Raw genomic sequence first — 72,089 nt, 5'->3', positions numbered from 1 at the left:
TGAAAATATTGTGATAGTTTTGCCTTCTTGTGATTCAATGCAGCAGGATATTCCTTGTCTTCCAACTTTAGTTCATTGAAATGACTACTTGACAAACATTGTAGGTTTGTTTGTGGAGTCCTACATTGCAGATTTGGGAGGCATCATTGATGATATTCATCTTCTCTTTATGAAGATGATCCTACTTCGATTGTTGTGAGGGAACACTCCGACTCTCTTGTTGATTCTCTACATGATCATTCTTTCGAGGTTGACATGATTGTGGATTCTTATGTACAACAGTTGGAGGAGGTCTCTTTATCCTTAGAGGAGACATGTGAGTCTTTGGATCATGTTCTATATTCTTCTCCACTAGATCTTGGAGTTCCTTTTTCAGCATTGTGGATCAGTACACCACCTTTGGAGGGGGCAACTTTCAGCATTGACATGGGGACACTTGAGCAGTTTTCAGAGACTCCATTCATCATAGTTTTTTCCCCTACATCTTCCCTTCATGATTGGGGAGACTTCATGGATACACCTTTGGTTTTGTTTCTTCCTGTGTAGGGGAAAAAGCGAGACTAGGTTAACATGCCCTAATCCTACCTTTTGACACACATTACGGAATACGAAAGAGCCTAGAGATATCGCACAATTGGCTACTTCTTTTGGTGAAAGAGAGAGCCACGGGATATCTATTAGGATTTCTATTCCCTTGTTGAAATTGTAAGATCAAGTAATGCAAGTTCAAACCCTAACCTCAAAATGTAAGTATGAACTAGTAACAAGATTGCAGAATTGAGATTAAACAATGAACAGCTGTAAATACAAGGATGAAATAAGAATGCAGATGTGTACCTGGAGTCAAAATCGGACTGAAAATGTTCGGGACGGGGGCGCGGGCGCCACTGTCCTGAAAACTGCACCGGAAACCACTGTTTTGCACCCTGAAACACTGTCTGGAAACTGTCGGAAAGCTGTCTGTCCGGAGGACCAGGGCACCCAGCGCCTCTGTCCCAGGGACCAGGGCGCCCAGCGCCCCTGTCCTGGTAGGACCAAGGCGCCCAGCGCCCCTGTCCCAGTCTTCTGAGCTGCAATTGCACACAGAGTTCTGTCTCAGTCTCCTCTTTCCGGATCTGTGCCCTGCGGCGTCGTCCGAATCCCGAAACCTGCAATAATATCTGAAAAGGGGGAAGGGCGGCTATATAGGGTTTTGCCTTAGTCAAACCCCCGCTTTGGTGATTTCCACCTCCACGAATAGCCAAGTTGTTTTGTAAAATGTATTGTGTGTGCAGACCTAGTGTGTGTGCAAGGTCCAAAATGCAAGAAAGCAAACTAGAGCAACCTAGAAAGTAAACCCTAATTGCTTGTAAATGATAATGCAAATGCTCTAAATCAAGATGCAATGTGATCTAAAGCATGAATAAATGATGTATCAAAGCTTATGTAAGGACATGAAAACAATATGAAATCATACCCAACCCTCAAGGGAGGAGTACAAGCCAATCTTCAGTCGGTAATCTCCTATTGTTCTTCAATGTCTTCCAAGCCCTAATTGGATGAATGAATGAATTTGATAGATGCTTGATAGAATGATGTTGAGTGTTGTTGAAGTCTTCAAAGATCTGCCCTTTCGCTGCATATCAAGTTCCTGGAAAACAAAAATCGGATCCTTTCAAATGAAGAAAGAGAGCTCTTATGTATGAAACCCTAGGTCTTAATTTCGACTTTTGGCCGACCTAGAGATTGAATATCCCGCCAATTTCTTGGGGTTAAGCTTTATTTTATGATTGGATCGTGCTCCCAAAATTTCGGGAAAAATGTCCGGGACCATGTTGCACGGGCGCCATGGTCCCGACAACTTTTCACCAAATTTTCAAGGCCGTCAGATATGATGATTTTAGAGAGAATCCCGAAGTTACAGGTGATTTCGAGATGTTTTGACCCCCGAAATCAAGCCCCCAAGTTCAAAATAGGACCTAATTAGGGTTTTTGATTAAATGATGTATTGGAAGAATAAAATGAAAGGGGCACACTTTAATGAAAGGGCCCAACTTTATGATATGGGAGATGATAAAATAGGACCTTAGACCTAATTAATTTAATTAATTAAGTGCTAAAGGGGAAATGCAATGCAAAATGCAAAATGCGCCAAGGCGGGTGCTAAACTAGGTGTGAAATTGTACCACCCTAGCAAGTGCGTACAATTTACGACGCTACACTTCCTAAGGGGAGGAACGTTGTTCAACGATCGTGGAGCATTTTCTTCATTCAGTTTCAAGCTTCTCCCATTGGTGCAGATTCTACATTGAGGGGGTCTACTTAGTCTCTCTTCTTCTCTCTCTTCTTCTCTCATATGGGGGGAATTTTTCCTCACGTGGGGTTTTGTCCTTCATATGCTTCTTTGAGAGTTATTTGTATAGTTTTCGTCTCTCTTTTGGGGGGGAGGGGCAGGGAGAGCGGGTTTCCCGTTGGGTTTTTCTCTCTTTCCCCGCTTTATGGGAGATTGCATTTGCATTTGTGCATGGGTACCTAACATGGCCTTGTAGCCGAGACCCATCTTGCATTGCTTAGTTGCATTGTAGACTTAAGTGCATTCCCCTAAGTTGCACTTAAGGTGGGGTGTTGATTTAATTATTTATTCATCTTGGATTTAATTACACTTTACTTAAGTTTACTTCTAGGTACATGCATAACATTGTAGTTAGCATATGAGACACTTAGGGAGATGTGCATACATTGGGAGTGTGTATGTAGGATAATTTCCGCATTTTATGGTGTGATATTGTTGTTACTTAATAAAATCCACTTATTGTGGGATGATAATTCTACCTTTGGTGGGTGATTTACCTCATGTGGAATATTTTATTGTTTCTCCTACCTACCCATACCTACCCTTGCATCTCATTGAGCCACATGTCATCTTTGTGTGCTCTCTTGTCTCTTAGCCTCGCCTTTATAAGGAGGCTCATCTTTCATTGTATTGAGTGATCTAGTTGATCTCTTTTGCATCTTGATTATAATACATTTTATTCTCATAAAATATTTTATTCTCTCTTTATTGTGCTATATATTGGTCTCTTTGATCTTGGTTGCTTCAAACATAATCTCACGATAAATGTAAAAATATTATTTAAAATATATATCCTAAACATCGATTTAAATTTGAGATGAATAAAAATATTTAAAGAGAACTCATTGATGTAGATGATTTTTGCTCTACTAGTGTTTTTGGGCATTTTTCTACATACTACTATTTGTTTATGTCAGCCTTGCATCATATTGCATTTACTATGGGACTTTTAGTTTTATAATGGCCTTAGCCAGCTTCATACCAATAGTTGATGTTGGTGTTGATGTTTTGGCATTTGGCATTAATGACTCCACTGGAGAATCAACCCCAAAAAATTGTGCCAAAATTCTTCTGTAATACCCTAAAAATGGTCATCTAAATCATGAGCCTCTACTCTCGACAACATCACCAAGGTCCTAACCAAAGCCAATTAAATAAATCTTGAGCACACAATTAATTCTAAAATCATCAAATGTCACATGGCAAATTAATCACTCAATATTAATTAAATATTTATTTAATTAATAAATCATTTCAAGTAAATCATTTTAAAACAATTATCTTATTTATTTTATTAAATATCCTAGCATATTTAATTAAATAAATCAATTTGCCATAAATCTTAAAAAAAGGAAACAAATCAAGAAAGAGGAATTGGAAATTATGAGCATAAATCTTCAAAAAAGGAATTAATTGACAAAAAAGAATTAAAATTTGAGAAAAGAAATCAATTGGAGATAATATTGAAAAAAACAAATTAAAAATTGATAGATAATCTCAAAGAAAGCAATTAAAACAATTAAATCTTAAAATTGAATGAAATAGAGAATAAATCAGTTTTTTCTTGATTTTATCTTAATTTTAGTTCAATTTCTTTTAAAACTGAGAAAAGCATCCAATCACATCAATTCAACTGGATTGTGCTTCCTCTTGGAAAATCTTGACCGCTCATCATCATTTGATCTCAGCCTTTGGTTTCTTTCTGAATTTTCTATAAATTCAGGCTCTCATCTCTCATTCAAAAAAATCTTGGAGAATATATTGTTATTATGCCATTTTTGCTCTAGGTTCATTGAGAATTTACATTGAGATATTGCATATTATTTATTTCATATTGTCTAAATCACTTAGCTCATTTATTGCTTAAATCATGTTAGATTAATATTGCATTCATCTAGCTTAAATCCATGCTCATATAGATAAAAATCCTTCATTTAGGTGTTGTCTAGTCACTGGATAGCTTAGAAATCTGAGAGCAATCTAAACTCGCATCTACTAGAAGGCAATGGGTCGCTTTGTTATGGTTTTATTGTTCATTGATTATTGATTTACTAACCATACATCTAATGACTTAATTGAAGTGTTGTGTATTCCAGATACAGATACAGGTCCACTTTTCACACACACATTTCTGGCGCCCACCGTGGGGCTTGAACCTACAACTACAAGATTTCTAATGTTTCTTGAACAAATTTAATGTTTGGTTTTTATAACTAATAAACATGTGTTAAATTTGCAAATAAAAATCTTTCTTTTTGCTTGTTCTTCTATGATAGTAAAAAATGGTCTCGGTTTGGAGAGAATGACTTTTTATTGAACCGTTGGATCTAAACCAATTTTTGATATGTTGTTTGAAATCAAGTTTTATATAGGTTTATCGAAGGGATTTTTCTAACAATTTTGAGTTTGAAAGTTATGATTGACAAAGTGCAGGACTATCATTTTACTTATTCTTCTGTGGCAGTCAAAAATGGTCTCGATTCGGAGGGCATAACTTTTTATTTAACTGTTGGATCTAAACAGAATTTTAATATGTTATGTAAAACCAAGTTATTCACATTTCCACTAAAGAGATTTTCCGAATTATCTCTGGTTGAAAAGTTATAAACGACAGAGTGAAGTACTATCAAAACTATCATAACTAGGATAGTCATAAAAAATGGAAATTCTTGTTAGATTAGTTTAATTTATAGTTTGAATGCTAGAATTTTCTTTTGATAATTATTTTTTATGTTATTTTGGCAACTAATTTTGGGTTTTTAATGTTTTCAGGACGCTTGTCAAAAAATCTATCAATCAAACATACACTTGCCAAAGAATCAAGAAGAAAATGACTACTGACATATTGGTTTTGCAGGTTGCCTAAGGAGAATCGACTAAACATTGTGTATTCATTTAGTATTTTCTTAGGCAATTAAATTGCTATCTGGTTAAAGAACAAATCTGTCTTTCGTGTTTTCAGAAAAATCTAAGAGGTAGGAGAGTATGCTCTTGTCTTTTATAGACAATCAGAAATCTAGACCCTCGAAGCTTTTTTCTAAGTTTTGAGATTTGTGTACCTTTAGCGGGCCTGTCACAGTGGGAAAAAGTAATCACCCTGTGAGAATGACCCAAGTGAGTACAAATGGACCTAAGCATTCCAACTCACTATAATAAATAGGCCTCTAGTGATTAAAGTCTCAGAGGATGGGATTATTTGAGTTTTCTCTTTGAGATCTCTCATATCAAGCATTTTGTAGGGCCTCACGGTCTCAATCACGTTTACGTGACTACAACTTGTTTCGGTACCTTGTTGGGCTACAGGCCTCAATCATGCTTGTGTAACTTCAAGGGGTAATTTCAAACAAAATTCCTAACCAAGAACTATAAGATTAGAAGCTACCTGATTCACCTCTGAAAGGTTGATAATCTTTGTGCAAGAGAGATAGTAACTCTCCCAAGACACTTGCCATATCGTGCCCCCATTAGCATTTGGAGTCGGCTAATACGGTGTTGAGAATCTATTGCGTGAGACTCAGCGGTCGTATTCTGATTAGTTATTGGGTGTGTACCTAAGTCAGCAAGCAAAGGTTTTCTTCTCTAAGTCAACTTCCATAGGGTTAGTGTGCTTTGATTGAATTATTATATATCTTGCATGTTTTCTATGTTTTCATCCCTAAAACTAAAACTAGAGAAAACAAATCAAACAAATCAACAGCTCAGTGATCAAAACTCTGTTCTAGTCCAAAACTGGTCCCTGTCAGTCAACAAAAACTTAGTCCTTATCAAAAACTAGTAGTCGTCAGTCATTGAAACTCTGTTTGTCAGAATCTCATCTCTGGCCAATCCTCTATCGTATGAATTTCTGATCTTGTCAATCAAAACAGTTAAAATTGCCCAAATCAGTGTACAATGAGCATACAATTGGTCATCATCCTCTTGAGCATAAACAACCTTGATAGTGTACCCCTGCCATTGTGTTGCACAATTTTGTTGATCATCTCTCAGCTAGTTCAAACAACATCTTATCAAACCTAAGTTAACTTAAATAATGTCTTACACGGGATAGATCATTCCTGAAACCAAACCAGATCTTAGTTACTTCACTCAATCACTATGTTAAATGAACAACTAGCTACAATTTGATCTTGACTTCTACAACACATCTAGCTCTCGGTCCTGTCAGTTGTAAATGCTTGTTCAAACGAAAATCTCTTCTAATTTTTTTGACAAAACTAAGGATCTCATTGATACCTTAGCTCCAATTCCCATGACTACCTTTGCTCAAATGCTTCAAGATATCAAGGAAGAAATATATGACATGGAAATCCAATAAAATAAATCAATGACTCCATTTGAAAAACAAATGTATGATATCAAGTGTGAGAAACTTCAAGAAATGCTAAAACAATTATATGATTTGACAATCAAATACCAACAAATAATTGACGATCAAAAGCCAAATCTCAAACAAGATCACAAAACACTATCACCAAGACATAAAGACATTTCCTCCAAATATTCCCTAGATAAACAATTTACACCTTTGGGGCAATCTATTGAGTCAGCTTTGGAAGAGCTTCTTAAGAACAATCTTATCATATTACCTAAAAAGACCACATGGGGATGGGAATTTTTGAGTAAGTATTGTGCATATCATAGACAAAATGAACATAAGACTTCGCATTGCATAGAATTAAAACATAAGATTCAAGATCTCATTGATAATGGTGTCATTGAAATTGAAGATCCTAATGACTCACCTAAAGAAAAAGAGGGAACTATTTCTAAGCATGATCAAAATCATGAACCTATGTCTAACAAGGCTCCATATGTAGCCTCCATCCCTTCCATGATGCCTTCATCTCCTAAGACTTCTCAGCAACAATCCATACCATCTCCTTCAAACAATGAAACTTCTTGTGTTGACCTTCAAGGGCTATCTCCTATGGAAATCCAAGTTAATCCCAATATTGATACAAGTTTCTCACATGATTTAAAAATCCCAGATCCTATGCCATCATGCACTCCAATTCCAATCATACCCACTCCAGAAGGCCCTTTCCAAAATGCTTCCCCATCATGTCAAAATATGGAGACCTTCCAAGAATCCCCTACGCCTATGAAAAATCTTATCCCTTCCTTAGAAGTGACTCCATGTCAAGAGGATAATCTGAAAAATGAAGAAACAAGTCTTATCATAAATCAAGATCAAGGCACCAAAACTCCTCAATCCCATCTAATGAATAAAAAAGATCCTATTTCACTAGAATCCCATTATGATCCCATTATACCTTTCCATTTATTCCAAGATGACCCCCTTCCATCTCAAGATCAAAGCATCTTTCCAAATCCCATTCCTAATCCACTTTCTAAGCAAGATCATGATGCCTCTTCCATCTTTTCAAATGGTCCTATTCAAAATGAAGAGTCAAACACCCTTCCTACTCTATCTAATGGTCCTCTTCCATGTCAAGATCAAAGTATCCCTTCATCTCCTTTTCATAATCCTCCATATTCACCTCAAGGATCCATCATGCCTATAAATCCCCCTCATGATCCTATCATTCCTTACATTCCACCTCCATCTCATAATGGACTCGCGTCTTCTTCCCAAAGTAAAGTGTATCCTACAAGTCAAAATATTTATAAAGGCAAAGGGGTAGATCTCCACAAGCAAGAACCCATCCATATTAAAGAAAATGTTAAAGGTCATGGTCTTAGGGACATTTCTCAAGATGTTGGCATCTCTCATAAATCCTACATTTATCCAGTTAAATCCAAATATACGCTTTCCCCATCATCGCTTCCATCCATTCTAGGTCCCTATATCCCTACATCCCTTATGCGGGATCAACAAAGGCACACATTTTCGAGTACCTTCCATCCATCTAAAAGACCTCCATATCATTTATATCTATCCACACATCTCCCTCCAAGCAATTTGGATGCCAAACATAAAAGTCATAAGTCAAGTAATCCACATGTATTCAAGGATCAACATGTCCCATCTAATCAACATGTCAAAATAAAGCAAAATATGATCCAAAAAGAAAAAGAAAAATACAAAATGCCACAAAGGCCCACAAAGAAAGAAGAAAAGTCAAAATTTATATGGGTTCCTAAGGCACTTGTACAATCAATGTGCTCTAAGGAACTACAAAAGCGTGAAAAATCAAAAACCATGTGGATCCCTAAGCGGCTTCTTGAAGCACAATAGTCTAAAGAAAAATCAAAATTGGCATCCAAAATTGTTGTTCCTCCATCCAAACCTTCCGAGTCTATTCCTCCATCACCTCCTTCATCCATTTTGGGTTATTATGCCCCAAAATCTGTAACCTTTCCTCCATCCAAATCTCAAAATATGAGATTCACTTCTCTTCCATATGTCCACCATCCTTCAAGGTGTGTGCCAATGTTGATCTTTCCAGCATTTCCATCTAGCCATACACAATTCTTCCAACATCCCATCCATTATCCAACACCTCTTTTTCACCCTTCCATCCCTCTTATCCAGTCCTTTGCATAAATCCTTTCCCTAGTTTCATTTCATTATCCTGCCAACATCTTTGAGCATACCTTCATAGCCATGGTCTATTGCAATTCATATTCCAAGGGTACCATCCAAAGAAGCGAGACAATGTGGTCCTTCCATCTCCTATCATGCATCCATTATCTTCCAAAAGAAAAAAAAATGATGAAAAAGTGAAAAAATAAAAAAATAAGTAAAGAGAAATAAATTCATCCTTGTGTGAAAACCACTTCTTGTAGCGCCTTGGGCAAGTACCATGATGAAAACCTGGCAAACAGGCGTCATGCATAATCCATTATCCTTTTGCACTTTACACTGGGGGCAAATTCCATCCATGTACATCCATCTATTATCCTTCATCCTCTGTTATCCCTCATTCGCTCTATCTACCTTCATATCCCTTTTCCACTTTTGATCTTGACAAGGTTAAGGATCTTTGCAAGCTTCATGTGTCCTATCTATTACACTTGATCCAGAACCTTTAGCTCCTATCCATTGCTTGCTTACATCCTTCATTACCACCTTTGATCTTGATTATCCTATTTGTCCCCTATCCAGATCTATTCCTTGATCTTGATCAACGCTATGGACAAAATGCAAAAACATGCTTTCCACAAACCTCTTGACATGGCCACTTTTTTGGACCATATGGCTTCATTACACTATATCCTTGCTTTACATAGTTAAAATCCCTGCTTTACATTGCTAAAATCCTTGCTTTACATCACTAAAATCCTTGCTTTACATTGCTATATCTGGACCCTGTGCTTGGATTAACGTTGTGAGATAGTCCTTGAAAGCGTCCACCATCATTCTCTTATCCATTCATGTACTCAAAAGCCCTTTTGCCTTGCTAGACACTAGGGGAAAACATTAAAAAATCCTAAAAATCTGAAAAAGTCCTGAAGAAATTTCAAAAAAAAAAAAAAAAAGAAAAGAAAAAGAAAAAGAAGAAAAAAAAGGGAAAAAGAGAGAAAATGCCTTGGTGAAAACCTGGTAAACAGGCACCTCAGTAAAAAAAAAATGAATCTCTGCCAAGCAGGTGAAAACCTTGTAAACAAGCCCCTCTTGTACTCAAGCGCTCCATCTATCAATGCAACGTTGGCATTCCCGTTTTCTTGCATATTTGCTTTCGCTTGTACATATTTCAGTCACTTTTGTGACATCCTGGTTCATTGGAACCCTCATGGCTTGAAACTGATCAATGTCCTAGTCTTAGGTAATCGACAAGAGCACATTACATATCCTAAGCAGTGTCAAACAAGTCATCTTTACGTCAGTGAAACCTGGTCATCCACTCCGAGTCAGTCACCTGTCTCCTGACTGAAGAGTTTTATCACTGAGTAAACAAGAAAAACAACAAAAAGGAAAACAATCACTAAATTGTGTGAGCTATGCATAAAAAAATTCTTTGTGTGTTTTCTTTTATATTGGTTTTCGATTATTATCCCTATGAGTAACTCGAGGAAGTCTATCTTGACTAAGAGGAGCAAGGATTGGGGGCTTAATATTTTATTTGTTTTCTGCTTGTAGGAATGATTCCAATGATCTGGAAACATCTAAATTAGCTAGGTGTCTGTGATAAGAGCCTTCACATCAAGGTGAAATCGCCTCACATACCTCGACTTCGCTTATTTGAATGCTATAGGGAGGTTCCATATCATTTCTTTGTCTGTTTTGAGGGAATTTCTTCATTGTGCAATCCACATACATGTGTAATCTGTCCAAGGATATGAACGAAAAAAAAGGGTCGTTGCGGACAAGATAATTAATATTGCACATGAAAAGAAAGGAACTCTAATATGCCTATTGTGGTTGTAAAACGCTCAATGATGAAAATTAAGCTTTTTAAAATCCAGTGACTAGGTTTAGGTTGCATCTCATTTTGTATTTCATTCTGCATCTTGTACATTTAGAGTGATTTCAATATGGTAACAATGCTTTCTTTATTTTCTGAATGAGAGTTGGAGCGTCATCATTTCTAAGCTAAGTGGTCTCTTTTCATCATTTCTCTGATTGAGTACTTGTGTTTTGAGGTGTTAGCTGCATACATAAACATATTATATAGATTCATACATTCATTATTACTCATCTGCATTCATCTTATTGCATAGAAAAATGAAAACATTACATTATTCATATTACTCAGACTCATTCATTTATGTGCATATGAAAAGAAACAAAAATAGACATCAATAATCATTTGCATTACATTCATCCATGTTGAAAAACAACTGCATACATATAGAATAAAGCATATAGATGGACATCTCATAATCAATCAACACAAGTACGATGAAATCAAATCAAGAACTTGTAAATCGGTTGTCCTGAGTCCATTTTCGAGATCGAAATCGAAATCTAATGTCGATTCTCTCATCAAAATTTCACGATGTTGACCACTTAGCACTTTCATCAACTGCTCATTCTCTTCTTCAATTTGCGCTCAATTTCTTTTCAATCAACGTTGAGTCTCAATTTTATTCCTCTGAATCATTTGTGCTCAAATAAATTATCATCGCTAAAAATTGCCTGTCATCATGTACCCTCACTATCTTTCGATTTCGCTCCTGAGGGGGCATACTCGTGACCTTATGACCTCACATCTTCAAATGTCAAGAAAATTTTCAAATCTTCATCAAAAGTCGAGCAAAACATCTTTTTCAACTAAAGAAAATCAATCAAATAAGACCTCATCGCTAGGGGCATCTCAACTTCATCGCTTTATATCAAGTTGAGATTTCTCGACCATCTAAATCGAATCAATCTTTAGGGGCATACCAGTTTCATTGCTTCATATCAAGTTGATATTTGTCTTCGTCTGAATCAATCTCTTAACGTTAATCAGTTTCATCACTTTTCATCAAGCTGATTATTCGTTTAAACTCAATCAAGGGTTTAAAGAGTATCTTTAATCACGCTCAATCTAAGTAGGTGTTTAGTATTCGTCGCTTTGGTTCAAGCTGGATAGTTTATCTTCGCTCATCGTGTCTTGATCGATCAAGTTCAAGATCGGTTTTTATTATCATCACTCATTGTGTCTAGATCAATCAAGTTCTAGATCAGTAAGATCTGCTTCTTGATCAATCAAGTTCAAGTTCGGTATCTTTTGTTTTCTATCATTCCTAAGTTCAATCAAGTTCGGGATCGGTATCGCTTTAATCAGACTTCATTCAGCTTCATCGCTTCGAATCAAGCTAAACACCTCGCTTTTAATCTAGTTTGTGATCAATCAAGTTCAGAACTGGTATCTCCTAGACATCAAATTTTCTTTGAACCAACACGCTGCTCGCACATTAATTCAAAGAGGGGCAAATGTAATACCCTAAAAATGGTCATCTGAACCATGAGCCCCTAATCTCGACAACATCACCAAGGTCCTAACCAAAGCCAATTAAATAAATCTTGAGCACACAATTAATTCTAAAATCATCAAATGTCACATGGCAAATTAATCACTCAATATTAATTAAATATTTATTTAATTAATAAATCATTCCAAGTAAATCATTTTAAAACAATTATCTTACTTATTTTATTAAATATCCTAGCATATTTAATTAAATAAATCATTTTGCCATAAATCTTCAAAAAAGGAAACAAATCAAGAAAGAGGAATTGGAAATTATGAGCACAAATTTTCAAAAAAGGAAATAAATCAAAAAAAGGAATTAATTGACAAAAAATAATTAAAATTTGAGAAAAGAAATCAATTGGAGATAATATTGAAAAAAACAAATTAAAAATTGATAGATAATCTCAAAAGCAATTAAAACAATTAAATCTTAAAATTGAACGAAATAGAGAATAAATCAGTTTTTTCTTGATTTTATCTTAATTTTAGTTCAATTTCCTTTAAAACTGAGAAAAGCATCCAATCACATCAATTCACCTGGATTGTGCTTCCTCTTGGAAAATCTTGACCGCTCATCATCATTTGATCTCAGCCTTTGGTTTCTTTCTAAATTTTCTATAAATTCAGGCTCTCATCTCTCATTCAAAAAAATCTTGGAGAATATATTGTTATTATGCCATTTTTGCTCTAGGTTCATTGAGAATTTGCATTGAGATATTGCATATTATTTATTTCATATTGTTTAAATCACTTAGCTCATTTATTGCTTAAATCATGTTAGATTAATATTGCATTCATCTAGCTTAAATCCATGCTCATATAGATAAAAATCCTTCGTTTAGGTGTTGTCTAGTCACTGGATAGCTTAGCAATCTGAGAGCAATCTAAACTCGCATCTACTAACCATACATCTAATGACTTAATTGAAGTGTTGTGTATTCTAGATACAGATACAGGTCCACTTTTCACACACACATCTTCCATGAGGTGTGGCTTCTGATAACCTTGCGGATGTGGTTTTACCCATTCCAAAATTTGATTATGTGTGCCAATGGTTAGAGAAACAGACACTTAGGTTATTTTGTTGGGAGGGTCCCCCCTAAAAGAATGTCTTGGGATTGGGTTGCTAAGGCATGGGCCCCTCATGGGACTCATCTTCATGGTGTCCAAAACACTACGAAAGGCTTTTTTCTCTTCCATTTTCTTGAGATCAACCATGTTTGAGCCATTTTCCAAAATGGGGCCCATGAAATGTCAAGTCGTCTTTGCTTGTTTTCAACCATGATCTCGAGACTTTTCTATCTCTAATGACATGAAACTTTATGTTACCGTCTAGATAGAATTTTTGGGTCTTCTCTTGCCATGCTAGCATTTTCTTTCTACTATTTCTTCTTCCCTTAGGAACGTTATTTGTGTTGAACTAGACCAATTTTATCATGCTTGACCCTTGAAAAGGCTATGTGTTGAAGTGGATTTGTCTTGTGACCTCAAAGACATAGTTGACATTTAGTTAGGAGGTCTTCGCCACACCCAACATGTGCTCTATTTGAACTTTCCTAACGTGTCCTTCTATTCTCAATTATCTGAGCACAAAATTAAAGTTTGTCCGCTAGTTATATTGAGGGCCAAAACCCTTCCTAGGGCTCTAGACCCTCTGCATTCTCCTTAGATTTCTAAACTTGAAGAAAACTAGATGATGGTGATGTGAAAGGGGAACGCCACCTCATCTTGTAGTATACCCAATGAACCACAAGAGCCTATTTCTTTGCAACTCCCACCATCAGTTTCACACCCTTCTAAGAAGGGGAAAGAAAATGTTAATAATGTCACTATTGAGGTTTCTATTCACCCCTCTATTATGCAAACTCCTCAACTGGCTTCGGTGTTCTCTGCTCAACCACATAGCTTGCACCATTCTCAAACCCTTCTGGGCATGCAAAGGAAGGCAAGATTGTTCCCCAAAAAAGAAGGAATGGGTTGCTTGGTTTCCAAAAGGCTTCAGACTTCCTTGCAAAATCAGTTCTCCTCTCTCGAGGATCAAGATAGTATGCAAGACTTTCAAACATGAATTTCCTCTCTCATAATTTCCAGGATCTTACTAATGTTGCCAAAAAGTATTCCATGTAGGATACTTGACAAAATTATCCTAATATTGATTTGTTATGGCTTCACAAAATTAGCATTGCTTCTTTCATTCTCTCTACAACATGTTAGGTCATTTGGCCAGTTGGCTTGATTTTCGCCTCCAATCACAAGGTTGATTATTGACTGGTTGTTACCTTCTTATGCCTCGGTGGAAATCTTGTGTGGTTGATCATGGGTTAGATCTTACTCATCATCTTGTGTGGATCCTCATGTCAATTGAAAATCATTCCTTTGGGATCATTAATGTTTGCGCTCTCAATGATGTTGCAGAGAGATCTGTCCTCTAGCAATGGATTTTGAATACAATGCCTCCTACCACTTGGGTTCTATGAAGGGACCTTAACATGGTTGAAGTGGCATCTAACAAAGAAGGATCCTTGCCTTTTCATTTGACAATTGGTGAATGGGAGTCATGGTTCCTAGATGCACAAAAATTGGGCCTTTATGATCCCAATTCAAACCATCACCACCCTCAACTAGTTTGGCATATGTGAAGAAATTTCTCGACAGGAAATGACACAAGATTAAACAGCTTGATCATGCCATGATTATTCCATAATCTTTCTTCTCTTTTTACCCAAGGTTACCTTGTTAGATCACTTTCTCATTAAGTTTGGAATTGAATGGCAAGTGGGTTTGACTACTAAAATGTAGTTTGAACTTAAAAGAGCATTTTTTAAAAACACCTCTTTGTTATGCCACAAGCCCACAATGGCCCACTTACAAAGGATTTGGAACCTTGAATGTCATCCTACTCAATAGTCTAGGTGGACTACCTAGTGGAACTGTGTTATCTAACGCATGTCATGCTTCCTTTGCATTTATGGTCGTTGGCTGCTAATTTTTGCTAGTGGTCCTATAAGACTCCCACTTTGGATCTTTGTTGTGCCACAAAAGCACTTGTTGCTAACCCTTTCTCTCTAAGTTTGCAAGTTTGGGTGGCTCAACTTTGTCGTCAAAAGCAAATTGCTGACATTGATTTTGTCAGAGGGGCTAAGATCAAATTCAAATTACATTGGTTAAAAGTTGATGATCGAGATTCTAAAGAGTTTTTTTTTGGCTCTTCATGCTCGTCACTCTTCACTAGGCATTCTCCAAGTGTTTGTGCACCATTATGAGAAAGTCTTTTTTAGGATTGCCTTAGGGTTGTCCTGTGTTGGCTTTCTAAAGCTTGACATTCTCTTTGTGAGCAGATGCTCACCCTCGAAGACTTGAAAGAGTCTATTTATTAGTTCAATGGAAAATGGCAAGGCCCTTGGTTGCGATAGTTTCATGTGTGAGTTCTACAAAGCCCTTTGGCCTTGTGTGGATTTTGACCTTCATAAGGTCTATCTTGAAGCCTTTCATAGCTAGTCTTTAGGTAAATTGATTAATAGATGCAACATCAAATTCATACCCAAACTTGGCGATCCAAAGGACATTTGTAATTGGTAGTCAATTACATTGCTTAATGTCTCCTACAAGATTAAAGCCAAGGCCTCAAATCTGAAAATCCATCATTTGCTTCCACAAATTGTTTGTCTTGAGTAAATTGGCTTAATTAAATCCAAGTTAATTTTGGATAATATCATTGTTGTTTGGGAAGGCATGGATTGGGTCTAACACTCTAAGCAACAAGCCCTCTTTCTAAAAATTAATGTTGGCAAGGCCTATGATCGCACTAAATGGCCTTTCATTTTGGCTATGTTAGGTGTTCTTGGGTTTGGCTCATGCTTTATTCAATCTATACAAATGCTATTTGGGGATGCCTCTACATGCATCACCATCAATGGCCACTAGTATGCAACTTTTGGGCTTTACCATTCCATCCGTCAAGGATGTCCTCTTACTCTGTCATGTTATAAGTTGTTGTTTCTAATTGACTTGGGTATTTATTGACAAACTCTATCTCTCCTAGAAGAGTTGGAGAAATTGCCCCACCTAAGTCTTTTAACCAACTAGTTAATGGGAATTTTATGGATGACTCTTTTCTCACGCCCATTGAAGAGAGGAAAAATATCAAGGAGGCTCTTCAATGCCTCAACACTTTCTTTATGGCTTCTAGTTCTTTCATCGAACGACATAAAACTCGATGCTATCATCAATCCTTCCTTCTCGCACCTTGTTGGCTTTTAGGGTATGGGTGGAAGTGGATTGGAAATGAGGAAATCTTTCATTTTCTAGGCATTCCCTTTGCCTTCTAGGCCTCACCCATGGACCTTTGGAAAGCAATCCTTGCTAGAATTGAGAAGAGTCTCTTATAGGATTACTAAGCCTCTTTCTTTGGCTGATAAATTCCAAGTTTGCACTAAAATTCTTGCAGCCACCCATGTGTATTATTATTCTTGCTTGGCCCCACCTAATGCCTCTTATATGAAGTTGGAAAATATCCTTCGAGATTTTTTGTGGTCTTCTTCTAAAGACCACAACGGTTTTCTCTATGTTGCTTGAGAGTTTTGTTGCCTCCTATGGAATTTTGGTGGTCTTGGTTTCTTTTGGCTGGTGAATGCCAAGTTTGTGCCAAGTCTTGATTTTGGCAGGCTTGTGAGTTGGGAAACCAAATGAAATACAATGTCTGAGAGGCCATTGACTTTCAAACCCTTCTTATTATGAAATAGGCTACTCATATCGAAGGCACTTTTGTGGCTAAAAGTATTTGGCATGCCTGGAAAGCCGTTAAGCCTTGGCTTTGGTGGGCAGGCCCTAGCTTTCAAAATGGATTATCTTTCAATCAACGTAACCTCTAGTGGTCTCCTCTCATTTAGATTCAAGTCTTCCCCTTGCTCATGTGCCTTAGGGATGTGCCTTACTGTTCATAGAGGGAGCATGTACATGCTCGATGATTTGTTCTCCAAAGCTAATATGAATCTTCATTCTTGGAAAGATTTGAGAGTCCAATATCATCTTTTACAATCATATCAAGAGACATTTGACATGGTTGTGTCAACTTTTCCTCTAAATATGCTACACAAACTTAGAATTCACTCTGTTAGAGCTTGGTGGAAGGATTGGTGTTGGCATCATAACACCACATTTTGCAATTATAAGTCGCGTTTGGGTTACCGTTGGTTCTCTTTGCACCTTTCTATGGTGTCAGCTCTTAGTTTATGGTGGCATTTACAATCACCTTTGTTTGTTTGGCAACAATATTTTCACAACATTTGGTCGGCCATCATTGAGCCTAAACTTGCCCATTTACCTAGTGTATAATTTTCCAAGGCTTGCCTATGGGCTCTCATCTCAAACATATGAGAGTTCTAGACCTTCATTGCCTGGTTTGCGACCAACCAAAGTCTTTCAAATGCCTCTTCTAGTTCTCCCATCGTGCTGAACACTTATAGAGTTGGATTCATGACTTCTTTCGCCACTTTCAACTAGAACCTTTTCTTGGCACATGGTTCTTTTAGGGGATTAGCTTCACATTTCCTTCAAGTATACCCAAATCTAGCATGCTTTTAGGGTGGAGATTCTTTATTCCTTATGGAAATATAGGAATTTTGTTATTTTTGCTCATGGCTCTATTGATACTATTGTTTTATTTTTTATTAAAGCTTCTATTTGTAACAATGTTATGCTTTAGATTCAAGTTCAAGCGAAAGTGGTGTTAGAGGTGGTCCACCTCTAGGAGTTACTAGATCACTAGGGTAGTGCCCCTTGTACTGTGGCCAAGGTACCCCCAAATAGTTATGTTTCTTGTGGTTGTTCTTCGCCTCACAACGATAAGTGTAGTCAGAGTTTTTTAGCTCGACATTCTTAGTCATCGAGATCCTAGGCTCCTTGTCACCACTCTAGTGGTAGGAGTAGCTCCGTTGCGGTGATGCTTTGCCTCTCCCCCACATATAAGTTGTACCTTTGAGTGGCCTACGAGTCTACTAGTGATGGCAACGGTTGGTCATTGGCTAGTGGTAGTGGTGGTTGGCTAGACTCTTCAAAGCGGCTACCTTAGTTGGCTAACAATTTTATTTGCAAGGAATGAAGATAAGGAGGAGGGATAGATGAATATTGACGAGGGGTGGTCCCTTTTTGACATCACCTCGAACCCCATTGGTTTATGGGGTGAATCGGATGACTAGAACTTGCTCTGCCTCCCACTAGTGTTGCTTTCACTACTCAAGCAACTTTTTTATTATCTAGCTTTTTTAGACACTGCTTGTGTGACTTTGAGGGGTGACCTTATGTCATTTTTGTAGGTTTTGTATATTTTTTTTAATAACCCTGTGGTATCCCCTGGCATGATCTTTCTATTCACCCACCGCGCAACTCAACCCAGTGTCTCATCGACCCTTACCTTGGTCTTATTTTTGCCAAGTTGGGGCTTCAAAGAGGCGAGTTGAGGTAAGAATAGTCCACATGAGGTGACCAATTCGACCCCAATACCTTGACCACATGATGTATTTTCTTATTTTTACCAAGTTGGGGGCTTCAAAGAGGGAAGTTGAGGCAAGACTAGTCCATAGAAGGTGACTGATTCAACCCCAATGCCCTAACCACATGACGCACTTCAAAATAAATTAATTAGTAGAAATTGACACATGAATCTATTAAAAAAAATAAAAAATAATATACTAACACATTGTACTTTAAAACACCAACACAGAATGATGTAAAAATAAAGGCCTTCCATGTTTCAATAAAAGCTTTTTAATTTTATGTATGGACCCTTTTAAATCCTAGTTCATCCTCTAAAATATTTTACTTAGACCGGAGAGGAGAATCCGAGAACCTATACAGCCATGGATTAGCAGCAGAAGAAACGTATATGCAATTTGCTGCATTGGTGGAGGGAATCCCCTGTTAAACCCGAAATAAGAAATTTTCATTTACAAGGCTTTAATAAATAATCATTGCAGGATAGGATTGATTATGCATTATGGCGATGGTGACGGTAAACAATAGTTTTCTGTCATGGAGACCTCCTCCTTTTCCGTTACCGATATCTTCAATAAACATATCTGGAAAGAAGATTAGGGTTAGCTGCAGTTTTCAGAGTACTTCCATTGGTTACTCTTTCTGCCCTCAGGTATACATGCTTTTAATCTTATTCTACTCTCCCAGTCTCTTTATAAAAAATAAGGACTATCATTAGGCTATATTAATCACTTCTGCACACTGTTGTGTTTGTGAGGAGTGGTATTGCAGGGAACTAAAAAAAAATTCCCCGTGGGGGGTAGTTTTAGTTTGAATCATGGTTTGTAACAGCATTGCTAGAGGTAAACTTTCTGGGGCCAGTTGGAAAAAACTGTAATATAAATGAATTCCCATTTTAAACTGGTTTATGCGCGTTAGTGCAACGTAGCTTAGGTCTTTTCTCTTGGATTTTTCTGAAGATACCCTCAGAAACAGTTTTTGGTTTAGAGTTAAAGTTCCATCCCATTTAATGAAACTGGGGTTTCCTTCATTAGCCTCCTCAACCACAGGCGTTCTCAACTTGTAAAACTATGAGCTAAATTTTAGATTGAAATTATTCCAACTTATGCACCAAATGCACCAAATGCACCAACTGCTTAAGTGATAAATCTGGTGATACAAATTCAAATGCTGTGAATGTGAGTTCTTTTTTATACCCAAATGACATGCCATAGAATTTAAGTTAGCTCCTAGAATCCAAATCGAAGCAAAATCTAATTTATCGGTAAGTGGGTGTTTGGTTCAGGCTTACTGCAAGGAATGAAATAGTTAGCGGAAATTCATCTCCAGCAGACCATGGAATGAATTATTTTTGTCAGGATGTTGCCTAGATATAAGGTGGGGCATTCTTGTGTCAAAAACGTTGGTTTCAAACTTCTAGAAGGTGTCCACCTCCCTCTCCTCACAATTTTTACATGCGGCTGGTTCAAGAAAGCATTATTATTTGAGTTGAAGGCCAATGGAGTAGAGTGAACCCTCTTTCCGGGTACACAGAAGTGAGACTATTGAACATTCAATGAACACTGGTTTGCGGAAATTCTTTCTGCAAAGAGGTGTAAGGTCCAATGTCACTTCCCACTTTTAGTTACTGGCGTGTAAGTCCTAGTTGGAGATTGGACAAAACTGAGCTTTGACATAGGGCATTATAATAGTTGCAACGTAGCATTTGAGCCCAAAGCCCTACCAACTCAAAATTTATCCATCTACATTCAATCTATCTGTGTGAGTAGAAGAATGCCTACCTCTGGAATAACAATTCCCTTATTTACCTACCCCAAAAAATCACTGCCAGGGCCTTGCATAGTGCTAGCACCTTCTCTATTGATGTATAAATGAATAAATTGAGTAATGATAAGTTTTACCGAAGAAGAAAGAGTTATATATAAGAGCAACAAATTTTCATATCAGTTAGTTTGTGGTTATAATTTAGTTTAATATTTGTGTATATGATGCAGGTTAAAGAAGCTGTGGAGGCTCTTTATCCATTATTTCAAGAAGTAGATAACTTGGTAGCTTTTAATACAAGCCGGGTATTGAAAGCTTACAGAAATGCCCGAGTTGGAACTCATGTGAGTATTATTCTTTCTTCTTTGACTTTAGCTTCATCTTATGGTTCCAACTTTGTTTGCTTTGAATGTAAAAGAGAGTTGTTTTCTGGATTATGAGTATAGTTTTGATAACTTGCAGATTATTCTTTCTGTTCATTTTATTTTTCTGGCAGCACTTTGGGGGTTCTACTGGCTATGGACACAATGAAGCAGGTGGTCGTGAAGCGCTTGACAGTGCTTTTGCAGAGATTGTGAATGCAGAGTCTGCAATTGTTCGTACACAGGTATGGAAAAAACATTATATTTGATGGGAACCTTTAATGTAATAACATCAGAATGAATTTGGAATTTGTTTCTTGTAGTTCTTCTCTGGTACTCATGCCATAGCCTGTGCACTCTATGCCATCCTAAGACCAGGGGACGAAGTAAGTTCTAGATATCACCTTGATAAGGCTTGTTTCTTATTCATTGCTTGAAATGTTAAAAGTCATTAGTCACAGATTAAAAGATACATTCTTAAACTTAGATTTGATTAATAAGACTTTATCTCAGAGTTAAAAATTATCTGCTTCTATCTTTTGCTTGTTAAACATCTAATGCATGAACTATTGCCTATTTCATTTAACTTGATTTTCAGCTTTTAGCAGTGGCAGGTGCTCCATATGACACACTAGAAGAAGTCATTGGAATTCGGAACACTCCTGGTCAAGGATCTCTAAAGGAATTTAAAGTTTCCTATAGAGAATTGCCGGTAATTAAACTTTCTGCTTTTATTATGTCTGCATGTGAACACAACGGTGCCCTATCAATAGGAATTAAAGATGGAAGTTTTCAATTTGTTTTAAATGCAAAATTTATTTTGTGCAAATTTGATTTGTTGTCATCCATAAGTTAAGAATCTACTATATTTCAGCTCGCAGGAGATGGCAGTGTGGATTGGGATGCACTTGCAACTGCAGTGAAGCCACAAACAAAATGTGCTTTGATACAGCGTTCCTGTGGATATGCATGGCGACGTAGCTTAAGTATATCTGATATCAGGAAAGCAATAAATAGTATCAAGGTTTGTCTTCAAGAAATGGTTTGCCCAAGCATTTATGAAATTCAGTCTCTTACTATTGTATCAATTTAATTAAGACATTTTTTTCAGAAGCAAAATCCGGAATGTGTGGTCTTTGTGGACAACTGCTATGGTGAATTTGTTGAGAGCATGGAGCCAACTGCTGTGGTGGGTAGTTTATGCTTCTGCTGCCACATATCTGATGCTACTATAGAATCACGAAAACCTTGTTAAGTTGTAAATGTACTTTTCTAGGAATTGCATGTGGTAGATTTTTTTCTCTGTTGATTGAGTTTTGTTTGTAAGAGATAAGATGGCTGTACAAACAAGTCGGTCTTATCTGTGGCAGGGTGCAGATATCATTGCAGGAAGCCTGATTAAGAATCCTGGAGGTACCATAGCACCTTGTGGAGGCTATGTAGCTGGGAAAGATAAATGGGTCAAAGGAGCAGCAGCTCGTCTTTCTGCTCCAGGCATAGGTATAGACTCAGGGGCAACCCCGGGAGGCATCATGCGCTTGCTCTTTCAGGGTTTATTTTTATCCCCTCAAATGGTCGGGGAGTCAATTAAGGTGATCCTAGCAACTGGCATCTGAATTTGATGACTACTAAAAACTCTCCCATTTCAATTTTATCTATTTGAGGATAACGGAATATATTTAGACAGGCACAAGCAATTAATCTCTTTTCGGTGCCATTAGGGAAGTCTTCTTGTTGCTGATGTTATGGCGGCAGAAGGTTATAAAGTGCAGCCTCTTCCTCGGGTGCCTCGTCATGATGTCATACAGGTACTACACTGGATCCAAAATTTTGCCCTTAGGACTGAAGAGATTGACAACAAAGCCTTATATTATTTATCTCAATCTTGGTGTATGAATCAGGCAGTCCAGTTGGGAAACCGGGAACGTCTCTTGGCATTTTGTGAGGCTGTCCAAAGATGTTGTCCTGTTGGATCCTATATTAAACCTGTAGCTGGTTCAACCCCTGGATATGCATCTGAGGTACACTTGTTTACATTAAAATTATCTTTGAAATGCAATTGCTTGTGAGCTGCCTTTTTGAGTACTATGCCCTTGTTTGTATGCTCAGGTAGTCTTTGCAGATGGTACATTCATAGATGGAAGTACAAGTGAGCTGTCATGTGATGGGCCATTGAGAGATCCATTTTCAGTCTTTTGCCAGGTTTGTATCATTGCTTCCAGTCCATTACATGCAATAAATAATGTCATGTTTTCTGGTTGTACCATGTCTAAAAGACATTTCATTCAACTACTGTTTTGTTTCTTTGGCATTACAGGGTTGTACGCATTGGACTCAATGGGCATTGGTTATGGAGGAGGTTTTGAAATCAATCTAAACATATGGGTTTGCAAGACGCCTAATTCCGTTTATTTGCAAGGAGAAATTGTGTGTCAAACAGTCAAGAAAAAGTTTGACATGGACTTTGGAGCCAATTTTGATGTTGTGAACTGCCACCAATGATATATTAGAGAATTGAATTGATTCGTTGATTTTATTATCTACAACTTAACAAAGGATGTGAACATTCTGAATTGTGAGGAGCAATTCTATCTTAATTACGTTTCAAACTATCAAACATTCTTTCATATGCAGATCAAACTAATAACAATCATAACTTTTTGCATCCACCCAAGTTTCAAAATGACATCCCATATCACAGGCCATTACAGTAAAATGATTGTGTACTCCTTGACCTTAGTGTGAATTTGTTTATTTGAATGAATGGATCACATAACACTGCAGGAAATAAAGATTATATAAGCCTGTGCCATAAAAAACATTGACGCAACCTCCTTACAGAAATACTTTCAACTTTTGAGGGTGTACATCATTTAAAGTGTCTCTGTATTTTATACGGAAAGAAAAATGTTTAGTAGTCGGCAGTTGGGAAAATACAGCATGCAAATTTAGATTTATGGTAGGAGGAAATACATTTAGATTCAACAAATATCAATGAATCTAAATGGACGCTTGATGTGAATAACATTTACAATCATGTGGTAATTTGTTTGTTTGCACATAAAATTTACAAAAATATAGTTGGTATACTTTTTCTGCTGCTGTTTTTGGATTTAATTGTGTGTATATATTTGCATCAACATTTCACATCACACTCTGTGATCCATTATCAGGATGTTATAAAGCTCAAAGGAGGAGGAAAATTGGATTCCTGCAGACCCAGGAAGACTTAGAAAAATATTGGTCAGTCAGGAAACTTCCAAATAGGTTGCTGGCAATTTGATTGGAATATGTAAAAAGCAAGATGTCACTACAACAGAAATGGATTCATCGACCCAAGCATGCAATTAACATCTGACAGGTTCAATAGGAAGCCTTTGTTGTCAAACATGGATGTTTGCCACAGACATAACGTGTGGAAGCCCTCAAAGTTCCCAATTCAATCACTTACCATTCCCGAAGGGCATCTCGTGGTGGAAGACAAGCATACCGCAATCATCACTACTCTGAACGTGGATTAATTTTTTAACTTCATCTCATGTGAACTCTCTGCATTTGGCTTTGAAATGAACGACCTCAGAACATTTCCATTTTTCTTTGTTTTTACGCTCCCCATACAGTGGCAGGGCCTAGACATTTTCTTATCAAAATCACCAATTATCATGCTGCTTTTCCTATGTGCAATTTTCAGAAATGTATATATGAACTCTAGAAAAAACAATAACCCACGCAGACTCTCCAGTTGAGTTGTAACAGAGGATGTTACACTCTGAACAAAACAGAGTCTAGAGAAGTGAAGTTTAAGATATGTTCTAAAGATTGATTATAATATATGACTTATAAAATAAATTGTTCAAGATGTGTTTGGTTCTCACGAAATATGGTATGATAATAAATTTGTTTCACATACGCCTTGTTTAACAAGGAAATTGAAGTGAAAAATTCCATCGAACTTCTCTATGATATGATTTTGATTAGGCAAATGAAAAAATAGAGCCCTTCAACATGTAGACTTTGAATCGTTTGTGAAGTGGCCTCTTAACTCAGATTAATAAAGCATAAGCTATAGAGCCAAAAAAAAGTCATTTAAAAGAAAATCACACCTCAGACAAACGTTAAGCTCTCATCACTTTCGAGCCACCCAAGGTCCCTAATCTCACATCAATTAGTGAGAAGGAAAATTTAAAGATTGTAAAGACTGTAGGGCATATCTCAACCATGTAGCTCACAACTATCTACTCAATAACCGTAACATCACACTTGAAAGTTTTCATAATCAAGAGCATTCTCAAGGAGAAATAGGGACTTCTAAGATTTTTTACTTGATTTTTTCTCAGTGGTTACGAGTTATTCGGCTTGTCTTGCATTTGCATAATAGTTAGCTTCAAGATGCCAACCTCTTATTGGATGTTTTCAAAATTTGAGGACCCATGGCTTAAAAAAATATAATAATACATATGACTATAGTATACCTTTATTTTAAATATATATTTGACTTATCATTTATAGTTAAAATAGATATTGACACAAGTTACAACAATTTTATTTTAATATAAATTGAATGTTCAAATTCTGATTTTGGTTTTTGGTGCACTATATGGTTTTTGATTAAAAAAATAGTGTTAACAAGGGCGCTGACCCTTAACAAAAAACAACATCAAGAGAGATGATGTTGGAAGAGAACCATAGAAAGGCGAAAAGGAACAAACCTAGTTAGACAGGAACCTATCCAACTAGGGAACAAACCCCACTCAATGGGGGGACGAGCTACCCAAACCCCCACGAGGGGGGGTATGGGGCAGGGGAGAAGATTTCCCCTTATGCCTGCGAGCAACCACAAACCAGGGAATGCTATCACAAGGAGGAGAAAGATCCACCGGAAGGGCTCCTGCAGGGTCAACAACACTGGTGACAACAGTAGGTTGGAAGAGGGTCGTAGAGGGTTGCAGAACAACAACAACAATAGGTTGTGACAAAACAACAGTAGCAGAAGCAGATCCAACAGCAGCAGGGGAGGGTTGCAGGACAGGAGAAGCAAAAGTGGGGGCCTTAAGAGACGAGGCCACAAAAACATCAATAGGAGCAACAAGAGTCGTGAGGGGCACGACATCATCCTCATGGGAGGAGCCAATAGACGTAGAAACAATAACATTAACTGTTAAGTGGTTAGCAGTAGCATTCTTCCACCAGGTAGAAACCCCTTTATGGTGTGGAGAAGAGCAACCCGAAGCAAGATGGCTAGTAGAGAAGCAACTTACGCAGTGAGAGGGGAGGCCTTCAAAATCCAACAGTTGTGACCAAGGCCTATCCCCCACCATAAGAACCACATCACCCGAGAGAGGAGCAAAGATGTCAATATCAACAAGAATGCAGGCAAAGGTAGTGTGTTCCATCAAGGACATAGCATCATCGACCTTCAGGAAGCGACCAATAGAGTTATCGATCGCCTCATAGCAAGAGTGCTCCCAAAAATGAAGAGGGAGATTGATGAGTCGAACCCAAATTGGATGCACATTAAGTGGTTCAGTGAGAGGGTTGAAAGAGGTAGTCCAAGGCTTGATGGAGAGGGAGTGCACTCCCCAAGCCCATAGCATGCTCAAAATCAAATCCCTATCGGCAGAAGATATGAAGGAAGCAACAAAAAAACCTTTAGCACAAGGAAAAAACTCGATATTGAGAACAACCAAAGGTCGCCAAGAATCACTTACCCAACGATGAAGGTCCGGTAGGAAAGGCCATAGCCCAGAGAATCTGCACACCAAACCACAACGCTACATGTACTTTTTTATATTTTATATTTTTTTATATTAATAAAGTTCCATTTCAATTTTTTTTTAAAGATAAATGATGCTGAAAAATTTACGTAAAGTTATCGAAATCCTATTGAGCACACCTACAAGATAGATTGTATTGTGGCAATGTCTTGAGGTTGTCATGTGTCAATTATCTAACGATCAACACATCTTTTGTGATCAATTAATCTCCCACGGTGTTGTGACCTAATCACACATCGCCCCATTACCAATGGGGACCCCCTCTTTTTTGTTTTGCTTTTAGTTTAAGGTTTTTCTCTCCAGACTCTAAGACTCATAAATGAGTCAAGTCTTGTGAAGTTTAGGAGAGTCATTAAGGTCAAATAATGAAGCAATGATCAAAAGAATGATTTGATGCTACGAATGGTCTCAAATGGGTCGAAGGAGTAAAATCGCAATTCCTTGAGGTCAATTTGACAACTTGCTTTTTTTAAGGAATTTTGCTTTTTTTCTTTTTTTCTAAATTTAAAAACTTTTGTTTTGGGCGTTTTGGGGCCAATCCGAGAACCTTCTTTTTGGCCTGCTTTTTTTTCTTTCTAAAAAGGAAAGTTGTTTTTTGCTTTTTTGGGTCTTGGTGGTTCCAGGTTCAAAAGAAGTGTCACAAATTCTTCCAGAAAGCACCAGGTATGAAATTTGTTCTAGAAGATCTGTAGCAAAAGCTAAGTTGAAGAACATGGTGAAATAGCTAAGTTTGGAGTCAAAATCAAAGAATTCAACATAATCATTTGTTCATGGCATGATCAAATTCTTCCAAACATACATGGCAAATCCGCCCAAGAGAGGGAGATGAAGGTAATTGAATGTGGAAGAAAGGTTTCAAATTTTGTCTTAAGTGCAACTGCAATCATGAGAAATTCCTATCAAGACTCCAAGGTCCCCACTAGCAAGAGATTGGATTCCCTAAAGCATAGCCAAGTCCACCCTCAAATAGATGTGAGTTTCCAAGCACATGGCAAAGTCCGCCTTCCTTGAGGTGGAAAATTTCCAAAGTATGCTCAAAGTCTGTCATACCTAATAGAGAACCTTTCCTAAGGTACTATGAAGTCCGGCTTAGGAAGAGGAGGGAAAGGTGATTAAGTTTTGGCAAGTTGAAAGGAAAGAGGTTGACATTTGGTTAAGTATGGAAAAGTTCCAAACCCTAGATAAAGTCTACCCTACCAAGTGAATACATCTTGATATGTTCCTAAGGCACAAATCAAGTCCACCATACCTGAGAGAAAACTTCCTAGGATACCACAAAGTCTGTCATTGGCTAGGGGAGATGAAAAGCAATGGCAATGCAAGAAAGAGGAAAAGCAATTAAGGCATAAAATAAAACATCAAAACAACTCGCCTAAGATGGAGAAAGGAAGTTCGAAATTGTTGAGGTGGAATAAAGTAAAAAAAAGAAACAAAACATGTGAAATTCACCAAGTTTAGAAGAGACGCAAAAGAAAATTCAAACTTACCAAAGTCTAGAAAAGCCACAAAGTTTGGAAACAAAGCAATTCGCCAAGGATGGAGGAGCAATCCACGAGAAGGATTTAAAACAAAAAAAACAAAAAGAACTTATTTGAAAATTTGCCTAAGGGAAGAGATGAAGGGATTGACTGCAAAGTCAAATAAAGCATAAAAACTTTCCTTATGGAGAAGTTCACCAAGAAGAGAAGAGAGTTTAAAAAATATTCAAAAAAACATTAAAGCAAGGAAGTTCGATTTAGAGGCATAATTGTGTCCACATTCATTATCCTTCAAAAATTCAAAAAAACAAAAAAACAATCTAATAAAGGAGTTCAAATTTCTTATAAGAAGAAGCTTTGACAACTTCACTATTTACACTTTTTCTTCATCCTTGTGAAGTTCAAACTTCATTGAGCTTCTTTTCTAAGTTCTTAGGCGATTTAGAAAGTTTTTATTGCAAGTTTCAAGGAGAATTCAAGGCATTCAAGCATCAATAATCTGCATTCTCTAAGATTTTCCTCCATTTCTTGCAGGTCTGAGGTACTTCTAAGGCAAAATTCTAAGATTTTTGCCTTCTGATTTCTTCTCTTCTTTTCTGGATTCTTATTACCAGACTAATGAATAGTTTTCCAACACCAAATTTATGAATTCCATCCATGATACAGGGTTGCTTTTTGTATTTCTTTTCGTCATAAGGGTAGTAACCCTCAAAATCAAACCTTGTTTTATGAAATTAGGATTATTTCATGTCATATTTTAAGTTTTGAAGTCAAATCAAACCAAATTTCATGATTTCCAAGTATATTCTTAGTTTGATTTTGATTTTCAGACCCCATTTTGATCAGATTCCCACTTTACAGAGTTCAAATTAGACCACATTTCATGATTTCCAAGTATATTTTGGGTTTGACTTTGGATTTCAGAATATTATAGAGTCTGATCAGACCTAGTTTCAAAGTTTCTAAGTTTGATTTTAAATTCTGGAAAATTTCTGAGTTTGATTTCAAGTTTCCATAATATCTCTAGGTTTGATTTTCAATTCTAAGTTCATTATCAAACATGAATTTCATAAACAATGATAACTTTAAGAAAGCCCCTCTCAAAAAATTGTATAAAATCTTGGCGAATATTTAATTATTTTTAAAAACAATAATAATTTTTATTGGCAAATTTTTCATTTTTTAAAGAAAAATATTAATTTTATTGGCAAATTGGAAAATAATAAGAGTATACATTAATTACCATTGCAAATCCTTTCATTAAAAAAAGTAGTTTTTAATAGAAAAGTAAATGCTTGAAGGTGGAAATCATTAACGAGTTTAAGGGGTAGACTCTACTTTATTTAGTTTCTACCATTAACTTAAAATAATCTAATAGCCATCTTTGTATTTTGCGAGATAAAATGTACCAACAATTTATAATACTCATGGGGTCAAGAATTGCTTTAAGACCCTTGATTGTCATTAAGGTCGACAATTCAAAAGCAATTTCAAACCTCAAGAACATTACAACTTGTAGGTACAATTTGCCTCATGGAATGCAATGAAGGTCATTAGATTATATTTTAAATCAATGGTGGCAACTAAAGATTGTTGATATAACCCTAAAGTAACTAATAATTATGATATATGATTGGTGAATTAATTTAGATTTCTACAATAAATTATAATGTTGGCGAATCTGATCCAATCATGTATCAAATATCGTGGCAAATATTTGAGTTAAAAAAATCAATAAAATAAATTCTCTAGTGATTTAAATAACACTAAAATAAAAATTTGTAAAACTATGGCAATTTGGATCACCTTAAAAGTTGATCTTATTAGCCAAATTTTGATTCTCAAATTTAAAAAAAATATCCAATTGGCAAATATTAGCCACTAAATATTTCACTGGTTCCTACTTTGATTTTTTTGTTTCTCAGACCCTACTCAGTTTGATTCTAAGTCCGGTTTTCAAAGTTTAATTAGAAAATCAAAGTTATTCTTTCAAAATTTGTCAAGATAACATCAAGCTTATTTCGTTTAGCTTAGAGAATTTTCATATTTCCAGGTACTTGATGTCAACTCAAGGAAGAGACTTCCATGAAAGTGTCAAAGAAATAAGCAACCCGTTGAAAAGATGATGGAATAACGAAATTCATGTTTCAAGACAAAATTCAAGGATGATTGAGACAAAGAAGGAACACACTTCGTCAAAACGTTCAAGGAGGTTAAGTCATCCAAGGATGAAAGGCTCTACATTAACCTTCCAAGTCCAAGGCTGGGAATTTCAAAAGAGAATCATTTTGAAATATGCTTCATCACATGATGCAATTGGAACAATGTTGAGTATCAAAAGATATTTCCTAAGGCATCAACACTTCTTCATGATGAAGAATCAAATCTACAAAGCAAGTTGAGGTGGCATCCCAGTCATCAATCAACCAATCCAAGGGTTCCAAGTCAAACATGTCTAGGTACAATGAACCAAACTCAACCAGTGGCTCCTATTCTCTCATTGGTTATCCAAAGTGCTGTAATTTTCTCATTGCCCAAAAGGATTTTTTTTTTAAATAACCCTAACAAGGGTTTTATCTGTTAATCTTGGTCATTGATCTTGGATCAATCTGGGTCATTGCTTTATAATGGAATGCCTATATAAACCCCTCTCCTCTCATTTGTAAAGAGAGAGACTTCTGAGAAATTGTTGTAATAATACTTCTTATTTGCTAATGCATAATTCATTGTTCAATTGTTGGTAAATTTTGTCTACTTTTGCAAGTTAGCATGGTTTCTTGGCTCTCCATAGAATAAATTTTATTTTCAAGTTGTTAGAATGAATGAAGGATCTGATAGGGATTGCTCAAAGTGGAATGGATGTGTCCATACTTTTTATAATTAGACAATTTTCAATTATTTTGCAAAGTTAGCCCGGGCCAATTAATGTGAACTTAACTTCTATTTCTATGTTCATTGTTCAATATGTTGGTGAATATAAGTGATATGAAAATCTTGTGAATTCTTCGGAAGATTGCACCGTTCTGTTGTTGAATTTGGCGAAGCAAGGACTGGTTTTTGGATTCCACTTTTGCAATATTTGTTTCCCAAATTCATAGGATTAGATTAAGATTAGAAGCAGGTTCCTAAACCTTCATCCTTTTGCAGGTTTTTTTGTCTAGATAGAAGTAGGATTGAAAAGAGCTCATTGAAAATTATTTCAAAAAAAAGAGAAAGAAATTTAAAAGTGTCAACAATTAGCAAAATCCTTTGTTTGATTCACTCCTCGAACAATTACGTTAGTCCCCTTTGAGATTACCAACAAATCACAACGAACCAACTGAGACTATCTGCATTGAATCTGAAACCTTAGAGTCGTCTTTGTGATCACATAGGCCATCTATTTAGCACTTAGAGGATTTTGATCAAGAGAATATGATATCTCAAGGTATTTTATTCTATTGCGTGTGCATAAAAAACACACCAACACAAGGCGACCTAAAAAAAGGTAATCTTCTCTATGGTCAATAAGAAATCTCTTGTCCTTGATAACTTCCCATGTGAATTTTGCAAAACCTTTTGGGACACTATTAGCAGTGACCTCCATGAGGTGTATCTAGAAGCCATGCACATTGGGTCATTAAGAAACTTGATCAATAATGATGACATTAAATTCATACCTAAAATTGGAGACCTAGAGGATATCAACAATTGATGCTCCATCACTCTACGAAATGTCTCCTAGAAGATTGTTTAAGTGTTGGCTCTCAAGCTCCACTTGATGTCGTCACTTATTGTAAGCTCTAAATAAATAAGATGCACAAAATCTAGGTACATCTTGAATAACATTAATGTGGTCTAGGAAGGAATGGAGTAGGCAAATTGTTCTCAACAACCATCAATTTTCACTATAGTCAATTTTGCCAAAGCTGATGATCACATAGAAAGGCCATTTTAGCCATGTTGTAAGCCCTTGGTTTTGGCCCACATTTCCTTCAATCAATTTAAATTCTTTTAAAAAATACTTTTGCCTACATTACCATATCTTATCAACAACCTTCCCTTTTTGGGTTATTTTAGTCCATTAGAAAAGAGTGCCCACTCATCTCATCTCTCTATATTTTGGTCATAGAAGGTTTTGGCTACCTCTTGGCTCAAGTTGTTTTTCAATTTCATGTCAAGAGGATTTTTCTTCCTAATCTAGAGCAACAACTTGTCAATGGCCATTTTTTTTATGACTCGTTTCTCACCCTTCATGAAGAAGAAGAGAATATCCATCAAGCTCACATGTGTCTTGACATTTTTTGTCAATTTTTTGGCTCCAACATCTAATGGTATAAAACCATGTGCTACAAAAACTCCTTTTTTCTCAAGCCTATATGGTTGGCCTCTTTTAAATGGAAATAGATTGATCATGGACAAATATTTGAATTTATGGGTATATCTTTTGCCTTTCACACCAACCCTTTTGAGATTTGGCTTGTGGTGTTGGATAGAATTGTGAAGAAGCTCCATTATTGGATTACCAAGCTCTCTCATTGGCTTGTAAGTTTCAAAGCTCCTACAAATTTTTGGCAACCATGTGTCTACTACTCCTCATGTCGGGTTCCTTCTAAAGCCTTGTATTTGAAGGTTGAAAAGCTCATTAGATATTTTCTTTGGGCTTCCAATGATAGACATCATGAATTTCATCAAGTGGCTTGGGAATTTTGTCATTTGTCATGAGAAATCAATGATCTAAGTTTTCTCTTTATTCATCAACAAGGATTTCCTTGTGTGTCAAATGGATAATTAGGACTCTCATTGGCAATGTCTAAAAGAAATTTGTTCACCATTGTATTTTCTTTTGACTTTCCTCATGGTTAGATTTGACCTAGAAAGGCCTTTACATTAATACTCTCCTTATCATGGAGGAGTTGGTTCGCATTTAGGGAACTTTTGTTATCTAAAGCATTTAGAAAGCTTGGGAAGCTCTTAAAGTTGTGGCTTATTTGGGCTAGAGATGATTTTCTTAATGGCAATGTCCATTAATCAATACTCCATTTGGTAGTTTCAACTATTCAACACTCAATGAAGGTTGTTGGAACACTCAATGAAGGTTGTTGGCTCTCTCACCTTGGACTAAAGCTTCAAGATTCTTTAAAAGATGAGCCAAAACTTTACCAGGTTTCATTTATTTGACTACCGATAACTTTCTTCCTTGGTTAGATTTCAAATTGAAGTATTGACTCACCAATCAAGACCAAGAGACTTACTAGATGGTTCTTGGTTCAATTCCTTGCACTCATTGCATAAAATGGGAGTATGTTGTTTCAAAATTTGATGGAAGGATTATAAATTACTCTCAAATACTCCCTTTTGGAGTTAGAGGCTTTACAGGGGCTACTTCTATCTTTCACTTCACATACACACGGTGCTTCAACTTAATTCCCGCTAGTAGATGCATTCTTCTCGTGTGGTTTGGCAAAAAAGTTTCATGGAATTTGGGATGTTGTTTTGGAGTTCGAATTGGCTCACTTTGCTTAGTGCTTGTCATACCAAGGTCTTCCTCTAGGCACCCATCTCACTCATATGAGCAATCCCACTCCAAGTTGCCCATTTTGTGGCCAAATTGAGTCACTTAAGCATCTCTTCCAATTTTTCTCTCAAGCTCAAGAAGCGTGGAAGTGGATCCATGTGTAATGTCCCCGATATAATTAAATAATATTAATTATTGTATGGCCCTAAATTTAATAATAAAATATGTCGGGCCCCCTTTTTTATTTTATTAGTTAAGTTATGTTTGTGTCGGCCCATTTGTAACCCTTCGGGAAGTTTCTCGGAGCCCATATTTATGGCCGAGTCTATCATAGTTGTAGGCATGCGAATTTTGATATTTTTTGTCTTGTGTGAATTCCTGTTGGAGTTCTGGTTTCCGCCATTTCGGAGGTGAAAGACCCTCCCTATTTGGTATTCGCAGTTTTGGTGGTTCACAGCCCCCTAGTCTGCCATTGGAAATATCATTTCGATATTTCATATTATGCTACAAATTTGTGAAGTCTTCATTCGAAGACAAATCTATATTAGTCAATGATATTTGATATTGTGTTCTGAATAATATTCGTAATTCAAGCATTCTAGTATTCTAGTAATTATTCATAACATCATTGCTTGTCTGTACATCTCTCACTTTCTGGGGCCAAGATTATTAATTCCGCATAGGGGAATCAACTGACTGAAGGGGCGTAAGAAGTGGAGGCCATACGGTGCAGGGTGTACGGGGATTGAGTTGGTTGTACGGTGGGTTGGTCGTACAGTGGAGAGTATTGATTCGTATGACGGAGGGTGTTGGCCGTACGGTACATTACACCATGACTTGTTTAGGTCCTTCAAGCTTACTCTCTTCTCATGGCACATGATTCTACTTGGAGATTGACCTAGCCTACCTCACAAGTTTACCCAAATATGACTTACTTTCAAGGTGTAAATTTTGTTCAAAATTAGGAAAGATAAAAATGCTACTTTATTTAATTGCACTTTTACTAATAAATATTTTTCTTTATATTCTAAAGCTATTAGAATTTTCTTATGCAGATTCAAGAGCTAGCTAGTAAAGTTGCACTCGAAGTAATGCATCTCCAAGAGCTGCTAGACCATTGGAGAAGTGCTCCTACATTGTTGTCTGGTTCCTCTAGACTCTTCCTCTCCTTGTGGGTGTCGACATGGATGTAGCCACTCTTCCAAACAGAGTGATCATAGCGAATGTGTGTCTTGCTTGTAATCCAACAACTCAAAATCCCGAGGACTTTACTACTTATTAGGAATGATCTCAACCCTTACACCTACCTTCTTGGAGGGACACTAGTTGGCCAAAAACCATTGAATTTCCCCATGTGCCACTTGTGATTTCCCTGGTACACACTCAACCATCATCAAAGGAGAATGTTGAACACAATACATTCATTGGGTGGGAACCACTTGATGATTATGCCCTGGTGATATCTGAGGGAAGTTGAATGATAATGATCCTCCTTCATCTAGCATAACCATGACTGCTTAATTTTTGTTAGGCTTAATCCTCTTTTTTCAATTTAGAGCTAGACCCTTATGTTAGGACTTATGGGTGTGCCATTTTACCACCCTTTACCTTTTGTGAATATTGTACTATTTTCTTTAAACTAAAGAATACTTAAAGAAGATATATTCATAAAAAAATTCATTGAACATAATTGTTTTGTTCACTAAATAAAATGTGTTTGCCAACATTCTATACCATCATATAAAGCTTACAATATATTAGCTAACGGATCTATCTATGCCTTGTAAGCTATTTACCCCCTTTTTTTGAAAATGAAGATATTCCTTACCTGATTCTTTGAAAACAAATCATATAGTTACCAACATTGTCATTTATGACATATTGATTCACACCATAAAATGTCAAGTAAATTCAACAAAGTATTTGTAACAAAACCCCTTACACCATCTATAAGCATATAAAATATTATCTAATACATATAAGCTTTGCAAGCTACTTATAAAAAAAGGATTGAAGATATTTCCTTCCCTAATTATTTTAGAGCAAAGCTTAGCTAAATAGTGTCATCTAATTACCAATATTGATAAAATGACCCATGAATTTGCACTAGTGTAAGAAAGTTAAAGCAATGGTAACACAACCCTTTACACCATCAATTTAATAATTAGAAACTAGTTATATATCAAGTTCACCATGACCTTCAAAATCCATATGTGTCCCCAATTTGATTCTCTCCTAAATAGTAAGTCACTCGTATAAATGTAAATATAGATCAAAGCACCAAGCCAAAATGTTTGTGGACACATTTACAACAAGATACACATTGTAATGTATGAGAACAATGATCTTTTGAAAATGCAACTCGACTATTATGTTGGTTGTCCACCTGTGGTGTCTGGGGTGGAGGTGTGCGCTGGTGGTGGCCATGGTCTTTTCCCCTCCACGACCTCCCTATCATTTGCCTCTGTTGTGGCAGCTTGTGGCATTGCTCAGTCTTCTGTCTTCTTCGGTATGCCCTCTTCATCCGATTTCCCCCCTCTTCCTTCTCATCCACGGGTTGTTGACAATCTGGTTGGTGTTGGTTCATCTGTGCCCTTGACGCTTGCTGATGGTTCTACTCCCCCCTATGTGGACTCGGTTGTTGTGGGGGTTGTGACTAGGTGCCCTCTCCCGCCTGTGGATTCCCTTCTGAAGGGTGTTGCTGCTATTGACTCCCTACGAAATGCTTCTCAGTCGATTGCTACAGGTGCTATGGTTCCGCCCAGACCTTTTGTTGCTAGCAAGCGCAACTTTGCTCGTGTTGCCAGATCTGCTGCCCAGCCCTCTAAGGGGGTTCGTCTGCTTCCCTGTGCCAAATCCTCCCCTATGGTGGTTTGTGGACAGGATGTGGTGGACAATATTGAGTTCTACCAGTGTTGTGCTTTAGTGTGCAGATTCTCAGGGCTCTGGCCTTCACTATCGGACCTCCATAGCTGGGTGAGTAACTCTTAGAAGGCCTTAGTGACTCACAATATTGAGCTTTTTCCTTGTGCAAAAGGCTTTTTCATTGCTTCTTTGGCAATCGAGATTTGGTTTTGGGTAAGTTGTGGGCTTGGGGAGTGCATTCTATCTCTTGTAAACCTTGGATAATTTCCTTCAATCCTCTCACTGAATCGCTCAACATGCGTCCAGTGTGGGTTCGCCTCCCTAATCTCCCTCTTCATTTTTGGGAGCATTTTTGCGATGAGGCTATCGACAACTCTATTGGCCATTTCTTAAAGGCTGATGATGCTATGTCTTCAATGGACCACACTACCTTTGCCCACATCTTATTTGATTTGACATCTCCTTGTCTCTTCCGGGAGATGTGGTTCTCATGGTTGGGGTTCAACCTTGAACTCAACTATTGGATTTTGAGGGTCTCCCCTTTCGCTGTCGAAAATGTTTCTCTGCGGGTCACCTTGCTTCGAACTGCTTCATTTCATGCCATAAAGGTGCTTCTACCTGGTGGAAGGATATTATTGTCGATCATTTGACCATCCATGTTGTTGATCCAGATTCAGATGACTTCTCTCGGGAGGTTGAGGTGTCTCCTACTACTGCTGATGATGCAGTTGATTCCACCATGACCCCTCCTGCCCCCATGGACTCACTTATTGTCGTCGCTGACTCACAGCTCTGCTCTCCACCTATTGGTTTTGCTCCTGATGTCACTCCTATGCACCAGCTTGCTATTGATCCCCGGCAGCCCCCTGTTGCATCGCAACATAGGTTGTTGCCCTGCAGCAATATAACTTTGGCTATAGTGATGGTTTCCAAGCTAGATCCTCACCACTTGAACATTCTTTTGATGGTCCCAATGATAGTATCGCCTGAACGGTTGTTTGTTGTAGGCGGAAGGGGAAGTCCTCCCTACCCCCCCCAAACCCCACCTGGTCAAGGCTTGGGTGTCCATTCCCTTCCCCCCTTGTGTTGGGTTTAGGTTGTTGAAGGTTTGATGGTTGTTATTGTGTTGTACTGCCTACAGGCTTTTTGTTTTTGATAGTCTATGACTATGTTTAAGGGTCGACACCCTAGTTATCCTTGCTTTTCTAATAAAAACAAGATACACATTGTGTCAAGCTCTTGTTTTTGATAAAAAAAAAGCAGCGTTAACAGGGCGCTAACCCTTAACAAAGAGACCTCAATCCTTCTACAATTGGCGTTAACAAATGCTAGTTGTTTTTGAAACAAAGCAGCGTTAAGAAAGGCACTGACCCAAAACAAAGCCAAAGGCTAACAAGGAATAAAGACCAAAGTCGAACCGGCCAAACCAACCAATCAAACCAACAACACCCAAACCAAATCAAGAGGGGGGAGAAAACCCCGAATCTTGAGAAAGGAGGGCTTGGGAAAGGAGGTTAGATTTTCCTTTTCACCTACGACAAACCACCATCCATGCAACACTATCAGTAGGAGCTTTCGAATAAGAAACAAACAGGGAATATCCTGCAGAGTCACTGCCAGACTGCTGTTGCAGAGCGGCAACAGGCTGTTGCTACTGAGCAATAGCAAGAGAAGTAACGCCAGGAACCGAGTGAAGGTGAGAAGCAGGAGGAGGATCCAAGGGGGCGGAAGGGGCCGCAACAACAATAACATCAACCAGGGCTTCATCAGCAGTAAGGGGCACCTCATCTTGAGATGAATCAACCGAAACAAAATCTGAAGCATTAATCGTCAAGTGGTCCTTTGTAGCATCCTTCCACCAAGTAGCAGCACCTTTGCGGCGAGAGAGAGAACAGTCAAAAGTAAGGTGACCTGTTGAGAAACACCTTCAACAGTGAAAAGGGAGGCCCTCATAATCTAGTGGTTAAGTCCAAGGCCTGTCCCCAACCATAAGAACCACATCCCTAGGGAGGGCCAACGATATGTCAACATCAATTAATAGGTGAGCAAAGGTAGAATGACCCATGGAGAACGTGGCATCATCAACCTTCAAGAAGCTGCCAATGGAGTTACCGATGGCCTCAAAACAAGAGGGTTCCCAGAAATGGAGGGGGAGATTGAGGAGGCGGACCCAAACCGGACGAACAGAGAGAGATTTCATAAGGGGGTTGAAGGAAGGAGTCCAGGGCTTAAGGGAGAGAGAGTGATCCTTCCAAGACCAAAGCTTCCCCAAAATCAAATCACGATCAAGAGTAGAGGCAAAGGAAAAAACAAAAAACCCCTTAACACAAGGGAAAAGCTCAATGCCATAAGAAATATGGGGCTTCCAGTACTCACTCACCCAGCGATGAAGGTTCGGGAGGGAAGGCCAAAACCCAGTAAATTTGCAAACCAGAGCATTGTGTTGATAGAAGTCAACATTCTCCATAACCTCACGGCCACATACCACAACAGGAGAGGTCTTGGCACAAGGAAGAGGACGAACCCCCCTAGAAGGTTGGGCAGATTTAGCCACACGGGCAAAGCTACGCTTCCCAGCAAAAGGTTTGGGCATAGTAGTCTCACCCACAGGAAGGTCGTCACTAGCACCAGTAGCAGTTGCCAAGGTATCCAACTCAAGAACTGGATCAGAGACACCCGGTTTGGGAGGGACAAAACCACCAACAGGGATCTTGGCCTCCAAACCCCCAACGTTAGTACCCAAAACCATAGGAAGACCCTTCTACACCAGCAAAATCACCCAATGTAGCAGACAGAGCCGCCACAACACCAGCACCGGAAGTAGCAACCACGAGAGGGGGAAACTCACCAACGATGTGGGAGCCATCAATGACCCAATTAGGCCGAGGCACCAACTCAGAAGAAGCAGCCACAAACACAGCCCGGGCAGGAGAGTCATGGCCCAACGCAGAGGGAAGTTGGGATCCAATACCAATCAACGCAGTGGCAGGAACATTTGAAATGCACGAGGCGAGAGAGCCGTTGGACAGCAGGTGCGAGTGCGGGAGCGACATCTTGTTATGTTGAATGAATCAATGAATTTAGTTGTCAAATATCATTTAAATAAAAAATTATTTTCATATTAACTTACCTTCTTATATAAAAAATGACTATTATGATGTATATAATAATGCTCGTGTTATTGGAATCATTAATTAAATGCATTAGATTAAATGTGTACTTTATTTCCAACATGAATATTAAATAAAAAATTAAATGTAAATTATACTATTGTTGCTCTTTTTTTTTTAATTTAATATGTTCATTGGCTAAATTAAATAAAAAATCAAATAAACTAGATACATTAGAATTACTCCTCAACAACCTTTATTAAATATTTTTTGTCTTATTGTTAATTGTGGAACTACTTTCAAAGTCTTGCTTATAAATGATATTTAAAAGTTAGAATAAAAAGAACTTAAAAATATGTTGGAAATGTTGATAAAAAGAGCTTTACATATGATGACAAAAATTAAAATATTATATGAAAAATATTTTTTATCAAAGGTAAAAACAACCTTAAAACAATTACAGTAAAATGTGGTCTAAAAGAAGAAAAGCAAACCAGAAACAAGGAACAAAAACACTACTTTAGCTCATTCATAATACGAGCAGCTTCAAGGTAATTTTTGAATCTGGGAATCATTAAGATTGATCACCTCTTGAATAACTGTTTTCAAACCAGAAACAAGGAACGAAAAATACTACTAAAACACTAATTTAGCTTCTTCATATCTAGGAATCATGAAGATTGATCACGTCTTGAATAACTGTTTTTTCATTCCTCCATAGGAATAGGATGACTACAAGTACTCAATCCGTACAAAGCACAAGTAATTTATCTTTAATCAGATCTTTGCCAGCAAGATTAACTACTCCAATCTTCAAATTTTTAAAATTATATTGCAAATGTTAATCAAAGAGAGACAATTTTTTTTAAAAAAGCTCTTAACTATGATTAAACTTAATAATTACATTAACATTAAATTGATAAAAATGGCTAGAATTTATAAAATTTACAAATCTAAATATATAAATATTCATTATCTTTAGTTAAATATTATTTTTACTTATTAATTTAAAAAAACTTCTATGTAAATTTCATTTGTATTATTAATCATTTTAATGACAATCCTTATATTTTTTCTATTTCACGCTTAAATAAATCAAAATGATATCAAACATAATTAAAAAGTCTTTGGTCCCCAATTTTTTACATAAAAAATGAAGCTATTTATCAAATAGAACAATGAATTGAGAAAAATAAGTTAGTATTAATTTTGATTGTAAAATAAATTCCATGCTTTGCATCATATTACTAAGTTCAAACTTTTAATATTTTAAAAATATTAAAAAAAATTAAATTAATTCTAGCATCTCATTGGTTCATTTGATGTCAACTGATAAAACCCAGTGAATATTGGCAGGAACTAGTTACGGTTTTGCATCTTCTCACTAAACTACTTTATGGTTCACAACATGCCATCGAACCAACCATATTACCTTGATCTTACTAGACCTTGTCCAACATTGTACAGCATAAGAAATACACATAAGTTGAGGACCATTATTAATGGTATTGGAAGCTAGCCATGGATCAATAACATTTCAGTTGTTTAGCCACTAACCAATAAGACCAACCAATCAATATGCATAATGGATGTTCCAAGAACAATATGACATCTTACAGGAGTATACCATTTGCCAAATCCCATGACAAACCAATTCCAACACAAAAACTGAAACTGTCATTACATACATGTAAGCAAACGCTAGAAGTTGATATCTTTCAGTAGATTATAATTCTATCGCAATTAGAACATATTGCGTCAGAATTTATTTAGAATCTCATATAACTTCACTAAATTTACAAAGCTCAAATGCATTTCCTTGGCTTACAAAAGGTGCTCACTAGTAAAAGATGATGTATATTGCTCTTTGTCAGACCTCATCGCATATAATAGATTTGCTTCGATGCAAACCCAAGCTCTACTATCCAAACATATTATACATTGACAAAGAAGTTCGTTGGTGAGACCGGCATAAAATTTATGCAAATACGTATGATTGTGCACCAGATGAACCAACCCCATCATAATTGTCAACTCAAACTTCATCGTATCTCACCATATTCAATCTTCATCAGAACTCTCATAAGCCAAACCCAGCAAACCTCCACTGGCTTGTTCTTTTGGGTTCCCTTGTTGGGAAGAGTCACTTCCTTGATTATTGCCATCAGAATTGACTTTCGGGACGACAATTGTTTCTGCCGAAGAAATTCCATTTGATTTAACACATGAAAAAGCTGAAGATCCATTAGGTGCTTCTGGTGATTTACCTCCACTTGTAGTAACAGATGGATGACCAGATACTCGCTGTCTCTTGGGTTTTACCTCTAAAATGTTCTTGAGAAGCACTTGCTGCCTACAAAACAGTAGGAAAAAAAATATTATTAGAAAAAAAGAAAAACAGCAATGAAAAGCATACACTAATTAAGGACAACGGCATATCCATTATAAGGAATACTTCTGTAACAGAACAATGTCACTAAGTGGCTGTGTGACCATTCCTGTCGGAAAAGACCAAGGGCTTTGATTCATTTGGGAACAAACTTATGCACCGGACTGTTTGTAGCATAGTCAGTAGTTGAATTTACATGGACACTGATCACAAAATATAAACTAGAGAGTATCACAGAGACTGCTATAAAATTTCTTTGCTTCGTATATTTCAACCATGGATGTTAGGAAAGACACCATCCTTCTTTTACTCGATTAAATTCAAAATTGTGGAAGAGTCACCCACGTCACTTGTAAGGAACCAGATCACAGAACGATCATCCTTTTACGCTGTGCTATAAATATGCTTGACGGACTGTTATTTGCAATTAAAATACCATATACCACTAAATTTCCAGTTTTTCATTGTCGTTGTTTAGCATGAAGTTACTTCACACTTGGTACATCTACATCTTTCTAAAACTCCTGCTTGAGTGTTAATAAATCAAAAAGTATAACGATCATCCTTTTACGCTGTACTATAAATATGCTCGACAGACTGTTATTTGCAATTAAAATACCATATCCCACTAAATTTCCAGTTTTTCATTGTCATTGTTTAGCATGAAGTTGCTTCACACTTGGTACATCTACATCTTTCTAAAACTCCTGCTTGAGTGTTAATAAATCAAAAAGTATAACATGCATTTGTCAATTGACGTGGAATCCATAACATTTGCAGGCCACACTGATATATACTCAACTATGCATAGGTCATATAAAATAATAAATACAAGACAGACACTAAAATGAGGTATATATGCAAAATATGATCCAAAGAGAACAAAGCCTAAAACTAAAAAGTCTGTGAATGATAAGTTCTATAGTTAAAAATATATTTATCTAAGATCATCATAAAATGTTTTTTTATTTTTGGTTTTACAGATATCAAGGAGCCCGTCTTTAATTAATTGAATATAAGAAGAAACACGTTGGAGATTTTTGTATTATTTAGAAAATAGGAGAGTAATAAACGTAGCTAATAACTGCATAGAGATCCCACTTGATTTTTGTATCAGCAACATCGTCACACAAATATTTTTAAAACAACAAACGATATTCTATAGAAAGAGAAACCTAGAAGTGTCATATAATTCATTTCCTTGCCCTTTTCCCCTTGTAGTTCTATGCTGGTGTATCCCATGTGTACACAATATCAGGGGCAGCAGAGCATTCCAATATTTTAAAAATGGCGAACAATTTCTATAGCAAAAGAAAACTGAACTCCTCGCAAAGAACTGCAAAACAAATGTGGCCTGAGCAGATCAATTCGATGTTTGCCCATTACACCATTTCAACAAGTAGGAACCACCACATTTCTCTTGGAGATAGTGCTCAACCAAGGGCAGTGGTGCAGCATGAGCAGACCAATTAAGTTTGCCCATCACACTATGCCAGCAAGATGGATGGGCCACATTTAACCTCTCCTGTGGAAAACCATGCCACTCCATTTCTCCTGGAAGATAGCAGTCTTGCCTAGGGCACTCATCTAAATTAACTACAAACAATTTCTGGTTTTGCCTTGTAGAAATACTTGAACACAACCAGCCTAGGATGCTATGAAGCAGCTTCTCAAATCTCAATACGGTATAAGATCAAAATTGAGCAAAGCCATAGACTAAAAAACTCTATGAATGATATAAGATCTAAAGCAAAAAGAAATTTCTATCAAAAGTCTGCAATGGCTTCTAGTTTGAGCAGCCACATTTTCCAAATGCTCTTGCAGTGCATAGAATGTTTCTTTGTTTCTTGTTTTGTAGGCATCAATAAACAGAAATCAGAAATCTTAAATTAACCGAAGATGAAGAAATCTACTCAGAGATCTTAGGTTATTCACAAATAAGGAAAGCAATAGAAGTAACAATTGCAAAGGTTATATTTCATTTCCTTGCCCTCCAGACTGCACTTCTACTTCTGTGCTGGCGCATCCAATCTGTACAGAATATCAAAACCAGTAATGCATCCTAATATCATAAAAATGGGGAACAGAATATTCTATAGAAAAAGAAACTAAATGTAGGGTTAGCTCCTCGCAAAAACTGCAAATCAAAGCAGTGGTGCAACCTGAGCAGCCCAATTCAATGTTTGCCCATCACACCATGCCAACAAGTGGGATGGTATGCCACATTTAACCTCTCCCGTGGAATACCACGCCACTCCATTTCTCATGGAGGATAGCGCTCGGCCTAGGGCAATAATCATAAATTAACTGTAAACATTTTCTGATCTTGCCTTGTAAAACACTATATTGCAACCAGCTTAGGATGCTGAGAAACTGCTTCTCAAGGCTCAACATGGTATAGGTAGCATAATGCATGCAAGACAATAAAATGAGGGTAGGAGGCTAATCAATCAAAAGTGAACAAAACCTAAGATTAAGCAACTTTATGAACGATATAAAATCTAAAGCAAAATAAATAATCCTATCATAAGTCTGTGATAGCTTCTAGTTTCTTTGATTCTTGTTTGAATAATGTCAAGAACCCCAGATCTTAAATTAAATGAAAATGGCAAAACCCACTCAGAGATCTTAAGTCCTTTACAAATGAGAAAAGCAATAAAAGTAATAATTACAAAAGTTCTAATTCATTTCCTTGTGCCCTGCACCAAACTTCTAGTTCTGTGCTGGTGCATCCTATCCGTCCTAATATGATAAAACTGGGGAAAAAAACATTCTATAGAAAAGAAAACTAATGTAGAATTAACTCCTCACAAGAACTGCAAAACAAAGCAGCGGTGTGGCCTGAGCAGCCCAATTCAATGTCTGCCCATCATATCATACCAACAAGTGGTATGGTGTACCACATTTAAACTCTCCCATAGAATAACATGCCACTACATTTCTCTTAGAGGATAGCTCTCAGCCAAGGGCAATCATCATAAATTAACTTCAAAATGTTTTCTGGTCTTGCCTTGTAAAACATGCAAGTGTAACCAGCTTAGAATGCAGAGAAACAGCTTCTTAAGACTCAACATGGTATAGGTCCTATATTCAAGCAAGACACTGAGATGAGGGTAGGAGGCTAACTCCTGGCTAAAAGATCAAAAGTGAGCAAAGCCTACAACTCAGGAACTCTATGAATGATATATAATCTAAAGCAAAAAAATATCAAAATTCTGTAATGGCTTCTAGTTTAAGCTGCCACATTTTCTGAGCCGTTTGCATAGAATGTTTCTTGTTTTACAGACATTAAGAATCCCAAATCATAAATTAATTGAACATAACAAAATCCACTCAAAGAACTTAGGCTATTCACAAATGAGGAAAGCAATGAAAGTAAGAATTACAAAGGTTCTATTTCATTTCCTTACCCTCTACACTGCACTTCTAATTCAGTGCCGGTGCATCCTATATGTACAGTGTATTAGTAGCAGGCTAGCAGCAATGCATCCTAATATTATAAAACTGGCCAAAAAATTATTCAATAGATAAAGAAAACTAAATGTAGGGTTAGCTCTTCGCAAAAACTGCAAAACAAAGCAGTGGTGCGGCCTGAGCAGCCCAATTCAATGTTTGCCCATCACACCATGCCAACAAGTGGGATGGTGTGCCACATTAACCTCTCTGGTGGAATACCACGCCACTCCATATCTCTTGGAGGATAGCGCTCGGCCTAGGGCAATCATCACAAAATATTTTCTGGTGTTGCCTTGTAAAACACTTGAATGCATCAAGCTTAGGAAGCTGAGAAACAGCATCTCAAGGCTCAACCTGATATAGTTCCTATAATGCAAGAAAGACACTAAAATGAGTGTAGGAGGCTAAAAAGCAATGCATAGAATGTTTCTTGTTTTACAAACATCAAGAAATCCGAATCTAAATTTATTCAAAATGACAAAATCCACAAAGAAATCTTAAGGTCATTTACGAATGAGGAAAGCAATAAAAGTAAAGATCACAAAGGTTCTATTTCACTTCCTTACCCTCTGTACTGTGTTTTTAGTTCTGTGCTAGTGCATCCTCATATGATAAACTGGGGAACAGAGTATTCTATAGAAAAAAAAAAACTAAATGTAGGGTTAGCTCCTCGCAAGAACTGCAAGACATAGCAGTAGTGCAGCCTGAGCAACCCAATTCAATATTTGCCCATCACACCATAACAACAAGTGGGATAGTGTGCCACATTTAACCTCTCCCGTGGAATACCACGCCACTCCATTTCTCTTGGAGGATAGCGCTCGGCCTAGGGCAATCATCATAAATTAACTGTAAACATTTTCTAGTTTTGGCTTCTTAAAAACTCAAAAACAACCAGTTTATCCTAAGCTTTCCATATAATTAATACAAAAATAAATCTACTTAAAAATAGTAATTTAAATCTAATGCTAATTCAATATGCCAATCACATAACTAGTTCATAAGATGACCAGCCTAACACACTCTATCTAATAAACTGTTCATACTTCAAAGGAGAAAAAACTTGACAAATAATTTTATAAACCGGCAACTAGTTCAAATTTTATATTCCAGTCTAAGTTGGGGACATGAATTGCTAAGGGATGCAGACCTATACTGAGGACCTTTTCAGGCAGCTTGTTTACTTTTTCACTAACAATGTACTAAACAACAAATCAAAGTCTATTAATATTCAGAAGAACTACAAGTCTATTGGCTAAACAGCCTCACAACATGCTACAAAGTGATGAAGATTCAAATGATTAATATTAGTCCTATTTGGACCAGCTAATCTTTGCAACTTCTCTTTATTCACAAACTTCATCATATCACTTCAGTTCTCAACAACTTCAAGAATCTGAATATCCTTGTATGAAAAGGTTTGGCCCAGCTACACCTATATTGTTCCTCCACCTTGATTCTTCTTTCTGATATGCCTTGAATATTCTTGTCTCCCCTCATAAGATTCCACGGCTCCCCTTTAAACTTAATATTTTTTTACCCCTGTCGGCTGATTTATTTCTTTATGTTTCAGTCACTGCCATATTGTCATAATGCACTAATACTAAAAAAGTTTAACTGCCGCTGACAGTTTTATGCAGAAAATGCCAACCCAACTGGGTTAGTAACTGCTCATAAAATAAAACAACATGACTTTAAAAATTGCATCAATGAAAAAGTAACCACCAAGGACATAACTGTTTATTAACTACCGCCAAGAATAAAAAAGATTACATCCAGCAATGAATATTAATTATACAGTTCTTAAAGAAAAGAGGGTATGTGGACCCCATGACATATCTACCAAGAGGTCAAGAATCTTAACTATTCAGAAAGGGCCATAGAGTGCATGGGCCCCAGAAGCATATTCAAATCAGCAGTTAGGCTAAAAGAAATGCACAGCATCAGAATAATTTTGAACCTTCAGCTTCAGGCACTAAGTACAAGGCATGTGCTGGTAGTATGATGCAAGAAGACATGCTCAGAGCGATTTGTTAAATTCTTTTAGGTGGCACTTCAGAATGTAGGCCCCAGGAACTTCTCTACAGAGAATATAGAAAGTAAACATTTGTAAAATCTGTTAATGCCTAAGAATATGAATGAGACCAAGTAGGAGAATACACTCACACAGACATGAACAAGAAATGCAACACACAAAATTAGAACAAGAAATGCAACACACAAAATTAGAACAAGAAATCAAAATTGACAGATAAATTGATAATTTTGGGGGGCTTGCAAGATCACTAGAGCCCTAGATGCTCCTGCATCACTAAAGATCCAGAAAACGTTACAATATCTTAAAATACCACCATGAGAACTGGGTTTATTTTGATTGAGATCCAAAAGGAAGAACTTCAAAATTAAGTCTAATTTAACAGCTCACAATGTCCAGTATGTTAGCTTTAAGGCTTTAAGCAATTGGATCTTCAAAATTCAAAACTTAGCCTTATTAAGCCTAACACAAAGCTATTTAATATCTAGGTTTAGCATAACCTATTACATACAAAAAGAATAAACTGGTTTCAATAACTTTTTAGATCTGGGAGAAGCTTGGATGGAAAAAACTTAGCAAAAGCAACAAAAACCTAAGTTACTAGGTACACCCCTATGGAGTCCCTATCCCATACGGAACAGGTGCAGGTACAGGTCCTACAACAAGTGTGTCCTTGGTTTGTCCAAGCACCATGGGTTCACTCAACTTCGCTGTGGGTCCTGTGAAAGGAGTATTCTGGGTTCACCCAAGGTGCCTAGGTGAGACTCTAGGCAAACCCAAGGGCCATCCAAACAAAAAAAAAAAAAAAATTTAGATAGTATCGGGCATTGATAGTTCGAGCTTTTGGCACAACGGAAAATGATTCCAACAATTGGTATAAAAGCCTCGAGTTACAAGTTCAAGTCTCCCTTCAATGGGTGCTGAAGGGGAGATTGTTGACTTGGTGGTCAGCACCTCCTTAGGGACTCATGACATGGCTTAAACACCTCCCATGGGTCGGGTTAAATCTGGTGTTTGTATCGGGCGTTGGGAAAATGATTCCAACAAGTGGTATCAAAGCCTTGGGTCACAGGTTCGAGTCTCCCTTCAGTGGGTGCTGAAGGCTCAGTTGGTGCTGAAGGGCACATTGTTGACTTGGTGGTCAACACCTCCTTGGGGACTCGTGACATGGCTTAACTGCCTCCCATGGGTCGGGTTAAATCTGGTGTTTGTATCGGGCATCAATAGTTTGAGCTTTTGGCTCAACAGCAAAAGACTCCAACATCCCAACCCCCACTAGTCATTAGGATTTTTTGTCACATAAGAAACTTGATTACAATAAGAGATCTAGGAGTGGAGACGAAAACTAACAACTTAGACAATTATTTTTGTGACTACCATAATGTCATTGATCAATGATAAAGAATCATACTATCAAAGATTCACATATCATTATTATTATAAAATATAAATATATAATGTGTTATATCAAATGTATTTGCAATTTTGTATGCTTTTTAATTTTTTTATATATTAATATATAATATAATATTAAATGTATTTGCAATTCTGTATATGTTTTAAATTTTTTTGCACATATACATATAACAGCCATACCAAACCATAGTGTACCCAAGGAAAAAATTACCATACCAGAACTGGCAACTTAAACAAAAACTTTTTGAAGTGTCATGTCCCCTCTCTTGCACCGCTGTAGCTCAGTAATCAGCTCGCTGAGTGTAAGTTTTCCTCCAACACTTAGTCGATTTTTCATTTTAGTGAATAAAGAGGAGGTTGTTTTCAATAAGGTGGTGGGGTCCATGTTCACTTAAGTGACTCTTGATGTTCAGTCATGAGGATGGGGCCATTGCAATTCATTATCCAAACATTTTCTTTAGATTCCTTTATCCTTTATGGAGGGGGCGCTAAATACATAATTGATGAATACTTTTAAGGGAAAAGTATTATCACTGGAATTAATTAAGAAAGCCGCCTGATTTATAGGAATTAGGGTGGGCGTGGATTTTAAGTTTGATTGTCTTCTTAAGGTTGGAGAAGAGTTAAGGCGGGGATATTATTGATGATTCTGATTTTTATTATTTCTCTTTGCCTGCCCTAGGACGAAAAACCCCATGATAACCAGCTTGGACGGCCACCCAAGGTCTGCATGTTAGTGTAACTGCGTGGGATCAGCATCCAGCATCCGTTGAGGATCACAGTAGTTTAATCAGCCATGAAGTTAAGGATTTAGGGACCTGTTGACGTGTATTTTGTACACCATCATACACAGAATAAAATACCAATAGGCATCTTATCCTCTCTTGAGAAAATAGTCTCTAACTGCTGAAGATTCGCGTAAAGGATCAGTTAGGTAGACTCCAAGGTTCTTTTAGTAGGGTCTCTACGTGTCGACAAGCTTCCAGCGGTATGATGTGATTTGCTGTTTCCTCCAAGGGGCCTTACGTTTTCCGAAAGTTCAAGATTTGCTAAACTAAGGAAACTATTCAAAAAATAACAAAAGGAGTAGGGTTTGAAAGAGGTCTAATCTAGTCTAACCCTATGAATGACTTAGTATGGACAAGACTTGGCGAGATTCAACCAACTTCAATTTTGCCATAAGATAACAACTCAATTGAAATTAGTGCGATCTTCTAAGGTAATAAAATGATATTCAATGCATCAAAGATCATGGACACTACCACGAAGGTACATATCCAAGATACAATAATGATTGAAGATTAAGGGATTCAAGGTATTCTCCAGTCGACCACGCAAGGCGTTCCTACAATCAGCAAGAAGCTAGTGGTTTGGATTACGAATCCTACCAAAGATCAAGTCTCACACAATGTCCTTCAAACTAACAAGCTACTTTGATTGAGCACAATTCAAGTAAATCAAACAACCATGAAGATAACTCAAGAAATTTGCAACAAAACACCATAACTTCAATATTTCATTGATTTCCAAATCATCATGTACAACAATTGCTTGAATTCCTCTCTTCAAAACTCAATCTTGCTACAAAATAAAATTGCTTCTAGCTCTAATATCTCTTACATCAACTATTGACTATTACACTATTAACTACTGAAATGAAAAATGAGGGTATAAATAGCATCCTCAATTACAATGAAAGGTCCAGTTTGAAAGTAGATCAACAGACAAGATCATGACACCTAAACCCTAATTAGGGTTTGTTACAAATGGCCTCCTTTTTACTGAACAATATTAAATGCATAGCCAAATATTAAATTTTGGCACAAAAACCTAGGAGACATAAACCAATGAGAAATAAGATGTCATGTCATCTGTAACAACCTTTCATCTAGAATCTTATTCCCTTTCCAATTCTCTTTCTTAGCATATGCAATGAATCTTGAAACGATTCCTTCGATTTCTGCAATTGGAATCTCGGGAAGATTCTTCATACTCTCTTCTAAGTGGATGACCTGATCGAATGCATCTAGAAGAGCTGCGTCCCATGAAGGTTCAAGTTCCTTCGTCTTTTCAATCAGGAGCATGGTGGCAAACATCTGATCATACTGCTCATCTGTAACATTCGCGTCCTTGCAAAAGATGATCTTGATTCTATCCTCTAGTTCCTGCATATCCACATCTGTCTCAACCTCGATCCTTCTGCCAAGAATGGTACGAAGTACCTCAAATACTCTGTCCTGGATCGGATTGATCACCTCCTCAACTTGGCTACATCTAGTACTGATGTCTTCAAAGAAAACATTCTTCATATGGAGTAAGGTTGACCAATGGAACAAACTGTGAGATTCTCCCTCCAAGATCTTCTCCTGCGCTAAAATCTTCCTTGAAGTATGTCTAATAACTTTCAAGACAGGAATGATAACATCCTTGGTATGGGCGAATGCAGCTACTGTTATCATCAAATTGTGGATCATCTCAAAAACCTGGATAGCTTGATGAATAATCTTCATCATCCTTGTTACAAACTCTATAGCCACTGTATGAGATCTATCCATCCAATTACTTGTACGTTGGACCATGTTCCTGAATCTTTCTGCTTCATTGATTGATTGAAGCAGCAATGCTTGTACTGGTGATCTAACTGGATCCTGACGTCCCAAAGGTTCATTGATGTGACTGAAATATGTCCTCCATGCACCGACCTCTCGCTCAAGCTTCCTATTCTTCTCCATTTCTTCTCTAAGCTTGTCTTTCAATGCTTCAAATGAATCGGTAGCATCATCTAAAGTCTATTCTGCAGTAGATGGTCCTAACTCAAAAGTCTGTATATCATATTCTTCTGCTAGGATCTCACCTTCATATTTGTCTGCTGTCGGTGTAGCTATCTGCAATTTCCTGGATCCAGTCTCATCTCGAATCATCTTGGACATCTTGGTAGCCTTCTTCTTTTCTGTTACTTCATGTGAGCGTCCAACAAGGCTCTCTAAATCAATTGCATTGTCCTCGTCCTCTACTACGATCACCTTAGTTAATCTTTCCTTCAACCAATCTGGGATAATCGATCTTGTTTCTTGAACTTGAATCTCTTTATGCATTATTTCTTCCTGTCTGGGAGGAGATGATATTTCATTGTCTTCTTTGTCTTCATCTAACTCATAGTCTTGGAGAGATCCATCTGGTGAACCATGTTGTGCCTGTCCTTCTTCCTGCCTGTCATTCTGTACCATAGACTCCATGGATTCTTCCATTTGAATTGTTCTCTTCTCTGGTCTAGAAGAAGTACCGGATGATCGATCTCTGTTAGCCTCTTGTTTCTTCTTGGAAGATTCTCTCTTTCCAGGTCTCTCTTTCCTCTTCGAACCTCTTGGATGGAGATTGCCCTCACTGGCACATCAAAGATTTCCTTCACCTGAATTTCTAGGATTAGGATTGCCTTCACTCACACTAGCTCCACCTTCGGCAGGTTTTTCTTCCAAAGTGAAAGTCATGGCTATGCCTTGTTCTCTCAACTTCTGATGTTGTATGTCAACCCATCTGCGAGTACAAGACAAGATTGGTGCTATCAAAGTATCTAAATCCACGACCTCGGGCTCATTCCAATCTAACCTTATTGTTTTGCTTTCTCGATCATAGGAAGACTGAATATGTCTGCCACTGTCCTGAGCTTGGTCGGCCACTCTATAAATCTTGCATTTCCTGATGAAATCCAAAGGTAATCTAGAATGCATTTTTCGTTTCACTTCAAGATCATCTAAGAGATTCATCATAAAATCTTCAATCTGATACTCATGTCTAAACTTCCTGCCGACTGTTTCCTCTAAATGTCCACGTGGATCAAAGCTTTCTCTCAAAGCAAAAGATGAGAAAGAATACAAGGCTAACTCCTTCTCTGCATCATCCATAGCTAAAGCATTAGGACATACCTCAACTGAATTACCCAAAATGATAGGTACTGGAACTCCATTTTGATGTCTGTGTTTGAATGCCTTCACATATGCTGCCAGCTGTCTTGTTACTTCAAGTAACACAATTCTGTCTGTCGGATATCTCGGCAACATGTATGGTGGTAAAGGACATCCATGCACTCTAATATAAGTGAACTTGGGAAACTGAATGAACCAAGCACCGTATCTCTTTATGAATTCCTGGGCATCCTGAGATAACCTGTTGTGAATTCCACCTTGCAACGTCCTTGTGATGTTCATCGTGAAAGTATCATTAACCAACTTATAGTTGCTCCCTGGCGGATGATGCAAGTAGGCATAGGAATCACAAGCTCTAACCTCGCCGGGTCCTCTTCCAATCACTCCTCTGTGAGGTAGTCCTGCGTACTCAACACTCCTGATCAAGGCATAGATGACGTATGAACTCATGTGGAAGGACTTAGTAGCCTTGAGTCTCCTCAACTATACGTCCAAGCAATGGCTAATCATCCTAGCCCAGTGTATCGTACCTTTTCCCTGAACGATCACCTGGATGAAGTAAAACATCCACTTCTCAAAATAGAAGGCATGAGGGGCTCCTGTAACTCGGTTGAGCATGGTAATCAAATCTCTGTACTCCTCTTGGAAATCAATCCTGTGTGGTGTGTTCGGGACCTTGCTCAGACGGGGACGGCTCTTAAGTAGCCAGTTCTTATTGATAATGCTTAGACAAGCATCTGGATCATCTTCGTACATTGATCTGGCTCCTTCTATGCTCTTGTATATCATGTCCCTGTGCTCTGGAAGATGGAAAGCTTCACTTATAGCTTCCTCTGAAAGGTACGCCAAAGTGTTTCCCTCTTTGGACACGATCGTTCTGGACTGTGGATCATAGTGACGAGCACATTCGATCATCAACTCATGGCACTGAACAGCTGGAGGAAAGCCGGCCGCCTTAATGATGCCACTCTCTATTATTCTCCGGGCGACAGGTGATGGCTTGCCAATGTAAGGGATCTCTCGAAACTTCTTCGTGCTGAAGTTACCCAAGTTTGTATCTCCAATGTTGCTCCACTTCGACACGATCTTGGTCTCCATTTCTTCGGTCTTCTGATCTTCTTTCATGAGAGCTGAGCGACTAGTGGATGCTCCCGCCTTCGGGGTTGCCATACCTACACAACATTTCATAATGAGAACTAGATTTTGCAATAAATAACATAGATTAGAGGATAAATTTTAGGAAACTTCATGATAAGTCTTTGAGTTATCATTTCCTAAAATAAAACGATTGAGCTAGGAATTCAAAATTCAAAATTCAAAATTTAAAATATGACGATGAATAAATAAAACAATAAAATCAAATCGCCATACCTCAATAGAGAGCTAACTCTAGAATGCAAAAAGAACTAAATTCGCCTAGGCAAAATTGAGGTATAGATGGTCTTCAATGTGATCTCCTCAAGATAGTAATTTCGCCACCTTTTGTGTCCTTGACGTGATCTTCAGAATTCGTCTTGGCAAATTCGCTCAATATAGATTCGCACCACCTTGGAAGTTACTAGCGCCACCTTGGATTGATAGTTCGCACCACCTTTGATTAATAAACTCCAAATCGCACTTTCAAACACAATTCGCACTTCCTTGGATACAAATTCGCACTTCTCCCTTTGATCGCATATGAGATAGGTAAAATGATGATGTGAAAATGAAGATTTCACTTCTCCCTTTATAGTGCTCACCTCACCATTCACCCCCAAGGCCGACTTTTATAAAAAATATGGCAATTAAAACGATTTTTTAATAAAATAACAAGGCCGACTTACTTAACCAAGCGCTCCATTCGATTTTTAATTGATTTAATAATCAATTATTAAATGCCATCGTTTTTAATTAATAAACTTCGATTTTTTTACAAGGCAAAAAATAATTAATTAATACCAAGCGCAATATTTAAATGCCATTAAAAATATCGATTTTGCTAGCATTTAAATAAATTCAAAAATGTTTATTTGAGCGCCAAAATATTTTGAAAATGAAGTACACGTACCTCATCGCCTTGGTCCCTTGGAGAGGGACAGGAGCGATCCATCATGTTGGTCTTGATTTTTGCATTTTTGACGTTCAACCTCTGCATTTCTACGTTCAAATCATCATTTTTGTCGGGTCCTTCAAGTTTGATTGACTTGCATGTGTGAAGGGATGCCCTTGGATGTAATATCGCCCTGGTCCCTTGGAGAGGGACAGGAGCGATCCTAATGTTTTCTCTTGAAATTCTCCATTTTGACATCAACTTTTCCTTGTATGGTGAAAAAATAACTTTGCTTGTTCATTCCATGCTCGTCCCACTTGCTTTTCACAAGACGTTTTGATGTTTAAAGGATCATCGCCCTTGTCCCTTGGAGAGGGACAGGAGCGATCCTTGTCTTTTCTCCGTTTTACGCTCAAATCGGTGATATTGAACGTCCATTTCCTTTTGCATCGCCTTCCAAACGGTGTTTAAAACCATGTGCGACTTTATCTCAACGTGATCTTCAAAGGATATCATGTGTTTTGGCAAATATCGCCTTGGTCCCTTGGAGAGGGACAGGAGCGATCTCCATGTCCTGGCTCAAATTCGTAAACATTTAACCTTTGTTCTTCGTTTATTGCCTTCCAAATAACGTCCTTTACCTCGTCTATCTTTGCATTGTCTTGATTTTGAAGGAGCATGAGTGTTTTTAATGAAATCGCTTTGGTCCTTGTCCAAAGGACAGGAGCGATATAGACTCCTTAGCTTGATTGATAACATTTGGACGTTCCAAACTTTGATATATCACTTTCAAAAGACGCCTTGAACCTTGTATGACCTTGTGAAGTCTTGACTTAACGTGATTTTTGCATGAATCGGCCAATGCATTCAATATCGCTCTGGTCCCTTCCTGAGGGACAGGAGCGAAGTTCAATATTTTGAGCTTGTTCTTGTTTTGATCAATTTGCAATTATCTTCAACGCGTGAAATAAAGTCCCTTGATTCCCCTTGGTCGCTTGAAACTTGCTTAACTTTTGAAATCTATGCCTTTATGCAACTTTCGCTCTGGTCCCTTCCTGAGGGACAGGAGCGAACTGGGAGTCTTAGTGCAAATTCCCTCTACGTGGCGACCTCTGTAACCTTGTGCTTGATCGAAATGTCTTGAAACGCCTTTGCCACCTTGTTCCTCGTCTTGGAATGTCTTAAACTTGAATAAGAAGCAATATAACCATCATATCGCCCTGGTCCCTTGGAGAGGGACAGGAGCGATCTTACTCTTGTGGGCTTCACTTCACTTTATCGCCTTCAAAGTTTATATTCAACGGATTCGCAATGTTCCATTCCATTCATCCATGCCTTGAGATCGATTGAAACTTGGCAAGAAAATCATCTGTAACAAAAATCGCTCTGGTCCCTTCCTGAGGGACAGGAGCGAACTAGGCATTTTGGGACCCTTGTTGACGTTTCAAAATCTTCAATTTGTATTCAATGAATTCATTTCACCGTCTTCCTTGCCCTCAAACATAAACTTGACTTGATCTTCGCCTGAATCTCGCCCTATGAAGAACATCGCTCTGGTCCCTTGGAGAGGGACGGGAGCTACAAAGTACTTCGCCCTGGTCCCTTCCTGAGGGACAGGAGCGATCCTTTTCCTGGAGGTATTTCTGTGTTTGTGAAAATATTCAATTTATATTCAATGGAAAGATCACGCCTTTCTTCATCATTTCCAACTCGAAATTCATCTTGACCCTGCAGGAATAGTAAGATATTTGAAAACGAGCTCCTGTCCTTCACTGAGGGACAGGAGCGATTTTGCTCCTACAGGCCAAAATAACATGATTTTATACATTTTACCACTTCACAAGGCGAAAACAAATCATTTTCAATGCCCAGGATCAAAAATCAAAAAAGTCAAAATTTGGTCAAAATTAGTCAATTGGACAAAAATTCACATTTCACCTTCAACACTTAGACAAATTTAAGCTCTGCATTCAAAATTCCAATTGAAAATAGACCATTTTGGCGAAATCATTGCATTCAAAATTTGCATTCAACGAAAGGAAGCTCAAAAGCTCTCAAAACTGACTGGATTCTGGCTTGAAAAGACGTTAATTAAAACCCTAAGGCTAGACCCTAAATCCAGACAACTGACAGACTAACAAAAAACCTAAAAGCGAAACGAAAAGCGAGCGAAAAACGAGCAAAAAGAGGGGGTCCCCATTTGCAATGGGGCGATGTGTGAAATGGTCACAACAGGACCACAACTCATTCCAGACTTCTAGAAGTCACCGAGTTCTCAAAGTTTCATGAAGATTTCAGGGATACAAACAGCTATCCGCGGACGCTAAGTTTTGTGAGTGCTTTGGAGAATATGTAATAAGGTAGAACATGTCTTCAGACAGTAAATTTCTTAATGGTTCTGTTTATTTCATTTCCAGTTTATTTCCAGAAATCTGAAAATCAATAAAAATGTATTTGCTGCATCTAGCGTAGAGTTTATGTTTGTTTCTGCTTGTCAAAGGATATTTCATAAAGTATGGACTTGGCGAAGATTTACTAAACAATTTAAGAAAGCCCAAAGAGTAGGGGAGAAGATTGGAGGAATTTTGACCAAAAAACCTAAACACAAATAGTTTGAAAAAACATGGACAAAAGGCTTCACAAGAAGAGATTCTGCAGTTTTTAGATAACAGTTTAAACCAGATTGGACCCATAAATTGAACAGACCAGAAAATAACAGCAGAAACAAAATCTAAGCAACATAACCAAAGAACAAAAACCAGGATCTTAATGCACACACAAAACTTGAACTGAACAATAAAACAGGAAATCAAATCACTCAAATAAGAAAAAAAAAAGTTTGAGGATGCCCCAAAGAGACATTGCTTATTTGGTCGTGATGAGACAACCTCACAAGTGCAACACTTCTGTTATCCCATTTCATTTTATCATCCTTTGCCTTACATCTACTTCTGTGTTTTGATTAATCCCACATAGTGAATCAGCAATGGCAGGGTACACAGATTTTAAAACTAGAAAAAGGATGTAGAGCAGCTCCTCACAAGCACTGCACAACAAAGCAATGGTGTGTCCTGAATAGCTCAATTCAATGTTTGCCCATCACATCATGCCATCAAAGGGCACAATGTGCCACTTTTAACCTCTCCCGTGGAATACCACGCCACTTCATTTCTCTTGGAAGATAGCGCTCGGCCTAGAGCAATAATCATAGATTAACTACACATGCAGATATACACATTCTCTTGTTTTGTATTGTAAATCAACTTAACTTGAGATAACTATCACAGAGTGCTGACAAACAGCTTCTTACACCATGCCAGTGACAGATTTAGCAAAAGAAACTAAACATGGCATGTGTGAAACCCAACAGAGCTGACTGTCATACTAGCAAATCATGCATTGCAAATGACAGATATGACAGTTTTTTCTTGAAAGTTTAGGAGCCAGTGAAAAAGGAACTCAAAATATACTACAGGTAGTATTACTGAGATTTTAATACAATCTTCAGAAGATTGAACATTGAGGTTACTGTTACAAGCATGAAATAATCTTGACATTGTTAATGTTTAGGGGAATAGATACATTTGGTTTGCAGTTCTTTGTTGCTCAGGACAATGGACCATTTGATTTCTATTTGTAAAGTGCATTACCGTACTGCCCACTTCTTTTGTTAGTAAACCATTGCAACATTTTTTTATTAACAACCTAATGCACACTATGGTCTGGCTTATTTTCTAATCCTTTGCCAATCCTATCCAGAATAACAGACTGGGCAGCAAAATACTAATGGGTAATTAGTTTAAATAAAACATTATTGAGGGGAGGAACAACATACCTAATCCCACTCTTAGGCTTTGGTTCAACACGAAGCGGTTGTATTGATGGTGAAGAATCGGCTAAGCTTGCAGCTCTGTGAAAAGAAAGTCAAGAAAATACTAGTCCAAAATAAACAGGAACTTCTAACTACGTAAAAATGTTTCCACAGGAATGGCAAACACGCAATTCACTGTTAAAAAATTTCAATTAATATAATATTGAAAACCAAAAAAAAAAGTTCAAGCAAAGGATATCTTAAAGGCTGCAAATGCCCGTTTCTCAGTCCTTCTACGGAGCCGTTCAGCATCCTCCTCAGCTTCCATTTGCTCTTTTAGATAAAGCAGATCATCACTGTCTAATGCTGCAGTACTCTCAACCAGCAATAATTTTGTCAAATCAAATGACCAAAACCCACAATACACTAAGAAAATCATGATTCGACTCTAATTAAAACGAGAGCCGACACTCCAATTAATACAAAATACATAGGAATTGTTAGAAAGACATTTAAAATAATAATGTCAACACATAACACCATGTTTTATATCCCACACATACAAATTTAAAATTAAACGAGCTACATGTATAGAAAAAGTTGAGCTTACTGTCAAATATCATATGCGTAATACCAACATAAAATCAAAGATACATAAGCACAAAGATGAATGAAATACCGCCTCGTCCATGCAAATATCCCCCACGTTCACCAGCAACTTCTTGCATCTGTTCTTTTCAAAGTGTATAAGGTGAGGTGCCAAGAACCCTGTCAGGGCAAGTTATCAGAAACATGTACTCTATAGATGAAAAAACCATTGAATTAATTTACCTTAAAAGCATAAACTTGTAAGGTCCTAAATCCAACACATAAATCTGTAACAAGGCAAGTTATTTTAAGACTGTTATTTTGATAAGAGATTCACAAGATATGCTGAACAACCATAAGAAGTACTCCTTTCTAACTTCACTCATTTCCAGAATATACAGATAACAAATAAATTACTACATTCTGACGATAGTTTTTTCACTGAATTTTTCTGCTTGATGAGACTGCTCATTGCCTGATATAATGTGTTATATAATATATCTAAGAGTGCTATAATGCTAACATTTCTGAATGCTTTATTTCAGCAAGGCCTGACCTACAACTAAGTAGATTACAATCTACCTTAAGAAAGCTCTCACTATTTAAGGATATTATATTATTATATTTAAGAGATACTGTGTGCTTAAGTTATGAACCCACACACTAGTCATTAGTTCCAAGTAGGCATGATTTGAGTTTAAAAACTGCTGCTAGGTACTTCCCAGGGCTTTTGTTGAGAAGATGTCTGATAGTTACACTTGAATGAATGTTAGAGATCCTTCTTACCACTTCTCTTGCATTTTGTTTCTGTTCTTTGCATTATCAATTAACTCTTCAATTATCATTACATGCATGGATTAAGACATGTCCTTTTCCTTCAACAAAACATGGGTGCAGCCATCAATCATATTCAATGCAAAGGTTGTCCATGTTCAAAGTCTAAATTCAGTATTTAATTCTTACTCATCCTGAAGCACTCTGGCATTGCCCAACTAAACAAAGAGGTTTGATGATACTAATTACGATAATAACAAAATAAAAAAGGAATAAAAACGAATATCTGTAAGAAATTAAGAAAGAGAAGTGTTTCTCCAAGTTTCTAGGACAAAAATGTGGGAACATGGAGATTCCGTTTCAGGGATGACTATTAAACTATCTTAGACAGACTAAATATAGCTTAATTTTGAAAATGTAAAAACAATTACTGAATTTGTAATGCAATAACAATCCTCCCCCTTTCATCTTTTTAGAGGTGTTCAGCAATATTTTCTTTTAGAAGTTTATTTATGCACCAAATGAAACAGCTCACTATTAGAAAAGTGAGGATGAAGGTTACCTAGTCCTTGGGACATCAAGAAAATCACCAAAATGCCTAGGGATGCTTCCCCACGGAATGTGGAAAAAGTAATTGAACTCGTTCAACAAAATCTCAACATTGAAGTAATTTTTATAGCTTATCAATCTAACTTGTAACTCCTGAATCTCAATCTCAAGAGCTGCACCATATTTCTCAGCTACTCATTTTTCAACAATTTATACAAGTAACAACAATATCCATTTTTTTATATGCAATTGTTACAATCATCTATGATGCAAATGGGAAAATATTTACGGCTTGTCAATCTAACTCATAACTCCTGATTCTCAATCTCAAGAGGTGCACCATAATTCTCAAATACTCATCTTTCATTTGAAATTGCTGATTTATTTTATGAAACTCTTGAAGCCCATGTATCTTCAAAAATTTGTTCACGGTTGGGCTATGCGAATCACCAAATAGCTTGCAAGTCAATCATCACATATGGCACCAAATACACAGATCTGTAATCCATTACCAATAGCCCTTACAACATGAGGAATAACCTGCTGTGATACCATCTGATTGGCTTGGATATTCAAATGCACAATTCACCAAAAACATGGATTTAATTTTCCTTGCATACTACTCTCAAGTTCTATCCATTGAAACAACAATCTAAGGCTGCAATTGATCCTTCATACAGTTCTATTGCTGCCATTTACATAATGTTTTCATTGCAGTTTTGCAAATACTAGCATACACCTATATCAAATATATTATCACATTGCATACCCTCCTATGCAACTACAAACATTTGACTCTTTTCTATTCCACAAGACCAATTGTACAACAATGTAGTCGGATTATTTAATGCAAGTGAAATTCAATTACGCTTCAATATGCAATTATGCGCAAGTAGTGTGCTTGTGTAATCAGCCAATCATGTCATTCTTATACTTGATTGAGTGCACGAACAAGTGAGGTACTTGCATGGAATAGAACTGAGCAAGCAAATAAATCAAAACACACATAGGAACAAACAAAACTCAAGAAGTTACTCGGAAGAAACCCAATATGAGAAAACTTTAAAATCATGACGCGTGAAACTATGCTTTCTCATTTGCACTTTCACACCAAGCAAAATATAACATAAAATATAAGTAGTTTGACCCAGCTTAAAAAAAGGGACATAGAAAACAATAGATTCAAAAATTTGTAGGACAGGCTACTAAATTAAGGTAAAGCTCCAACAGAAATCACATGGCACAGATTGCAAGAACTATTATATTAATGAATGTAATAATTGCACTCCATAGGATCACATCCCCTCATTTCCAATGCTTTGAATAACAAGGAAAGAAATTATCCATGTCTACTAGTTAAAAATTTATAATCTCTCGCAAAAACAATATTTGTTCTCAAAAGTTTGTTCATATCTTCATAAGTATGAACTCTAATGCACACTTTAATACAATTTTGTAGAAAGAAGCAAAAACCAGCGCAAATCCAGCAGGGCCGGTTCACTAACCTTTGCCACCATCCTCTGAAATGCAACATCTTCGTCATCAACTTTATCTTTACCCTTCCCCCATTTCTTATCTGCCACCAAAGACATAAACATGAAGCCTTTAAAAAAGGTAATTCTTTACAACTTGTCTCCAATAATTGTTAGCACAAGACTACATTAACCTTCCTCCATTTCTCATCTGTCACCACAAATATAAGCATAAAGCCTTAAAAAATGTAATTTAATAAAACTTGTCTCCAATATTGTTAGCACAAGAGTACGTTTCCCCTCCCCCATTTCTTATCTGTTACCAAAAATATAAACATAAAGCCTAGAAGAAGTGCATTTTTTTATAAAACTTGTCTGCAATTATTGTTAGCGTAAAAATAATGTCCTAGGTTAAAATTTACTAGGCGATGACATCGAATATGTAGACATCTTAAATGACAGTTGAAAGAATTAGCATCCCCTCGCAAACATTAAATCATTACAAACTTCGTACGTCCACAGTAAATTCTCAATAATTCATTTATTTGACTAAATAACCATATTAAATTCGCTAACCCTAATTAGCACAGAAGGGAAAAGCCACAATTTATGATGTTCATATGTAACCCCTCGAATGCAAACAAATTAATCCACTAAGCTTGAACTATAAAGAAAAGCGAAGTTGCATTTTATGCAGTTCCGCTGTAAACTCTCAAAAACTAAATTGATTTCAGTAACTGCGATAGATATACAAAAGAATGAAAAAATAAATTAAAAAATACGCCCTAAAACCGCTGAAAACGTTATACACACATCTGAACGTTTTCCATATCCTGACAAATCATTACCACCCAGTGATAAAATTTCAAATTTAAAAATCTGCAGAAATTTTGTTTTCATGCGTAGACCTAGAATACATTTTATTCTCCTGCATTTTTTTCCAAATGTAAACCTAGTAGTACATATTTCATTTAATACAAAGCAAAGGCCTTATTTTCATACCTTTGGGGTCGCTGAGATTTGTATACTCTCTAACCTCCCTGCCAGCCATCTTCTCTCCTGCGAATAAACGCCACAAACCCTAACTTATTTCAAAGCTTTTCTCTCCTGCAAATGGAACCTAAGACTTGGGCTTAATAAAATTTTACGCCTTTCTAGACTGCTCTTCCACTCACTCTCACTCTCTCTCTCTCTCTCTCTCTCTCTCTCTCTCTCTACGTAACACCTGGCAGAAAACGGGGCGAGGTGGGAGGAAGACTTGGGAAGACAGGCAGAAAACGAGGCGAGGAAGACAGAAAGAAGGGATGAGGAAAAGTATCAAGGGTCTGGAGTAACGAGCTATATATAACACTCGCCTGCGCGGGACTGTTCTCGAACGGAACCACGAAATGAAGATTTTACTACTGAGGTTATGGATATATAATACCAGATTTGACGCTTTCGGGTTCGCTATCTTAAGAGGAATTTCTGTATGTAATGGGGAAATACACATACCTCATGCCGTTTGTTAGTTCTGTACCTACCTTGATGGGATGGCTCAATACTATAATACTAATGATATATGGCTAAGCTGGGTTCTCATGTGGCTGCTAAGTTTATTTTTGCAAGTAGCCACTGTTCAATATTTATAGGAGCAATTTATATAGTTGGTGGCTCATGGATATTTAATTTTACTGCTTATTTTTTAAGCAATTATCTTAAATTTTAGTTTTAGATGAAAAAATGTATGTAATAATTTTGAAGTAAATTTAGGAAAAAATATTGAAGGCAAATAAAAAGAAGGGAAAGAAATTTGTGGAGCCACATATCATTTTTCTCAATAAACAGTTGCTCCTTATTTCAGCCCCCCCTTTTTTTCAAAGCTTATTTTCAATTTCTAAGCAGCAGCTATTCCACTAAAATAGGGAGAGATTCCAATTTATCCAATTCCCCTAAATAAAAATTTGCATGGGGACACATCAGCTGCTTAAATATTAATGCACTTAAGCAGCCGCATGGGGACAGGGGTAAGTAGCATATTATTATTAACATAATGATATATGGCTAAGTAGCATATTATTAACATGGTGCTATCCCATATTAGATAGCACTTACCATTAAAAAATAAATAAAAATTGATTATTATTATTAAATTTTGTTTATGGTCTATTTTTTATTTAATTTTTATTTATATTTATTTGTATATATTTGTGTTTTATTTAATTATAGTTTAGAGGATCATTTTTATTATTGTATAGTAAATTTAGAGATTATTTTGTGTTGATATCACTAAGTCTTTAGTGATGAATATAGATCAATCTTCTCAAAATTTCTACAATTATCTTAATAATAGTTAGTTTGTTAATGTTTGAACACTTGAATTTAGTCTTTATCCTTTGACCTTTCAATCTTTGATAATGTACTCATTAGTCAATTAGTCAATCTTCTTTCATGTCTAATTCACAATAGGTAGGAATATCAATGTTTTCATTTATGCTCTTGTAAATATGATTAGTGGTGTAACTTTTCAAGTTATCGAAAAGAGGCCAAACTTGTAGAAGAGAGTTGTTGATATATCAGTTAGGCAATTTTTTCATTTTTATCAAATTGATAATTATCATTGAGTCGTCTTCAATTTCAACTCTTTGACAACTATAAACACTACTTACTTGAACCTAATGGATGAAGGCTTGGATTTCAACTTCATTATTGGTTCCTTCTTTTAGTTTCTTCTGAGCTACTCCAATCAATTTCTCATATTCATTTAATAATACATCCTACGCTATATACTATCAGGTTCCCTTTTATTACTCCATCAAAATTTATTTGAAACCAACCTAATAGGAAACATATATAATGCGCTTATTGTATGAGATTTCAACAAAATTCTTCCATCCCTATTAATGAGGGGAACTTTAAATCTATGTCAATTTCTTGTCATTTCATTATCTTGTGTAGTGAAGGATTTTCCTTTTAATGACTACCATAACGTTTTTTGTTTTGTTTTCAAATCATTATTGAAGAGCTAATTATTCATACACTAGAAAAAACTAATTGTTTCTTTGAGATTGACCATGATTGAAAAAGCATAAGTATATCATATAATAGAGCAATTTTCCATCCCAAAGTAACACACATCCACTACCAACATTTTTGTAGAAAATGATGAATTATTAAAAAATAGTCTATTATTTCTTCAATTTGCTTGCATAATGTGCATCTTGATGGACCATTATATCCTAATTTTTGGAATCTTTTTTCTGTTAATATTTTTTTGGTAGTGTTTTCCATGTAAAAAATGTAGCTTTTAGAAGGAAAAAAAATGTTCCAACATAATTGTATAGGTATATTAGTCTTATATTTTGCTTTTTCAATCATAAATCCTATCTAGACTAAGTACTCCCCAAACTTAGAGCAATTACATCTAATAGCTTCTTCTCTTTCTATGAATCTTTTTTTTTTCCTATATTTTTATAAAGTCAATACTTCATATTTCAATAAATCCAAAGCTTTCATTTCATTCCCAATATTTTATTCCTTACATGATCATAGTAGTCAAATAAGCTACTACTTTTCTCCCCTAAAATACTGATAAAAAAGAGTTTTATTGAGTTAAAATCATGATTTTTTTTTATTATTAGGAGGTTATTTGTAGAATCTTCCCAAAAATGGTACTTCTTCATTTCCTGTTTATCAAGTAAGATGCATGTCAAAAGAAAACTCCAAATTTTTGAATCCCTTAGATGGATCTAAATTAGTTAAGATTCTAGTTGAGTTTTGTAAATCCATATATTTAATTTGAAGTAAGTTTACCCATTTCAAGTTTGGTTTTAAGAGTTTATATTCCAAACCAATTTGGTCTCATGGATTTATTTTGAGTGATTTGCTTTTGTAATTCAATCCCTCTTATATATATTTTGGTCTGCATATATTATCCCAAGTAATTAATAGTATCCTCCTCTCTTCTAATGTGCCTACCCAAAAGAAAAATGTTACACCCCATTTCATGACATCAATAATACTCTTTACTTTCATGTTTTTATATGGTAAATATGCATGTGCGATTGAGTTTGCATTAGATAGATATTTTTGTAGAAGTTGATGATCAACCACATCAGCCAAGAATCATCTGCAAGCAAAACACCTATCATGCAAAAGAGATCAAGCAAAGATTGTATGCTTTATAACAATCGAAGAATTTTGTATTATTGCACGAAAGAATTGAAGATTCAATATTGAAGGTACAATTACAATGAATGAATGACTTGTTTTATAGAAAGCGAGGGATGCCCTAATCCTAAAATTAGAATAACTAAAGCAATGCAAAGTAGGAGCTAAATTAAGCTCAACTACAAGCTATAAAAGCCAACTAGAAGTGCCTCTAAGTGAACTCAACCTAAAAAAACATAACACCTAGATAAAATAAAGCACCTAGTAAACAATTAGATAATTGTACTAAAATTATTCCAACACCCCCTCTTAAGCTTAACTTAGGGATAAGTTATTTAAAGAGCCAATGATGAATGTAAAATGCATGCATGAATGAGTCTCGACAACAAAGGTTTGATTAGGTTCTCATGTACAAACCAAGGCAAAGCAATGCAACTCACACTAATGAGTTCTCTCTAAATGGAGAAAAGGAGGAAAACCACATGGGAAAATCCCCATCTCCAAAAGAAAGAGATGTAATGAAAAAGAAAAAGGTACCACATGTCACTAAGATGAAGGACTCCAAGATGTCCTCCCAAGTATTGAATCGGTCACATTAGTACAATGAATATCTCCCCCATAAGAGAGAGAAAATGAGGATAGGAATCCCTCTAACGTAAAAGTAGCTCCTATGCCAATGACGAACGTCTAAATAAAAAACATGATCCGCTATCTGCAAACAACATTTCTCCCCTTTGGAAGAAACCAATCCACTAGAAATAGGTGAAGCCACTCTCATAAATTGGAATATGTAGAAATCCAAATCCAAATACACGATGATGTCTATGAAAATTGCTCGTATCGTCAAGTCCTTGGAAGATGATGCCATGAACCAATTAGATGCATACCCAATCACAGAAGAAGGTGACAAACAAAGAACCACTGCAAACCGATTTTGAACAAGCTCCAAAGACAAACATGAACTGACAATTTTTGTGCTATAACTATCATCAAATAAGAGAGATAAATCCTCAAATGTGTCCTCCAAATTTGAAATATGACATGAAATAATGTCTGTCAAATAGGAATTCCAATCAGGAAGACTTGAATAGATAAATTATCCTGCTTAACAGGAATAAGAGTCTCAATCAATGAAGGTACAATAACTGTCTCTATTGGTGGAGAAGGAGCAACTTGAGATTTTAATGCACACTCAAGAAAGAGTTGGAAAGCATTATGTGAGAAACTAGGACACATTTCATGCCCATGTTGATTGCTCCCACAATATTTACTCCTACAGCTCTTATAAATGATTCACTCCTTAAGATAATCTCCAAAAATGATACAAAACCAGAAACCCTTAATACAAATAGAAACCCAATTTGCATGTAGCCCAAAAAGGACAAGAGTGAGATCTTTGAGTAATCGATATAAATTCTAAAAAAGGGACCTAATATCTAAATAGGGGACTCTGAGAGATTTTTGATGATGTATGGAAATTGAAAAACGGAGTCTGAATGTGTAAGATATGGCCCTAAAAGCACAAAACTAAAGGCTAACTTTGGAGGCTTGGTACACAAAGCTAGTGCAGAATCTGATCAGACCACCTGCAGAATAAGATCAACACTAGAACCATATTTTCAATGATATCTCATTTACTTGATTTTGACTTTGTATGACTGAAATATGAGTAAAATACCAACTATTGTTTTTTATGATTTGGGGGTCAAACTAGTCAATCAAATGATGATGTTAACAAAATTGCTTGTTGACTTGGCGTTGACGTGGTGTGATGTCTAAGCAGACAGATTCTATCGACATGTTAAAGACTAGAATATGTTCCCACAACTGGAATGTTCTCCCTTCTTGAAAAAGATGCTAGAAATATTTTTTAAAAGAATATTATATCTTTTAATAAAAATACATATGTAAAAGTGGGGCCCACGTTTCAAGGAGAAAAGCCAAAAATGGTTGCACACGAGGGTACTAGCCTTTGCTTGTGCATGCGCGAATATTTGAAAATACTTTATAAAAAAAAAACTTTTAATATTTTTTATGATTTTTTTTTATAAAATAAAAAAGTGCACCCCTCTAAATTTAGATTTTAGGATTTTTAGGTAGGAATTTGTATTTTTTGGAAAAAAAAACCTAAAGGACAGTTTTTATTTATTTTTTCCTTTTTGAGCTTTAATGGTGCCCCTTTTTATTGGATTTTATGGGAAAGATTGGAGACAATTTTTATTTTATTTTTATTTGGAGGAAAAAATTTAAAACCTGGAAACAAAAACTCGTTGTCTATATTTTTTGCTTATCTCCGGATTTTGCCTCTATTTTTATGCCCTTGGCCAATTTGACCCAATTTTTCAATTGCTTTGTTTTTTATGAAACAACAAACAATCTTGGGTTTTTTTTATGCTGCAAATGCGATGGCAACCTCCGTTTGATCCCAATGTGCACAAAAAATTCATCTCAAGTTGGATCCCTCAAGCATTCAAACATGAACTTGATAGATCTGAAGCTTTGATACCATGTAGAAGTTGATGATCAACTACAAAAGCCAAGAATCATCTACAAGCAAAACACTTATCACACAAAAGATATCAAGCAAATCTTTATGCTCTATAACAACCAGAGAATTATGTATTATTGCACAAAAGAATTGAAGATTCAATATTGAAAGTATGATTACAACGAATGAATGACTTTCTTTATAGAAAGTAACAGATGCTCCAATCCTAAAATTACAAGAACTAAAACAATGCAAAGTAGGAGCTAAATTAAGATCAACTACAAGTTATATAAGCTAACTAGAAGTGCCTCTAAGTGAACTTAGACTGAAAAAGCGTAACACCTAGATAAAATAAAGCACCTAAGTTTAGCTTAAGTGGAAAAACAATTAAAGAACCTAATTAATAAATAATTGGATAATTATTCTAAAATTACTCCAATAGTTTTGAAATGAGCATATATTTATTACTAATGTTTATCATTACTACTTAAGGATGTTTATCGTTACCACTTAAGGATGTTTATCATTAATGCTTAATGATATATGATTATCATTTTGGTCTCAATGTATATGATGATGTTTATGTAATGGCTAACTATTGTTGTTGCTAAGTTAGATGCAAGATGATCCATCATACCCTCCAGGTTAGGGAGGGAGAGTAACACCAAAGAGTGGGATATAGACGTGGTGAATACGTGAATGATGTCATCTAGGTTCTAACACACACATGTGCGCACATGCAGGTTCATGTCGTCATTGTTATGTGGACAAGTTTATTGATTGAAGTAACTTGTGTCACTTTAGGTATAGTGTCAGTTTGACCTATATTGATCTTATGTTGTCACAACGTAGTTCTATGTATTGGTTGGATAAAACCCGAGTCTAGTTCATTGTTCTCTTGATATACTATTTGTATATTATATTATCTCATAAATATGTGTGTGTGTGTGTGTGTGTGTGTAAAGTGGAAAATTGGATCCTAGTGACTTCCCACCAAGGAGAGAGAAAGGAAGCCACTAGGATGATTTACATTCAAAAGAGGGGCTTGAATCCACTAGATCCAAATCCAAGGGAAATAAGGATGTGAATTCCAAGTGGATTGCAAGGGTTGAAGTGTGATTTACCTTTTTTTGTAAATGAGAAAGTTGACTTGTTGACTATGTAGGAAAGAGAGATAAAATGAGTGAAATGAGGGGCTACCAGTTCGGGATCGCGTTGTAACTTTGGATCTGAGATATATAGATTGATACGCATCTGTCTTGTGAATTTGAGGAAAATTTGTCAGGACCATGTTGAAAGTGTCCACGGTCCTCCGAAAAATCCGCGAAACGAAAAGGGTTCTTCTATCTCTGCAAATGAAGCCCAAACCTATAATTATAGCTGTGTACCTGCAACCTACACACAGAAAGGAGGGGAAGAAGGGTTGTGGATAGGGGTTTGCCTTATTCAAACCCCGGTTGAGGAATAAAACTTGAAAGAAAGTAATTGTAAATGCTTGAATGTAAACAATGGAAGTATGTAACTTGTAGATTTGCAATTTGTTGATAATGGTTGCTTTGCTTCTTGAATGTAATCACAAATATTGTATGAAATGGCATGTAACATGACAAAACCCTAACACACACACACACACACACACACACACACACACACACACACACACACACACACACACACACACACACACACACACACACATGCTTGCAAATGAATGTTGTGAATGTTGCTCCAATGGATGAATGAAGAAGACTTGATGAATGCTTGAAGACTTGGATGCTTGAACTTCGCCTGTCCTTTATGTCATATAAATTGCCTCCTCTATCTATTATGTCCCTAAAAATGAGAAGACTAACTCCCTTCTATACATGCCTTAGAGAATTAATTCATCTCACCAAAGGCCGACATCGGGGAAGTTTGAAATCCTAAAATGCATATAGGACTAGAGGGACCTATCTTGGGGCCACCCTAAGAGTGGGGGGGGGGCAAGGGCACCACGCCCTTGTCCTACCCTATCTTGGGGGTCTGGATAGGGTCCTGAGGCCATTTCAAGGCTCAAACAGGAAGGGTTCAAGGTGAAGATTCAAAGAGAAGTCTCAGTTGGAAAGGAAGATGTCGTCGCCAAGGTGAGGACCTCAAATGTGGTTAAAAATGCTAGGGTAGCAATTTATGACACTACAATGTGTGTGTGTGTGGTGCAGGAGCACCTAAGGGTGAACAAATACCCTTTGAAGTTTTGCAATTTTTATTTTTTTTGGCTAAGGACTGCATTTCAAGCTTAGAGCGGCTTGGAGCACTTTTTTGTCTTCTTTTTGTAAATATTCCCTTGACCACCAGCAATAGAGCCCACCATCAGCGATCGGCATGACTTGTTCGAGCTACCTAGTGGACCCGAGAGAAAAGTAACTACCGGAGGTCGTCGATGAAACTTCCCTTAAGTTTGCTCGACGTCGATGAAATTGACCCATCGATGGAACTTGTTCGGGACTCACCGTGGCCTTAGTTTGCTCGATGTCGATAAAAGTGGCCTACATTTGCTTGATGTCGATAAAACCGAGTCGTTGATGGAACATTTCCAGGGCTCATCGCGGCCTAAGTTTGTTTAATGCCACTCTTCGGAAGCCAAGTGTTTCTATTGCGCTGACCCGATGGAGGTTGAAGGATGGTTACTGCAGGCAACTGATTGTGTCAAGGGTGCATCTCATCCATTCAAGGATAAGCTACAAGACCCAATGGGCATTCTGTAAAGGGTTCGGTTGGATTTTGAAGTTTTCCATAAGACAGTTTTTATGTGAATAATAAATAAAAAGATCATTTCCTGGTTTCCTCTTTGTTGTTAATTTTGGATTAAATTTTCAGATGGTGATGTAGATAATGTAGAAGTGTCTTTCCTGCATTGTGTGAGTTTCAATTATGTAATCGTGCCAAGTTCGACTCTATAGATAGCGTTGATGTTTTATTTTCTTGTTTTTCCTTTTGGTGACAAGTAATTGCAGTCATGGCTCTGTCTTGAAGCTCCATCGTGGGATCCTCATGACCATTGGAAGTTGTCAAGAAGAGCCAGACATGTACTATAGGGTTCCATTGATAGGATTCCAGGGAATGGCGACGGTCATTTCAACAAACTAGCCCTAGGTGAGCTTGATGATAGCCTAGCTAGGTACTAGTGACTAAGGAAAATCATAAGCAGGGTTGTTTGGGAGTCTAGGCTATTAGCTTCAGAACAAGGAGATGGGATCTGTAGTCACATAAATCTATCCATTTTAATTAAATGAATATTTTCTATTTATTTGATTAAAAATCCACCAGCCACCAGTTAATTAAATTAATATTTAATTAATTCATCTTCAAACATTCTCTTATTAATTAAATAATTTATTCAATTTATTTTAATTCATTCATTAAACCAAACTCACAATCAATTAAATTAATAAATCATATTTATTCAATTTAATCCCCTTTCCTCTTTTAAA

General features: G+C 36.8%; 2 protein-coding genes and 1 long non-coding RNA gene across 6 annotated transcripts; 1 reads left to right on the top strand and 2 right to left on the bottom strand.

The window, feature by feature from the left end:
• The first annotated feature begins 18,994 nt into the window (after positions 1-18,994).
• On the top strand, positions 18,995-23,347 carry LOC131037162 (uncharacterized). 4 transcript variants are annotated; one of them, XM_057969220.2, is made up of 12 exons: positions 18,995-19,342; positions 20,685-20,798; positions 20,951-21,061; positions 21,140-21,202; positions 21,415-21,528; positions 21,691-21,840; positions 21,928-22,005; positions 22,151-22,408; positions 22,538-22,624; positions 22,718-22,837; positions 22,926-23,018; positions 23,134-23,347. In XM_057969220.2, the coding sequence occupies exons 1-12, from the start codon at positions 19,193-19,195 to the stop codon at positions 23,191-23,193; spliced, it is 1,398 nt and encodes a 465-aa protein (XP_057825203.1). In that variant the 5' UTR covers positions 18,995-19,192; the 3' UTR covers positions 23,194-23,347. The 4 variants fall into 4 exon arrangements, with proteins under 4 accessions (XP_057825203.1, XP_057825204.1, XP_057825206.1 ...); XM_057969221.2 differs by having other exon boundaries at positions 18,996-19,342; positions 22,187-22,408; XM_057969223.2 differs by having other exon boundaries at positions 19,206-19,342; positions 20,917-21,061.
• Positions 23,348-41,204: 17,857 nt separating this feature from the next.
• LOC131037148 (uncharacterized) lies at positions 41,205-63,540 on the bottom strand. Its single transcript, XM_057969193.2, has 6 exons — positions 62,985-63,540; positions 62,016-62,086; positions 59,279-59,327; positions 58,859-58,965; positions 58,624-58,700; positions 41,205-41,893 (listed from the first exon to the last, which is right to left on the bottom strand). Exons 1-6 carry the CDS (start codon positions 63,031-63,033, stop codon positions 41,602-41,604), a joined length of 645 nt encoding a protein of 214 aa, XP_057825176.1. The 5' UTR covers positions 63,034-63,540; the 3' UTR covers positions 41,205-41,601.
• Positions 45,466-58,617, bottom strand: LOC131037149 (uncharacterized). The gene is made up of 2 exons (XR_009104174.1): positions 57,027-58,617; positions 45,466-49,654 (listed from the first exon to the last, which is right to left on the bottom strand). It is a non-coding gene; the product is annotated as an uncharacterized LOC131037149 (long non-coding RNA).
• Positions 63,541-72,089: the final 8,549 nt, after the last annotated feature.

Source organism: Cryptomeria japonica, chromosome 7 (genome assembly GCF_030272615.1).
Source record: "Cryptomeria japonica chromosome 7, Sugi_1.0, whole genome shotgun sequence".
Classification (NCBI taxonomy): Eukaryota; Viridiplantae; Streptophyta; class Pinopsida; order Cupressales; family Cupressaceae; genus Cryptomeria; species Cryptomeria japonica.
Note: the sequence above shows the minus strand (reverse complement) of the source record. Positions and strands in the feature narration are given on the sequence as shown.

What these genes read in the sequence shown, in the direction of transcription:
- LOC131037148 (XM_057969193.2), bottom strand. Translation starts at nt 63,033, where the DNA reads ATGGCTGGCAGGGAGGTTAGAGAGTATACAAATCTCAGCGACCCCAAA. An exon ending in AAATCTCAGCGACCCCAAAG is followed by an intron (nt 62,087 to 62,984) that starts GTATGAAAATAA and finishes CTTTGGTGGCAG; the next exon opens with ATAAGAAATGGGGGAAGGGT. An exon ending in TTCAGAGGATGGTGGCAAAG is followed by an intron (nt 59,328 to 62,015) that starts GTTAGTGAACCG and finishes TGAAAAGAACAG; the next exon opens with ATGCAAGAAGTTGCTGGTGA.
- LOC131037162 (XM_057969220.2), top strand. Translation starts at nt 19,193, where the DNA reads ATGGCGATGGTGACGGTAAACAATAGTTTTCTGTCATGGAGACCTCCT. An exon ending in GCATGGAGCCAACTGCTGTG is followed by an intron (nt 22,006 to 22,150) that starts GTGGGTAGTTTA and finishes GTAAGAGATAAG; the next exon opens with ATGGCTGTACAAACAAGTCG. An exon ending in CCCCTGGATATGCATCTGAG is followed by an intron (nt 22,838 to 22,925) that starts GTACACTTGTTT and finishes TTGTATGCTCAG; the next exon opens with GTAGTCTTTGCAGATGGTAC.